General features: G+C 43.8%; 1 protein-coding gene across 1 annotated transcript; it reads right to left on the bottom strand.

Annotated features, from left to right (window-relative positions):
• Positions 1 to 13,126: 13,126 nt before the first annotated feature.
• On the bottom strand, positions 13,127 to 56,941 carry LOC311118997 (fibroblast growth factor 11-like; the record flags this gene model as incomplete). The annotated part of the gene is made up of 5 exons (XM_084193749.1): positions 13,127 to 13,335; positions 13,494 to 13,692; positions 22,865 to 22,968; positions 24,987 to 25,097; positions 56,749 to 56,941. The coding sequence occupies 5 exons, from the start codon at positions 56,939 to 56,941 to the stop codon at positions 13,127 to 13,129; spliced, it is 816 nt and encodes a 271-aa protein (XP_084049875.1).
• Positions 56,942 to 66,086: the final 9,145 nt, after the last annotated feature.

Raw genomic sequence — 66,086 nt, 5'->3', positions numbered from 1 at the left:
CTCTCTCTCTCTCTCTCTCTCTCTCTCTCTCTCTCTCTCTCTCTCTCTCTCTCCCCTCCGTCAGTCAGTCAATAAAGAAAATGTACATCCTAATGAGAACATGAGCTGAAATAAGGAGAATGAGACAGGAGAGGAGAACTAGAGTGTGTTAGAGAGAGATAAAGGTGAAATGAACAGTGACACATTTGTCAGGGACAGAGAGGAGAGGGTGAGCAAGCACAATGAGGATGAGTACTGCATGCTAACTGTGTGTGTGTGTGTGTGTGTCCAGGTTGTTCTGTATTTTTGGTAAGCTACTGTTGATGTGGCAGTGGGACACTTAGAACTCATAACTGAATATCTTCGGGAAATTGGTTCTCAATACTGGAGACTGTCCATGAACCGGTAATGCTTAAGACTGTCCAATTAAGACATGCTCCGGACATTTGGCACTACTAAGTAGTTTTTAAACCTCCCGCTTTGGGCTGTATGTGTCAATGTGTAGTTCATACATTCATAATCTATGAGCGGAATTACTGTTTTACCTCAATTAGCCACGAAATCCCTAGTTTGAAAGCGACTATTTTTCTGGAAGCAGTGTTTCCCTCCATTTTACCCGACGGGGGCCAGCCCCCTAACAATTAGAGTTCTAGCCAATGAGCTTCAGCCCTTCGCCATTTGAGTGACAGCTAGCAAGATGCACACACAGCAAAGCGAGAGAGAGAGCAATGACTTGGTGCACATATCTGCACATATGTGACATAGTAAGCAATTTTCGGGGACCTCTTTTGGCTCGTGAGCACTACTTTCAGAACTACTGGCTAAAAAGTATACAAAAGTACCTGAGAATCTCTTTCAACGTCTTTCAACCTTGACTGCAGTGATTGACCAAGAGTGCTGGTTTCTGAACAAACTGATGATGTGCTTATAAATTCAGCAGAGGGCAGCAGAAGGCACCAATATAGGAGTTAATCGATCTCATTAAAAGGATGAGCAACTGCAGTATGGACCTTGTGGTGTGCGTGTGCATGTGCGTGTGCGTCCATGTATGTGTGTGTGTGTTACATGGAGAGATATTACCCTTCTGAGACAGATAGTCTGTGTCCTCAGCCTCAGTGTCTGTCAAGGTCAAGAGATGAGGACATCTGTGAGGGGGAGAGGTAGAGATGAGGTGTGTAAATGGTTTGAGGTGGCCAGAGAGTGTGAGAATCAGGGTTGGGGAGTAACTGATTACATGTATAAAAATGTAACTGTAACTTACTGTGTAATCTGTACCTGTGACCTCCTGAGTGGCGCAGTGGTCTAAGGCACTGCATCGCAGTGCTAGCTGTGCCACTAGAGATCCTGGTTCGTATCCAGGCTCTGTCGTAGCCGGCCGCGACCGGGAGACCCATGGGGCGGCGCACAAGTTGTCCAGGGTAGGGGAGGGAATGGCCGGCAGGGATGTAGCTCAGTTGGTAGAGCATGGCGTTTGCAACGCAAGGGTTGTAGGTTCGATTCCCACGGGGGGCCAGTATGAAAAATAAAAAAATTATGTATGGATAAGAGCGTCTGCTAAATGACGTAAATGTAATCAGTTACGTTACCATTAAAAAAACAATCAGATTACAGATACTTTTGAAAAACTAGATGATTACTTATTGGATTACTTGTAAATCCAGAAAGGATGTTTGCGAATTTAAAATAAACTTTTGACACCTTTCTGTTCTCTCACTGACATTCAATTCAGCATTTAAAAAAGGCACACGTTTAAGTTTGTTCCACCTGAGCGAGTCTGACCACAAGTCAAATGTGTTTGATGGATCTTTTTTGTTTTCTTCTAATGATTAGCAGAAAATGCTAATATCGGTACCAGGACTTGAATGGGATTTGTGCCAAAAATGCTAAAAAGTTAGCATATGGAACTAGTGTCAGGAAAACTAAACCAAAGCATGGATTGCTGTCATACCTTGTCCATAGACTGCTTACAGACTAAGGAAATCAATGTGTAATTTTGTAATTTGCGTGGACTATCCCTTTTAAAGGGAAAGTAATCGAAAAGTAACAGAAAGTCATCAGAGAACATTACTGTGTTTGGATAATCCAAAAGTTATGTTACTGATTACAATTTTGGACAGGTAATTAGTAACTGTAACTTATTACATTTAGAAAGTAACCTACCCAACCCTGGTGAGAATGTGTGTAGCGTGTGTGTGGAGGAATGTTTGTGTGGAAGAATGTGTGTGTGGAGGAATGTGTGATGTTTTAATGAATGGTTTGTGAGGGGAATCCCAGCTCTGGCTCCAGATGGTAAATGTAATGAGGAAACTCAACAGCGTGCAAGGTGCATCTCCTGACACCAACGTCCCCCTCCCCTACCTCCTGGGAGGAATTATGAATAATTTATGAATGAATCATTACTTTTAACAGATCGTTTTCCTCTACAGTGAAAACAGCCAGCGGAAGGAAAAACCACTATGTATTTATGTCTCAGTGTGTATTTATGTAGATGGAATTACTTAGATCTGCAAAAGTACGACTTAAAGCTTGCATAGCATTATTGTTATGGCTTTGCTCTGAAGGGCACATGTTATCTGCAGATGACTATTTCTGGTAATGGGTTACCTCAAATACAGTATGACCATTGCCTCATATGTCTGATGAAATGCCTGAATCCATATTCGCTGTTTTAATCTACCGTAGCAGAAAATTGATTACATCTGTTGAAACATAGCTACTGCATTGAGGGTATATTTGTCCCATTGTAGTGCCTGTGCTCTACCCAGCAGTCACCTGGTTAGCTGACACCAGAGGAAAGCTGACCTTGACAGAGGTCAAAAGGTCAGCGGCCATTTTCAGTATTTCTGAAAGTCATTGACAGTCATGACTTGTAAAAATCCAACTGAATATCCTGCCTAGATCCCCAACCGGGGCTGCCAGATACCTAGAAGCATAATTCATGTTTCTCCCACTGCTTCTAATCCGTCATCCGGTTAGCATGGTTATCACTGAGAGACTGGGCCGTCTCATCAACCCTGGAGTGGCCAAAGATAAATAATTGCTGCTATTGATCTCTCTGATGTGTTTCTTAATAATCTGCAGGCTTTTGAAATGCAGGCTGATTATAAAGTCGATCTGATGGAGATGAGTGTGTGTTTAATCTCAGCCCTGAGGATCCTCTCGCACTTTGAATTTTATTTTTTACGACAGCGGATTAGTGATAATTTACTCATCTCTCATGCATTAAACACTGCATGATTGTTTGTGTCACAAAACATTCTCACTCTAAATCGTTCATTTAAACAGTCAATCACATCCAAAACATACATGGTTTACCACGCCAAGACTCATTAAGCATTTCTGTACTTTGTGGGTTATATGTGGGTAATTAGTTTGAATGGCAATTAAATGAATGTCTTGCCATCATACTGCTGACTGAAGGCCTTGGGAGGGTTTTGGACTTTGGGCTGCTGTGTGTGAGAGCTGTGGTGAATGTAGTATATTATGGAGGTAAGGCAATAAATAGGCCATAGTGCAAAATAGTTACAATTTCGTATTAACACTGGAATGATAGATGTGCAAAAGATGATGTGCAAATAGAGATACTGGGGTGCAAATTAGCAAAATAGATAACAATATGGGGATGAGGTAGTTGGATGGGGTAATTACAGATGGGCTGTGTACAGGTGCAGTGATCGGTAAGCTGCTCTGACAACTGACGCCTAAAGGTAGTGAGGGAGATAAGAGTCTCCAGCTTCAGAGATTTTTGCAGTTCGTTCCAGTCATTGGCAGCAGAGAACTGGAAGGAATGGCGGCCAAAGGAGGTGTTGGCTTTGGGGATGACCAGTGAGATATACCTGCTGGAGCGCAGACTACAGGTGGGTGTTGTTATGGTGACCAGTGAGCTAAAATAAGACGGGGATTTAACTGGCAGTGATTTATAGATGACCTGGAGCCAGTGGGTTTGGCAACGAATATGTAGTGAGGGCCAGCCAACAAGAGAGTACAGGTCACAATGGTGGGTAGTATATGGGGCTTTGGTGACAAAACGGATGGCACTGTGATAGACTGCATCCAATTTGCTGAGTAGAGTGTTGGAGGCTATTTTGTAAATGACATCGCTGAAGTCAAGGATCGGTAGGATAGTCAGTTTTACGAGGGCATGTTTGGCAGCATGAGTGAAGGAGGCTTTGTTGCAAAATAGGAAGCCGATTCTAGAGCTAACTTTTGATTGGAGATGCTTAATGTGAGTCTGGAAGGAGAGTTTACAGTCTAACACCTAGGTATTTGTAGTTGTCCACATATTCTAGGTCAGACCCGCCGAGAGTAGTAATTCTAGTCGGGTGGGCGGGTGCAAGCTGCGTTCGGTTGAAGAGCATGCATTTAGTTTTACTAGTGTTTAAGAGCAGATGGAGGCTACGGAAGGAGTGTTGTATGGAGTTGAAGCTCGTTTGGAGGTTTGTTAACACAGTGTCCAATGAAGGGCCAGATGTATACAAAATGGTGTCGTCCGCATAGTGGTGGATCCGAGCGTCACCAGCAGCAAGAGCAACATCATTGATATACACAAAGAATAGAGTCGGCCCGAGAATTGAACCCTGTGGCACCCCCATAGAGACTGCCAGAGGTCCAGACAACAGGTCCTCCGATTTGACACATTGAACTCTATCTGAGAAGTAGTTGGTGAACCAAGCGAGGCAGTCATTTGAGAAACCAAGGCTATTTAGTCTGCCAATAAGAATGCGGTGGTTGACAGAGTCGAAAGCCTTGGCCAGGTCGATGAAGGCGGCTGCGCAGACCTTGAGCATGGCTGAGGTGCACCCATGACCAGCTCGGAAACTGGATTGCATAGCGGAGAAGGTACGGTGGGATTCGAAATGGTCGGTGATCTGTTTGTTAACTTGGCTTTCAAAAACTTTCAAAAGGCAGGGCAGGATGGATATAGGTCTGTAACAGTTAGAATCTAGAGTGTCACCCCCTTTGAAGAGGGGGATGACCGCGGCAGCTTTCCAATCTCTGGGGATCTCAGATGTTACGAAAGAGAGGTTGAACAGGCTAGTAATAGGGGTTTCGACAATTTCGGCGGCTAATTTTAGAAAGAAAGGGTCCAGATTGTCTAGCCCAGCTGATTTGTAGGGGTCCAGATTTTTCAGCTCTTTCAGAACATCAGCTGTCTGAATTTGTGTAAAGGAGAAGCGGGGGGGGGGTATGCGCAAGTTGCAGCGGAGGGTGCAGAGCTGGTGGCCGGGGTAGTGGTAGCCAGGTGGAAAGCATGGCCAGCCATAGCAAAATGCTTGTTGAAATTCTCGATTATTGTGGATTTATCAATGGTGACAGTGTTTCCTAGCCTCAGTGCAGTGGGCAGTTGGGAGGAGGTTCTCTTATTCTCCATGGACTTTACAGTGTCCCAAAACCTTTTGGAGTTAGTGCTACAGGATGCAAATTTATGTTTGAAAAAGCTAGCCTTTGCTTTCCTAACTGATTGTGTATATTGGTTCCTGACTTCCCTGAAATGTTGCATTTCGCGGGGGCTGTTCGATGCTAATGCAGTACGCCACAGGATGTTTTTGTGCTGGTCAAGGGCAGTCAAGTCTGAGGAGAACCAGGGGCTATATCTGTTCTTATTTCTGAATTTCTTGAATGGGGCATGCTTACTTAAGATTGAGAGGAAAGCACTTTCAAAGAACAATGATGTTGCTCTTGCTGATGGTGACGCTCGGATCCACCTCTATGCGGACGACACCATTAGAATTAGTGTTAGGGTTAGAATTAGGTTTAGGGTTAGGGTTAGGGTTAGGAGATAGGGATAGTTTTAGGGTTAGGAGCTAGGGTTAGGTTTAGGGTTAGAGTTAAGGTTAGGTTTTTGGGTTAAGGTTAGGGTTAGGGTTAGGGTTAGGGGTTAGGGAAAATAGTATTTTCAATGGAACTGAATTGTATGTCCCCACAAGGTTAGCTGTACAAGATTGTGTGTGTGCGTGTGTGTGTGTGTGCATGTGTGTGTGTGGACGTGTTTAACTATACTATAGACCAGAAGTCCCCACAAGAACAGTAAACCAAGAGAAAAATGGCCAACTGGGGACATTGTGTTGGTCCTCACGAGGTCACATGCTATTTCTAGGGAGTGTATGGTTAAGGTTAGAATTAGTGTTAGGGTTAGAATTAGGGTTAGGGTTAGGAGATAGGGATAGTTTTAGGGTTAGGGTTAGGAGCAAGGTTTAGCGTCAGAGTTAAAGTTAGGTTTTTGGGTTAAGGTTAGGGTTAGGGGCTAGGGAAAATATAATTTTCAATGGAACTGAATTGTATGTCCCCACAAGGTTAGCTGTACTGATTGTGTGTGTGTGTATGTGTGTGTGTGTGTGTGTGTGTGTGTGTGTGTATGTGTGTGTGTGTGAGAGAGAGAGAGAGACAGTAGGGTGATGATGCGTCACATGGTTTCCAGGAGGAGCCAGGAACGTCTTTCACCTGTCTCTCTCCACTCACCTGTGATCACCTGCAGCTGTCAATACCATCTGGAACACACACATAAACAGACACACATTCGTGATTTGATTAGGTATGAGTGTCTGTGTTTTCTTCACCTTGAGGTCTTGAAGTTCCGCTGGTCAGTAGTCACACATAACTAGAACCTGTAATCACTTAGCTATAAGTAATTTTGCACATCACATAATCAAAAACACATGTCATCATATTACCTCTTTTGACCAGAGCATGAGTCATTACAAGAATCACCAAGGGACAATACATACAATCATACAAATATATCTGTTTGTTTTATTGAATAATATTCCATAATGAGACATCTCCCCTTGAGTCAGGTGTGAGTTACTATAGAAATGTACACAGGTCTGTGTCAAACTCAGAGAGAGGGTGAGGGGAGGGGCCTGTGTGTCTCTAGTTACTGAAGAGGAGGAGTCATCCCTTATCATGAGAGTTGGTAAATGGTGGTGCATGCATGCTTTGCAAAAATTCTCATGTCAACCTGGACATGTTGTCCTTATTGCGGCCTGCTGGACTGTTTTGCAGCCTGTTCGTCCTCCTTGCTAACTGTTAATCCTTGTTGAAGACTGTTTGTCTGGTTGTCCCCATTGCAGATTGTTAGTCCTCGCTGCATTGTTCATACTTTCTAGTTTCAGTTTTTGTTGTGGCTGGAGAGTTAGTAGACCCACCTGGTAAGTAATAACACTGTATTCATTGGCCCCCGATAACAGTGGGAGGGGCCAAAGGAGTCATCCCTTCTTTCATTGGCTCCATCAGTGCAAAGCCCAGTGTTATAAGTTATGGCTCTTGTTGGAAGACGTCTGTTTTTTTTGGAAGACGAGAGGAAAGGTAAGGAGATAAACCATGAGCCGAGAGGAGAAAGGAGAGGGCGTGGTTTGTTTTTGGAAGACTTGTGTGACCATAACGCTGAGCCCAGCGGGTGCTGGGGAAGTCTGGTCATTGCTGGGAAAGGTCATAACTGACTGACAGACAGGTGTTGGCTTTAGGAGGACAGATCTGGCCCTTTGCATGTTTCCACATGCTCTTTTGCACTTTGACAACATTTACAGTTTAGGGTTAAATCTCTGGCATACTGTAACTCATTCACACTGTAGGATTTCTTTTGGGTGGAAGCTCACACTGCATCATTTAGCATTCTGTGGGAACGATGAACCAGTGCCCTTACCACTTCACCCCACCATAACACTGTTGTTCACCTACAAAACCACATTGAAGGGAGGATTGGTATGATGAGAGGAAAATCTTCCCTCCCAAGAGTCTGCATCAGAAAAACCTGACAAAGCAGAACAAAGTAAAACACAACAAGAAAAATGCTCACCACCGATTCTTGGAGATATTTTCTGAAAAATATCAATACAACACCTCACACACATATCACATATATTATTTATATATGGACATAGCTATATAGTAATATTTGTATGAAACAATGAGACAGAAAAGCACCAACAAATGCTAGGTTTGTTGTCCACCCAAACAATTTCCCTGGGCTTTAGTTGTGTACAGTAGACTGACAGCCCTATACGTTAAACTTTGCCGTTAAATCACACTTAAACAGTCAAAAAGGCTAAGCCAGACTTTGGTCTTGGCAGTACCGTCACATCCCTTCATAAGAACCCTATAAATATTCATTATTATTATTATTATTATTATTATTAATATTATTATTATTGTAACATTTTAACCCCTCTTTTCTCTTCTTTCTTTCTTTCTTTCTTTCTTTCTTTCTTTCTTTCTTTCTTTCTTTCTTTCTTTCTTTCTTTCTTTCTTTCTTTCTTTCTTTCTTTCTTTCTTTCTTTCTTTCTTTCTTTCTTTCTTTCCCCCTCTCTCTTTCTCTCCTTTTTCTCTCTCACACACTCATACACACATACAGGTAGGTCATTACACTCACTCAGTCACTCTTTCACACACCCACACAGACACACATGTGCAAACGAACGCACACACACATACAAGCACACAGTGTGTAGAGGGAAGGTTAATGGGCAGTAGACATATAGGACACTGTTTGGGGAGATTGGGCAGGAAATGGAATGTGACTTCAAAGCGGACATGAGCGGGCGTGTGTGAACCACATCCGTCTTTGTATTCTCAACATCACTACCCCTCCCCCTCCCCTCGTGGGACCTGCTCTGCCTTAAATTCTGCTCTAATTAAGAAAAGAGCTCTCTTTGCCTTACTTTATGATAGCCAATACATTATTTCTCCCTCAACCAGGTAAAGATCTCTCTGGCGTACTCTCAATATCAGAACCAAAGAGTCCTGCTTCACATTTAATATAACTTTTAATATCAGAACTAGTGAACTTTCACTGCCTCACATTCAACTAGTGAACTTTGCCTCACATTCTATTCCAGAACTAGTGAACCACTTTGTCTCACATTCTACCTCAAAACTAGTGAACTTTCTCTGCCTCACATTGTTTCTCAGAACTAGTAAACTTTCTCTGCCTCACATTCTATCTCATAACATTCTCTGCCTCACATTCTTTCTCAGAACTAGTGAACTTTCTCTGCCTCACATTCTATCTCATAACTTTCTCTGCCTCACATTCTTTCTCAGAACTAGTGAACTTTCTCTGCCTCACATTCTATCTCATAACTTTCTCTGCCTCACATTCTTTCTCAGAACTAGTGAACTTTCTCTGCCTTACATTCTATTTCAGAACTAGTGAACCTCTGTTTCACATTCTTTCTCAGAAATAGTGAACTTTCTTTGCCTTACATTCTATCTCAGAACTTTCTCTGCCTCACATTATTTCTTAGAACTTTCTCTGTCCAACATTCTTTTTCAGAACTAGTGAACTTTCTCTGCATCACATTCTATCTCAGAACTATTTAACTTCCTTTGGCTCTAAGTGACTTCCTCTTTCTCTGCTTCACTTTCTATCACAAAACGTGTTAACTTTTTCTGCCTCACATTGTATTTAAAAACGATTTAACTTTCTTTGACTCTCATTGACTTCCTCTTTCTGATAGTAAACTTTATCTGCCTCACATTCTATCTCAGAACAATTGAACTTCCTTTGTCTTACTTTCTTTCTCAGAACTAGTGCACTTTCTCAGAACTTTATCTGCCTCACATTATTTCTTAGAACTTTCTCTGCCTCACATTCTATCTCAGAACTATTGAAATTCCTTTGATACTAAGTGACTTCCTCTTTCTCTGCCTCACATTCTATTTCAAAACTATTGAACTTAATTTGACTCTCATTGACTTCCTCTTTCTCATAGTAAACCTTCTCTGCCTCACATTCTTTCTCAGAACTTGCTAACTTTCTCTGCCTTACATTCTATCTCAGAACTAGTGAAGTTTCCTCCTCATACATTAGAACTCAGCAAGGAACCCTCATTCCCTAATATTAAGTCTAACCAAAAAATCTTCTCAGATAATCTACATCCCCAAAAACAGGCTTGATAATTTAAAACATGACTGTATCTCAACAACTGCCTACATACTCATACCCTCTTAGAACATTCTCTAGACCATCTCAGACATACTCTCATCCTCAATAACATGCCAAAAACATCCTTCCCACATTCTGCACATTTTGGGAACATGTAACATTCTCATTATGTATTCTCCCTCTCTGTGTTTTTTCCTCATCTTCTGTAATGTTGTGTAACATATTTACAAGTAGTCCACTGCTATTGCGTTTTTCTTATAGCGGAGCTCTCTAAGGGACTACAAGCTCACTTGTGTTGCCATCCCCTCTCAGTGACCCACTAGACAGGACAGGAGCTGGTCACACAGAGCACCCCTGCTATCTCACTCTGACAGCACAGCCGCCATGGCAGGAACAAGCTACGCATCAATGCCTTTGGGCATTTTACTGCACACATCCCCATGCTTAGAAAAGCAGCCTTCTGTACACCAGGATGTTCCTGTGTATGTTGTACTGTTATGTCCATGATTTGTTTCAGATGTTATTGCCCATTGCTATCTGCAGCACTCTCAGGCCAATAACAATGCAGTGGCAGTGCTGTGTTTGAAAGGTGGCCACTTGTCACCCAAATGTAATCTCCTCAGAGAAGGACATCACTAAGACACCCCTCACAGTGCCACTTGTCCAGTATGAAGGACATTGTAGAAGTCACCTCCCACTCAACACATAGAAACACACACTTGCACAAACACGGACACACACACTATGCACTCCCGAAATAAACTCACATATTCCCACAAACATCCATACACTGGGAGAAGAACACAATCACAAACAGCCACGCACACAAAGACATCCATATTTGCGAGTAGATTCCTCTGTGGTGATTTGATAACTCTGGTGAGTGGATAAGCAGTGAGATGTCTTTAGAATAGCAAGTAGGTGCTCCAGCTGTGTCTTATAAAAACTCATCCAGACTATCAGAAAGTCTCGTATATCTGTGTGCTCCAGCTCAGAGCCTCCTCAGGCTTTGATGTTAGCTTTAAACTCTGCTTTATGTCGACAACAGTTGCCAAGCAAAGGATACACTCAGCGGTCACTAGCACTATCTTTCAGGTGACAGAGAATTTAATCAGATCTAGCAGTAACACTTCTTTAGGTCCAATCCTTATCTGAAATAGTTTAGTGAATTATGAGCACCACAAGGTGAGTTAGGGAGACTGGCAATTGGGAGTTTTTTAAGCATGAACATTCATAACCACTGTCACTATCTCACTCACTTGTATAAAATGCTGACTGTTTCTTTTTTAACACAGCCCAGCTCTGACGGAGACTCAAACCTGTACAAACCATGTTAAAACATTTTACATAAATTTAAGCTAATAATTTAAGCAATTATGGCTGTATTCCATAAAATCCCCTGGAAAGAACCTTCAAAGAGTTGCGTCATAACAATATAGCCTCATTTTGGGGATAGAGGGCATTTAGCTCCATCACTCTGTCACATGCTCAGAGTCAGCCTGCTGAGCCCAATCTGAAATCATCTCTGTCAGGCTACTGTTATGTGGGCCACACATGGCAGTCATGTACCAGTCAGGCTACTGTTATGTGGGCCACACATGGCAGTCATGTACCAGTCAGGCTACTGTTATGTGGGCCACACGTGGCAGTCATGTACCAGTCAGGCTACTGTTATGTGGGCCACACATGGCAGTCATGTACCAGTCAGGCTACTGTTATGTGGGCCACACATGGCAGTCATGTACCAGTCAGGCTACTGTTATGTGGGCCACACATGGCAGTCATGTACCAGTCAGGCTACTGTTATGTGGGCCACACATGGCAGTCATGTACCAGTCAGGCTACTGTTATGTGGGCCACACATGGCAGTCATGTACCAGTCAGGCTACTGTTATGTGGGCCACACATGGCAGTCATGTACCAGTCAGGCTACTGTTATGTGGGCCACACATGGCAGTCATGTACCAGTCAGGCTACTGTTATGTGGGCCACACATGGCAGTCATGTACCAGTCAGGCTACTGTTATGTGGGCCACACATGGTAGTCATGTACCAGTCAGGCTACTGTTATGTGGGCCACACATGGCAGTCATGTACCAGTCAGGCTACTGTTATGTGGGCCACACATGGCAGTCATGTACCAGTCAGGCTACTGTTATGTGGGCCACACATGGCAGTCATGTACCAGTCAGGGTTCTAATAGTCATTTGGACTTGGTGCTTTCATGGCTCCCGAAGAGCAAATGGCTATCAGCTTCAGATATTGGAATACCCTGAAATGTCTGTCTCCTTATTTTGTCTGTGAGCTTATTGCAAAGATATACAGTAGTTGAATCATTATTATCACCATAATCACCGTAACCATCATAATTGTCATCATCATTATCATCATCATTATCATTGTCCTCATTATCATCCTTTCCATCATCCTCATGATTTAATATTATAAACTTCTTCAGTTCCCTCCATTACCTTCCTCATTGTGATTGATCAAAGGAGAAATGGACTATGAAAGAGTGAGATAGAAAAGGCTGCTCACTGAAAAAGTTAGCCTGTAGCCTGTAAATATCTCTGATCCCAAAAGAGCTTGCTTGACTTTTCTCTTTCACCAGAAAATTTGGCCTTTTTGAAATTGATTGGCTGACTGCAGTTCAACAGACAGCCCTACTATCAAATATCAATAGATCCCCCTGATGTTGTCCAATAAAACATAATTTTGATGGCCCACGTCCAGCTGTGGAGTGTTTGATTTGCAGGTGGGCAGATGGTGATTGCCATTACATAAAGTGATTAGTGTTACACACTTTTTCTCAAACATACACACACACAATCGCACGCACATACATCAAAATACACTGATTAGAAATTACTGTGTGTGGGCGAGGGCAGGTGATTTCTGAAAATTGAGACAGGTGATGGAGGGCAGTAGATCAATTACAGAGATATGACACAGGCTGTGCTTTTGGTAGTGAGTGTAATAGAGGAGGAGGGATAGAGGTGATTGACAAGAAGGAAGGGTGGTGATGCTTACTCGGGCCCTGGTCCATCTCTCTTTCTGGTGACAGGTGAGAGGAATCCCTCCCAGAACCAGAACTGGTGAGCTGTTGACCCCTGACCCTTCAGCATGGTGCAGCCCAGTGCACTTCTGGTAAAGGGGGCCTATGAGGGCCAATCCTCCAGCCAGCCCAAGTGCATGATCGGTGATTGAGTCCCCATTGAGTTCTCAGTGTCACTGCTGCTCCTCCCCTCCCCTAGGTGCCCTATGCTACGAGGCGTCAGCCTTGGGGGCTTTTTTCTCTTTCCTGCAGTTCTTGATGGAGAATGTTATTTCGTGATGTTGTTCTGACATCTTCACTGTCTTCCGGGAAGGGCTGTCTTTATCTCTTTCTTTCTCTTTTTCTTTCTCTTTTTCCTTGTCTTTTTCTTTCTGTTCGTTGACTAGCTCGTGTAGCGATGGTTCCTTATACATGGCAACTGTGGAGCAGAAGAGAGAAACAGTTGAAGAGTGTCCAGTGGTGAACATAAGCCTAATGCGACGTCTATGATAACTTAATACGTTTCTGATATAGCCCTGTCTTATTTGTTCCTCTCAAAAATTCAGCCCAGCTTGGACAGGAGGGCACGTGACCAACCTTCTATAACTTTAGGCAGGAAGTGTGCGGCTCCTTTGGTCTTCTTCACCCGGTTGCCCTTCATAACCTGTCCGTCGCGGTTGATACCGATATACCAGGAGCGGCCCGACTGGCTCTGGCGGTAGAGCATGGAGGAGTAGGTCACGTAGTAGTTCTCAAACACACTCTCCTTGAACTTACACTCTGGAGTGAAGTGTTCCTAAAGAGAACAAACAAAACAAACATCATGAGAGGAACTACTATACCCATTAAGCCAACCCAGAAACACAAACAGACATTCCAATGTATGCATAGTATGTGCTCACACATACTGTAGGCACACACACGCTCAGTGAAAAACATATTCATTAAGAGAGCTGTGTCTAAAGGGAATGGAAGGGGTGGTATAAACTTAACACAGCCCTCTAAGGTACAGTGGAAGAAATAAACCACTGGGAAACTCTCCCACATAAACAAAAGATTGACACATACCTACAAATACACGCACATAGTATGCAAATCAATAAATACACACACAAAAACACACATGCAGTTATTTTGGAAATACATGAAAGCACGGAGGCGGAATAAATGGTTCAGATGGAAGTCCCTTTCAACCTTCAAATTCAAAATTAAATACAGAGCACTCACACACTCTAATACTCGCTGAAAGTGAATGCACATAGCAGCACCCACCCCCTCCAAAGCTGGAGCTTATCCAACAGTTATGTTGCACCTCCACCTAAGACTTACCCCACACCAGTGTGTCCCCAGTGTCTTATGTTAATGTTAGCTCTAGTGTTATGGTGTTTCCTTGGGGCGACCAGAAACTTGGGGCGAGCAGAATCAACAACTACTGTTGCTTTGTGAGAAGGTGTCTCCAAGTTAGAGCAGGTCCGCCGAAGCCATGGCCCAGTGAGACACGGGTGCCGGCCATGGTAGATGGAAACAGAAAAGTCTGAGCCTTTTGGGTAAAACACTGGGGTAAATCTCAGATGGAAACTCGACATTAGAACCCAGTTATTGGCTTTTAGAACATCTCCCCAGTCCCCACATCAGTGTTTAACCCCCCTACCTCCAGCACTAACATAAGGACCACTAAACCCTGCATAATGTTGCCTGGTGATTGTAACCACTAGCGACAGGTATACATCTCTCTTAGTCACCGTCAGCCTCCTTCCCCTGTCAGAAAGCAAACCCAATCTTCACGATTTATTTAGTGAGAGCAGCAGGGCAGAAACAGCTGACTGGAGACTTTCTCTGGTGGAGGACTGGAGGAGGACGAGTCGGCAATAAGAGGGGCATTAAGGAGTCAGTAGTGGACTCGTTAGGGATGAAGGAGCTCCATGGTCACACGCTCACAGATCATCACCTCTCACCTTCAAGGTGCTGTGCATGTCTGGGAAAGTCAATCACATGCTGCATCTCCACGTGGTACCATACCTCCACCTCGCTCCGCCACGCTCTCATAGCCTTTCTCAGTTTCCCTCAACCCGTTTTCTCCATCGTACCTCCGGACCACCCGACCTGTGTTCTCTATCGTGCCTCCGGACCACCTGAGCCACCCTCTATAGGTAAATTCCACCCCCAGCCCTCCAGATAACAGAGTTATTTATAGGTCTTCTGTCAGGTTTGATATCTTAAGCTGTTCTTTCACACACACAGGAGATTGATAGATGATCTGCTTCATTCATTATTAATCAGGCTGGAGAGGGAGAGAGGAATAGAGAGGGTTTTTGGTATTTTATTAGGATCCCCATTAGCTGTTGCGAAAGCCACAGATACTCTTCCTGTGGTCTACACAGAACAGGAAACATTACATAATACAGAACATTAATAGACAAGAACAGCTCAAGGACAGAACTACATACATTTAAAAACGGCACACATAGCCTACATATCAATACATACACACAAAATATCTAGGTCAAATATGGGAGAGGCGTTGTGCCGTGAGGTGTTGCTGTATCTGTTTTTTGAAACCAGGACTGCTGTTCATTTGAGCAATATGAGATGGAAGGGAGTTCCATTCAATAATGGCTCTATATAATTCTGTACAATTTCTTGAAATTGTTCTAGATAACCCATTACTAAGACCTAGATAACCTTCTATTCTGAAATGACCCTCATGATAACACAACTTGCTCTCTGAAATTATACCCTCACGAAAACCCACCAGTTGACTTCTGAAATGACCCTGACGATAATCCACATATAATCCTCAATAGATCCTGTGGAATGAGCCAAATTATAACTCACATCCTCATTATGACGTCTATCTAACAGCATATGTTAGCAGGATGTCTCCTGATGTTTCCTGGAAAGACGTCAGCAGAGAGGAAGTACCCTCATCATAACCCACCGCTAAACCCCTGAACTAATCATCCTGATAACATCCAACTCAGCTACCATGGCTGCTATAACTAATCTCACACAACCTAGCTTCTGTAATTACCATGCCTTTAATCCATGAGTCAGCCTCAAGGACTCAGGTAATCTACTATCTATCTCTGTAGAATGGAAGAACACCCCCCCCCCCCCCCCCCACAAAGTGACCTTTGAACTTCCACTGAATATTAGCCCCTACATTTGAGTCCACCTTTAGAACCACCAGTGGAGTAAACAATTGCTGAGTGTGTGTGGAACATGATAGGGAGGGTCATCCTTTTTAAGCGTAGAAGGGGGGACATTTTCATTTAAAGATGAATGCTTATATAAAATGAAATAAAAATCTCATCCTTCACTGGTGACTTATTGACTGACTCGGGCAGCCTCCTTTCCCTGCATCTGCAGCCAGAATGAATTCTAATGAAAGCTGGCGAGAGAGGTAATATCCAGTGTCCGTGCAGAGAATCCTGAGGACGGGAAGAACCTCTTTATCATGCAGAGCAGTGTCCTGACCTTCTCCTCACCCCTCCTCCCCCACTCCTTTCTCCTCCTCCTCCTCCTCCTCCCTCAGTGTCTGATTACATCTATTCTACCTGCTCCAGGAAGCTTAACTCCTAGCGCCACCATACATTTCGCTACGTGGCTCTCCTCTCCACTAGTCAGTCCAAGGACTCAGGCCAGGGGCTAGCACACCAGTTAGCTACTAGCTAAACTCAACAATGTTTACACAACCTTTCAGAAACATTGGTGTAACTGGTACCTCTTCCTCACCCATCAGCCATTCATGCAGTCAGGGCTATTCATGCAGATTCATAAGGAGAATCTCAATGGCATATTCCTCTCTCCTCGCCTCCTTCTCAAAACCCATTGGATGAGAAAGCCAGAGGTCCCGCCTCTCTGACCTTCTCCTCCCATGGGCTTTGAGAAGGTGGTGGGGAGAGAGGGCAGAAGACGCGAGGAGTATGCAATTGAGATTCTCACATTCAAACCTCCTTCTTTCACATGACAAAATGTAATCTTTATCACTTCCTGCCACCTCTGCTTTGTCTGTTCTTCTCTGATAAGTAAATCACCTCTTGCACTAGTGCAAATGCTTAGTAAATATGATGGGAGAGTAAAATACAGTATGTGTTGGGCTCATTGTGAGACCGAGGTCCTGTTTCCTTGGTGTAGTGCTCTCTATTGCCAGCAGGGGTCGTAATGACACATTAGGCAGCCCTGCCTGGGTCTGTTGACCATCCCCAGCAGTCCCGGGTAATCTAGGAGGTGCTGTGAAATCTGCCTAGCTGCAGTAATCACACCATATTTCCATGGTGCTGCATTAACGCTGTAGCAGCAACCCCCCTCAAAACTTTCACTGACGCTCCTATTGGGTATTTCCTCTGTGTGTGTGTGTGTGTGTGTGTGTGTGTCGGGTTGTATGTGTGTTTCGGAGTGTGCAGAGGCGGGGGACACCAGCACACGTTGTTAATGTTTTTAGAACCAGGTGCAGATGTTCTGTGCCATGGCCCATTACATAAGTTAAGAAGGCATACAGTGCTGTGAAAAAGTATTTGCCCCCTTTCTAATTTTCTCTACTTTTGCATATTTTTGATACTGAATGTTATCAAATCTTCAACCAAAACCTATATACTTATTTCATTTATTTCATAAACAAATGTATGCAACACCCAATGCCCCTGTGTGAAATAGTAATTGCCCCTTTATGCTCAATAACTGGTTGTGCCACCTTTAGCTGCAATGACTCCAACCAAAAGATTCCTGTAGTTGTTGATCAGTTTCTCACGTCGCTGTGGAGGAATTTTGGCCCACTGCTCTATGCAGAACTGCAGTGTTTGGTTTTCGCCAGGCATAATGGGACCCATATCATCCAAAAAGTGTAACTTTTGACTCATCTGTCCATAGAACATTCTTCCAAGTCTTGATGATCATCCAGGTGCTTCCAGGTGTTTTTTGGGAAACTTTTGAGTCAACATTTGTGACGAGATGGATCCCATTATGTCTGGCGAAAACCAAACCCTGCATTCCACATTAAGAACCTCATACCAAAGACCAAGCATGGTGGTGGTAGTGTGATGGTTTGGGGATGCTTTGCTGCCTCAGGACCGGGACGACTTGCCTTAATAGAAGGATCCATGAATTCTGCTCTGTATCAAATCATTCTACAGGAGAATGTCAGGCCATCCGTCTGTAAGATGAAGCTGAAGCGCAGCTGGGTCATGCAGCAAGACAATGATCCAAAACACAGAATCAAGTCTACATGAAAATGGTTAAAAAGCAACAATTTAGAAGTTTTGGAATGGCCTAGTCAAAGTCCAGACCTAATCTCAATTGAGATGTTGTGGCAGGACTTGAAACGAGCAGTTCCTGCTTGAAAACCCACTAATGTCGCTGAGGTAAAGCAGTTCTGCATGCAAGAGTGGGCCAAAATTCCTCCACAGTGATGTGAGAGACTGATCAACAACTACAGGAGGCATTTGGTTGCAGTCATTGCAGCTAAAGGTGGCACAACCAGTTATTGAGTGTAAGGGGGCAATTACTTTTTCACACAGAGGAATTGGGTGTTGCATAACTTAGTTAATATATAAAAAAATATATTTATATATATTTTTTAGTTGTTTTTAAACTCAGGTTCCCTTTATCTAATATTAGGTTTTGGTTGAAGATCTGATAACATTCAGTATCAAAAATACGCAAAAATAAATAAAATAAGAAAGGGGGCAAATTATTTTCATGGCCCTTAAAGAGAGGGGTTAACAGGGGTCACGTTGCATGCACGAGCGTTGCAAAATACATTTACACATACATGTTGTTCAATCATTTCACCCACACCACTCGCACGCATGAACGAGCGTCTGCGTAGCCAGCGCTAAAATAGAGCTTGTTTCTATTTGAGATGTGCCACATGCTGCAAGTCCCCTCCTAATTGGTTATCAGGAAGATACAAACCCACGTGGATGCTTGAAAGACAAATGAGGAGAGATGAATTAAAGATAAATAACTAAAAACAAACTAGGTTTCCCTTTTTATCTGTGGATTAATCATTTTGTATGACTCCGGGTCAAAAATCTACAAAGAACCAGCTAAAAAGAGGACCATATGCATGTCAGGTAAAATAACAACCCAATGTTCATCTCCCAGGACAAGCTAGCTAAATATCCATGAATGTTTCATGTGTGTTTCGACCTGCCCCAAAATTAATATAGGTGATTCACAGTTGATTTTGGTATTTTTTAACCTGCGTGCCCAGATCGCGTCTGGTGTGGATGGACAAAATCAACATGCAAGCGATGGCACACGCACGCGCGTGGCCTGTGTAGTCAGCATGTGAGCCATGCAGATGGTCCTCTGTCACCATAACTACATGGCCCTTCTCTATGGTTTATGATGCCACAGCCTGGTATGATGTCATATTGTGTGAGTGATAGCTAGGAGCAGAGTGAGTTGGGGCTAGGGGATGTGTAGTGGAGTCTACTGCCTACTGTACACTCATCTCTCGGTTGATTGACAGTCTCTGTTGATGTGATTCACATGCAGGGGAGCAACAGAGGTGACCAACCATCCACCTCTCATCCCTTCATACCTCAATTTGTCATCCCCCTTTCAATATCCCTTTCATAGGAGAGAGAGAATGGAGGGAGATAGTGTACTTGTGATGTCTCTGTGTGTCATTAGATCAGCAGTGGTCTTTCTCGTAGGCTCAGGTAAATTACACAGCCGTGATACATCTGTCAAAACAAAGCTCTTTGTTCACAACACACCCAATACACATACAGAGATGTACACACTATCTCATGCTGGATGGCTGGAAAGACTACAACAACAGTCACTGGTGCTGCAACCAAGTCTACATCTCTTACTTATTAGTACCATCTTAGCAGAGAGCCTTGGTGCTGGGCTAATGATAAATGAGTAGAAAGAAGGAACCCTGCCTGCACACAGTATTACTTCCCCTAAGTGCACTTAACTGCCTGGCTGGCAACTTATCTCCCTTGTATCATTCCATTCCATTTCTCTCTACCGCATCCCTTCTTTCTCTATCCCTGCCGTTTTGCCCCATTACTCTTCTCTTCTTCCCCTTTCCTGTTTTCCAGATCTCTCCTGTTCTCTCTCCCCCATTGTGATGAAGGTGATGCTATCTGGCCGGCTGTGTTGTCCTGCATCTCAATGCAACCCTCACAGGTGGAGAATGGACTACCCAGCCATTCATCAGGAAAGGTCTCTCTCTCTCTCTCTCTCTCTCTCTCTCTCTCACACTCACTCACTCACTCACTCACTCACTCACTCACTCACTCACTCACTCACTCACTCACTCACTCACTCACTCACTCACTCACTCACTCACACACACACACACACACACACACACACACACACACAGATGCATGCACACAGACAAACACACACACACACACACATACAGCACCACATACATATTACAGTGATTTATATGTATAACCTCACAACCAATTAAACACAGACAATAACAATTACTCATACAAGCAAAGACACCATACACAAACACAATTATTCACTCAAATATACACAACCACATGTGTAAAACCTGCCCACACACACATCAACCACTACACAAATACACAAAAGCACTGAACATATATTACATCAAAGACATTATAATTCAAGGTATGCATACATCCATCAACACACCCATTAAATATGCAATCATTGCGGTTCATTTCAGAGGCCTGATTGGCATGCATTAAAACTGCATCTGTGAAATCTAGTCTCTCAATTGTGCCACTTCCCACCCACCATACTATCTGTCTTTCTCTCACTCACTAACTTTTGCACACACACGAGCATGCACACACACACACACACACACACACACAATCGGCCCCCTTCTCTCACACATCTCCCCCCTCTCATGGCCCAGGAGGGTTTTCCAGAGAACACAGATGATAAAATGGGTCAGGACAGAGCTGAGCACTATTTTTACTAGGAAGGAAGCCATTTTCCTGGAGTCTCCTACAGGTATAGGCTAGCTTAGGCTGAGGCTCATGGCAGAGACAACAGAGCTGTGACACGGAGTTCCCCCTTGTCATTAGCTCCTTACTGCCCTCCTGGGCTCTGTGCACTTCACTAGCCTGACAAAGCTGGCTGATCAGGTTTTACTGCAATGCACAGCCGACTTGAAAAGAGGAGGACAAAGAATCAAAGTCAGAGAGAGAGAGAGAGAGAGAGGCGAGAGAGAGAGAGAGAGAGAGAGAGAGAGAGAGAGAGAGAGAGAGAGAGAGAGAGAGAGAGAGAGAGAGAGAGAGAGAGAGAGAGAGAGAGAGAGAGAGAGAGAGAGAGAGAGAGAGAAAGAGTGAGAGAGAGCCCTGCAGAGGTTTTCCCCAATGGCAGTGTCCTCTGTGTCTCTTGTTGTCACTCACCTCAGCCTCTCTGAGTGACAGTGATGAACTTGTTTGTCACCGGTGAGAACATTTGTCTGCACTGTCATGTACCCCCCCCCCCCTCCAACTGTTACACACACACACAGACATGCTCACACGCATGCACACAGTCACTCAACAGAATACATGCATCCACACTCACAAACAACAGCTTACCAGTGTGTGACTGTAACACACACCACACACACAAGGTTACACATCATCAGCATAACATTACACACTCATGAAACAGTTGCATGAAAACACTACTTGTATAAAAGACACCCAGACACATCAGACATGTCAAGGTTAAATAGACATCTGTCTCTCTCTTTGTGTTTGTGGTTATCTATTCCAAGGGAAGAAACTCTGTCTGTCTGCTTGCAGGGATGTACAGAGCCATAGAAGGCCTCTGTGAGTTACTGAGGGTTTTGAATGTGTTCCCTTTGAACCCTATACTCCTATTGACTTCTGTGGAGAAAATCCCTTTCTCTTCTCTGTTCACACAGAGGCAAGAGACAAAAGCCTTCTCATTGCAGAATGCTAATCTTCAGCTCAGGGATATTCTCTCTCTCTCTCTCTCTCTCTCTCTCTCTCTCTCTCTCTCTCTCTCTCTCTCTCTCTCTCTCTCTCTCTCTCTCTCTCTCTCTCTCTCTCTCTCTCTCACACTCTCACACTCTCTCACACACACACACACACACACACACACACACACACACAGTGGTGTAGCTGCTACAACCTTACACCAATGCTCCAACGACTAATAAATGATTGTTCTCCGTGACTCTCCAAACGTTCATGCGTCAGCCCTATATGCACTGTATGCTGACAGACTTTATGTATGAAGTATCGCTGTGATTTAAAAAATGCATGCTGTGACATGCACACGCACGCTCACGGGTGCACACACACACACAGTGAGAGTGAGTGAATGTTCCACCACTCTGTAATGCTATTACTCTATGTCCTTTACTGTAGCACCAAACACAGTGTAGGTAATTGGTCACACAGTGGCTAATCCCTTGTTGTTATTCTGCTGTTTTTATGTTGTGTGGCAATCTAGACGCTCAGGGCACAGTAACCTTCCATCCTTAATCACACACAGAGCTTACACCCCATTACCTCAGCTCGGTAAAGAGACTCAACACTGAACAGTACATCCTCAGTGCAGACACTGTACTATAGCTGCACACTGTCCTCAACCCCCACAAAATTGTACATTGCAGATTCAACGCAAATGTATGCCTGCAGGCCAAAAAATATATATATATATTTCTAAGTGGCTGAACTGCACCGCCGAATCAAAGCCCATGGAACAGGATGTGCAACTCCAGATTTAAGTCCATTTCAGCACCACAGACAGCAACAACAGATCATAATTGAGGAGATTTAGCAACAGCAGTCCACTCTTGATATGGCTGTTCCAGCCGTTGCATGGTCATTATAACTGTCATTTAGAGAATCAAAGATTCAATGCGCTTCTCTATTGCTGGCGCTGGCCTATTGCCACACAGTCATTTCCCCCAGGTTTACTCAGAAACATAACTATAAAAGACATATTGTCCAATGTTGCTACTGGTTTATGTATTGTTGAGCATGTGGACTCACAGAGGTGTAGAGGTACCCCTCGCTGTTCATGCCCAAGTAGAGCCCTGTCTTCGCCCCCTGGATCGCCACGATCCTCAGACCCACAGGAATCAAGTTGAACTGTGCTGCAGAGAGACAGAAAGAGGGAGGAGAGAGAAACATTAGAACATCAGACTGACATTAGACCAATCCAGAGAGCAGCAAACAAGAGCTTCCCAGGCTGTCTTCTATAGGAAGTAATATGGCTGCTGTGTCACCTCTGAATAACCTACCAGGCACAAAGGTCACAACCTCACTGAGCCTAAGCCAGGGTGACATGAGCGAGATATGGAGTGGTGATGGAGTGAGGTGCTATCATCACGTCACCTCAGGTTTGTCATACTCTTGCTCTACTCTGGGTGCAACACCTCACTAAAGACGGCTAAGAGGACTGGTGAAACACAAAGGAAGAGAATGAAAGCATATGAGAGAGATAGTGGGAGAAAACAAGGGAGAATGTCACTGAGATGAAAGAGAGCGTGAACCACAGAGAGGATGGAGTGACAAAAAGATGACAGAAATAGATGGAAGGGGCAGAGACGGGAGGAAGGAAGAGAAAGGACAAGTCCATCCTCTATCTCTCCTGTCTCTTCTCACTCTCTCTGGGGTGTGCCGGGTTTCAGGTGTGTTACTGAGCTCTTCTACATAGAAACCAATGCAACCATCAGTACAGGACAACAGAGTGGAGAAAGTAGAAGACAGATCGGGTGGAAAAGAGAAAGTAGAGATGAGAGAAGTAAAAAAACAATTATTTATTCCATAGACTTTAAATGTGCCAACTAAATATCATTATCAAATCCACATCCATTCTGAAACCTATACCCGTTGCAATAAGAAGCACAACGTCTTTGTCAACATGTGATTGTGTAGTCTGTTTATTTGCAGACCTTGCTGTATGTGAGGGGGCATCTGGCTTTCCCAATCTCTAAATATATTTGAATAAGATCTTTGTCAAATACCTTGTGTATTTTCACTGTTGACAGTTTCCAAAGGTGCTTTTGGGAATCAAATAAGATTAATATTGAAAGTCAATACATACATCCAATCCATATTAGAAGTCAATAAACAATTCAATTAAACAATGAACCTGCAAAGTGAGTGGTACTTGAGGATCTCAAGTGGTTATTTATTTATTATTTTACAATGATGTCATCATATGTCAAGAAAGTAGGCATATCTATAAGTCTCCGATGTGCACTCCCCATTCTCTCCCTCACCATGCTGCTGTCAACTCTCTTTCCTATTCATCACTCTGTAGTGTCATAGTCACCCTGCACCAAACCCTCTGACAACCTCCAGCCCAATCAAAGAGCAGTCAATCTGTTCCACATGCTCCTCTCTGCTCCTCACACAGACAGACAGCTGGGCCAGAGGAGGAGAGCTGAGGACAGGCCCAGTCATCTCACACCACACACACACACCACACACACACACACACACACACACACACACACACACACACACACACACATCCCTCTCTCTCCCCCTTCCTTCTCCCTCTTTCTGATCAATTCTCTCCCTTCCATCTCTCTTTCTCTATTTCTTTATTGCTCTATTGCTCCATCTCTCTCTCTATTTCTCCACTTCTCCCTCTCTCTTCTCTTCACATGACGTCACTATATGAAGGATTTCATGGATGAGGGAGTTTTTTGCACCTTGTCATGTTAGGCTTGTCATGCATTGTGTATAACACTGAATACTTCAGTGTTTCAAATTGTGTGTTTAGTGTCGTTTTGTGTTCTGTTGCCATGACCTGATCTGAATTGGTGTTAATGGTGATTGAGTTGTGTGTTGCGTATAGGTGTAGTTATTTCAGTAGGCTCAGTATACCAGTATCTAGTATCCACCTATACTGGAAAAGCATAGGCTCCAGTACCTCAGCCACAGACCAATAGCCTGATCAGCGGTTGTTGAATGAGCAATCAACTGGTGCCAGTGACCAGACACTGACAGAAGTATACAATACCTGGCTACTAGCCAGACTGGCAGGCCATGTGCCAAAACACACACACACACACATAGACACCATACACCACACACAGACACACACACACACACACACACACAAACACATACACACACACACACACACACACACACTTACAGAAGGAGCTGCCTTCGTCCCTTGTGCCGTCCATGGTGCCATCCGGCTGCATCTGCAGGTAGTATCCGTGCTGACTGTACAGCCTGGTAACGATGCCTTTCAACTGGGGCTCTGCAGAGGAAACAGTCAGCACACAGCTTTATTAGACAGGGCACATGGACAGGGACAGGTGGAATAGTAATGTAATAGATATTTAGGGTTGAGAGGAACTTGGAGTTGAATAGAATGGGTTAATAGGAGATTGTTAGTTAGGAAGGCAGGAAATACTTGTAATAGTCTGAGTTAACAACACACAACTACATTTGGCTTTTAGAAGGTTAAACAAATTATTTATTTGTCAATGCAATACATATTTGCAACATTATCTAATAATGATGAATAATAGTTGAATAACAGTTAATGACAAAAATAGACAAACTGATGTCATGAACAGTGGCTAATGGCTAGCTTTTAGAACTTGCCAGCACCTTATCTCTCTCTCCCATTATCATTGCCATTGGTATTTTAAGCAACGTTTTGGGTCATTGGAGGATTAAGTAAAGTGAGAGAGAGCGAGTCTGTCTTCTGCTCCATAAAAGATACATCAGCATCACACATTTATTTGTGATGGGCAAGAGAAGAGGAGGACGAGAAGTAGGAGGAATAAAATAAATTAATGTTTCATGAGCAGGGTCCCTGCCGTCTACATTGTGTTAATTTAAGAAACAGACAGATAACGAATCCTTGCAGCTCGGAGGCATGCAGCCACTGAGTCTGGTCCGGTTCACTCCAACAACCTTCCTCACTTTCGCTCTACCTGCTCTGTGGAGCTCCTAGTTGACAGTCCGCCAACAGGAGGCTGCAGGTGCCGTGGTACCGTGGCTTAATGCTCAGTCACTCTCAGTTAGAGAGGGAGGTGAAACATGGATGAGAGAGCAGTTTGTGAGGAACCCTCTGGAGGACTAAGGGTCAGATGTTAGTTCCCATGCCTATAACCTCCTCCTACTCTGCCCTCTCCTCTCTCAGCCTCCCCTGAGAGCCAGGCAGGCAGGGCGCTGTGCCATTCACTCGCCTTTTTTCTTCACATTGAGGACCAGCGCAGGATCCCGATCGATACACAGATCCTGATGAAGGACCCGGGATGGTCTCTCTCTAAGTGTTGTGTGTGTGTGTGTGTGTGTGTGTGCGTGTGTGTGTACTCACTATGCGGGTGTGTGATTTGAAGGGCTATTTCCCATAAGGTCTGTAAAAATGTGACAGAGACTCCCATATTTACAACGTGTATCTACAACACTCCCTCTTTCCCCCTCTCTCCCTCTAATCTCTCTCCCTCTTTCTCTACTTCCCTTCCTTGCTTTCTGTCTTTTTCTCTTTATCACTCCCTATTCTCTCTCTCTCTCTCTCTCTCTCTCTCTCCTCTCTCTCTCTCTCTCTCTCATTCTCATATATTTTGAGTTATGTGGTATTCATCCTGCCCAATAACACCATACATCACCCAATCAGAGCAGGGAAGCCATTCATTACATGTCCTGCGGATGTCTGTGTGAGAGAGAGAGAGCAGGGAGACAACAAGGGATCTTAGAGAGAAAGAGATCTTTCATTCGGAAAGATGGCTGTATGTGCTGTTCAGCGGACTGCTCATGCAAGACCGGGCTAATCAACACCACTGCTTGCTGTCTGTCTGGTCCAATACATCTGATGTTTCACTCCCACACTGAACAGGTCCCACTGTCTCAACATACTGTACTATACACACTCAGGCTGCTTATAACAAATGGAAGATAGGAGCCATAACCACTCCTCATCAAACCAGATATGTACCAGACGTGAATGATGGGCCACTGTGGCTTTTACCAACTCTAGCCATTAGGAAGTGCCACTGGGAATCTCCCAGGTGCCATTAGGGCTCTTGTGTTGCTCTGCTAATGCTCTACATCCATCAATGGAAAAAGCATTGCAGCTCTCGTGGCCTCTTTATACCATGAAACAAGTGTGACTGTGTCTCTGGGATGAGGAACACTATAATATATTGCCACGAGAAAGTCAAGCCAGTTGGTGCAGAGGGAGGGTTTAATTTGTCTCTGACTAGAGTTCTGTTAAATTTTTGGTCAGAGAGAAAGAAAGAATAAATAAAAATATAGCTGTGAGCAGCAATGAACGGGGTTCACAGGATGACAGAAAGGACACAAGATCAGTTAGATAACACTCCACAAGATCAGTTGGATAACACTCCACAGGATCAGTTAGATAACACTCCACAAGTAAGTGGTTGGGCGCTAAGCCTATGTATAAATGTTTATTTAAATGGTGTAGTATGACAAATGTATGCACTCACTAACTGTAAGTCGCTCTGGATAAGAGCGTCTGCTAAATGACTAAAATGTAAATGTAAGATCAGTTAGATAACACTCCACAAGATCAGTTAGATAACACTCCACAAGATCAGTTAGATAACACTCCACAAGATCAGTTGGATAACACTCCACAAGATCAGTTGGATAACACTCCACAAGATCAGTTAGATAACACTCCACAAGATTAGTTGGATAACACTCCACAAGATCAGTTGGATAACACTCCACAAGATCAGTTGGATAACACTTCACATTAGCATTCCAAAATACTTCAGTACACTCTCACAGCTGTCGTACACTGACTGCGCAAGCGGCAGGACTTCAGGTTTCTAATTTTCCAGAATAAAATATCCACTTTTCACAAGGGTCAGACCACATAGTATGGCAAAAATATGTGATTTTACAGATATACTAATCACGATATTTCACATTGTTTGCTGCATAATTTAAATCTAACATTTAATTTGCATTTGAGACAAAGTCCACTTGATCGATAGTTATTGCTCTAGTATACTATGGTGCCACTGGTGCCAATGACATCTATAGTGCCACCAACTGGTCTGGTGCAGCCATCTAAGGTTGCAGTGACATTATATTCACACAGCGTCTAAGGACAAATACATAAGGTTTACATACCAATTTCATGGCCCCATGTCTATCGGTTCAGTTCTTATTGCCCTGGTGTGATATTGTGCCATCTAGTGACGTACCGTGTCCGACTTTGAAAGCAGCAACTAATCATTCTCAGATTCATTGGAAGATAATTAATTGAGTCTATATACCAAATCTGGAGACAATCTGACTTATGGTTCATGAGACTCAATGTTTTAAGTATTTTTATCATTAGCATATGTGCTAACCTGCATCTATAGGTACACAGTGGCCATATTTGAATGCAGCAACAATTTTTTCTCAAAACCATTCAAGACTGATGTAATAACTATAAATACAAAATCTGGAGTGAATCTGGCATATGGTTCATGAGCAGAAGATTACTGCAGATGATTTTGAGCATTAGCATTACATATGCAAAGAACTTGTTTTGAATAGTTTCCTTGTTTTTTTTAGATACCAAATTCAGTGTGGTTCATCTTAGGGATGTCCATGATAGCATTGACAAGTTTCAAGTTGATAGGCCACTGTGGAGTGGTTTAAATGGACTTTTGATTTGTTAATAACAAAAGGTTTCAAAGGTTTTCCAAAATGTCAGAGATGGAGGCAAATCTATCCTGATGAACTTGATGGACAAATTTGTTCAGCATGAGGAAAGTCACCTACATACAACGTTTCAAGTCTCTAGATCAAACGGATTACAAAAAAGTTACCAATCTATGCTTGAGTTATTTGACCATGTCAATGAAAAAAATATATCTAAGAATAACACAGCTTTGCTGTGAACCCCTAAAAAAGAAAAAGAAAAAAAGAAAGACAGACAGAAAGAAAGAAAGAAAGATCACTGAAGAGAGAGAGAGAGAGTTAGTGCTAGAAAAAGAGAGAGAGCGAGCGCAGTCCCAGGGGAGCGCTTTACTAGGCAGCAGAGATAGAGAGAGAGACATGAGTGTTGGGGAGGCTGTGTCGTGCTGAGCTTTCAATCCCAGGCAGGCCTGTTACAGATGGCCATTATGTCATTCCTCCCCAAAGCAGAGCAGAGCAACCCTAGAGGGGATGACTGGGATGCAGCAGGACCAGAGGAGATAGTGGTTGGCTGGGAGGCAGCAGGACCAGAGGGGAGAGTGGATGGCTGGGAGGCAGCAGGACCAGAGGGGAGAGTGGATGGCTGGGAAGCAGCAGGACCAGAGGGGAGAGGGGATGGCTGGGAGGCAGCAGGACCAGAGGGGAGAGTGGATGGCTGGGAGGCAGCAGGACCAGAGTGGATGGATGGGAGGCAGCAGGACCAGAGGGGAGAGTGGATGGATGGGAGGCAGCAGGACCAGATGGGATGGATGGGAGGCAGCAGGACCAGATGGGATGGATGGGAGGCAGCAGGACCAGAGGGGAGAGGGGATGGCTGGGAGGCAGCAGGACCAGAGGGGAGAGTGGATGGATGGGAGGCAGCAGGACCAGAGGGGAGAGGGGATGGCTGGGAGGCAGCAGGACCAGAGGGGAGAGTGGATGGATGGGAGGCAGCAGGACCAGAGGGGAAAGGGGATGGCTGGGAGGCAGCAGGACCAGAGGGGAGAGTGGATGGATGGGAGGCAGCAGGACCAAATGGGATGGATGGGAGGCAGCAGGACCAGAGGGGAGAGGGGATGGCTGGGAGGCAGCAAGACCAGAGGGGAGAGGGGATGGCTGGGAGGCAGCAGGACCAGAGGGGAGAGTGGATGGATGGGAGGCAGCAGGACCAGATGGGATGGATGGGAGGCAGCAGGACCAGAGGGGAGAGGGGATGGCTGGGAGGCAGCAGGACCAGAGGGGAGAGGGGATGGCTGGGAGGCAGCAGGACCAGAGGGGAGAGTGGATGGATGGGAGGCAGCAGGACCAGAGGGGATGGATGGGAGGCAGCAGGACATTTCCCAGACAGACTGAGGCTGGCATGTCAACGCATATGCCCACAGTTTAACTGTTAGTTTATTCAGTTCATAGTCGTTCGTTGATATCAGTGTAAGCACACATGCTATTTTCCAAATTACCCTCTACCTACAGTGAGGGAAAAAAGTATTTTATCCCCTGCTGACTTTGTACGTTTTCCCACTGACAAAGAAATGATCAGTCTATAATTTTAATGGTAGGTTTATTTGAACAGTGAGATACAGAATCCAGTGAAAATCCAGAAAAACGCATGTCAAAAATGTTATTAATTGATTTGCATTTTAATGAGGGAAATAAGTATTTGACCCCCTCTCAATCAGAAAGATTTCTGGCTCCCAGGTGTCTTTTATACAGGTAACAAGCTGAGATTAGGAGCACACTCTTAAAGGGAGTGCTCCTAATCTCAGCTTGTTACCTGTATAAAAGACACCTGTCCACAGAAGCAATCAATCAATCAGGTTCCAAACTCTCCACCATGGCCAAGACCAAAGAGCTCTCCAAGGATGTCAGGGATAAGATTGTAGACCTACACAAGGCTGGAATGGGCTACAAGACCATCGCCAAGCAGCTTGGTGAGAAGGTGACAACAGTTGGTGCGATTATTCGCAAATGGAAGAAACACAAAAGAACTGTCAATCTCCCTCGGCCTGGGGCTCCATGCAAGATCTCACCTCATGGAGTTGCAATGATCATGAGAACGGTGAGGAATCAGCCCAGAACTACACAGGAGGATCTTGTCAATGATCTCAAGGCAGCTGGGACCATAGTCACCAAGAAAACAATTGGTAACACACTACGCCGTGAAGGACTGAAATCCTGCAGCGCCCGCAAGGTCCCCCTGCTCAAGAAAGCACATATACAGGCCCATCTGAAGTATGCCAATGAACATCTGAATGATTCAGAGGAGAACTGGGTGAAAGTGTTGTGGTCAGATGAGACCAAAATCGTGCTCTTTGGCATCAACTCAACTCACCGTGTTTGGAGGTGGAGGAATGCTGCCTATGACCCCAAGAACACCATCCCCACTGTCAAACATGGAGGTGGAAATATTATGCTTTGGGGGTGTTTTTCTGCTAAGGGGACAGGACAACTTCACTGCATCAAAGGGACGATGGACGGGGCCATGTACCGTCAAATCTTGGGTGAGAACCTCCTTCCCTCAGCCAGGGCATTGAAAATGGGTCATGGATGGGTATTCCAGCATGACAATGAACCAAAACACACGGCCAAGGCAACAAAGGAGTGGCTCAAGAAGAAGCACATTAAGATCCTGGAGTGGCCTAGCCAGTCTCCAGACCTTAATCCCATAGAAAATCTGTGGAGGGATCTGAAGGTTCGAGTTGCCAAACGTCAGGCTCAAAACCTTAATGACTTGGAGAAGATCTGCAAAGAGGAGTGGGACAGAATCCCTCCTGAGATGTGTGCAAACCTCGTGGCCAACTACAAGAAACGTCTGACCTCTGTGATTGCCAACAAGGGTTTTGCCACCAAGTACTAAGTAATGTTTTGCAGAGGGGTCAAATACTTATTTCCCTCATTAAAATGCAAATCAATTTATAACATTTTTGACATGCGTTTTTCTGGATTTTTTTGTTGTTATTCTGTCTCTCACTGTTCAAATAAACCTACCATTAAAATTATAGACTGATCATGTCTTTGTCAATTGGCAAACGTACAAAATCAGCAGGGGATCAAATACTTTTTTCCCTCACTGTGTATGTTTACCAATGTGGTTCCCTCAAGCTAGTTAGCCGTTTTTCAAGCTCCCTACAATACTCCATCCATGGCTGTCTCACGAAGACATATGCGTGCACACACAAATGTGAATGGGCATATGGCACAATGACATTGATGTGAATGTCAAACAGACAGCAGACTATATAGTGCAGAATCATAACACTGACTCCTTGTACTCCATGTCACATGATACTGCAGCCATGCACTACATTACCATGCATACATGAACTTCTGAAATCTCTCTCTCTCTCTCTCTCTCTCTCTCTCTCTCTCTCTCTCTCTCTCTCTCTCTCTCTCTCTCTCTCTCTCTCTCTCTCTCTCTCTCTCTCGCTCTCTCTCTTCCCCCCCCCCTCTCTCTCTCTCTCTCTCTCTCTCTCTTTCATACACACACGCCACAGGAGGCTGCAGAGGGGAGAACGGCTCATAATAATTGCTAAAATGGAATGCAATAGTATCAAAGACATGGAAAGCATATATTTGATGTGTTCAATACCATTCCATCTATTCCATTACTATGAGCCCATCCTCTCCAATGAAGGTGCCACCGGCCGCCTGTGACACATGCATGCTTTATCATCCTGGTTAATGCTGTGGTAGCATACGGGTAGGGGTGAGAACCTCAGTGCCACAACAAACATGTTACACTGTCACAACAGTAACAGATCCATGCTCATTTCATTCATCAGACAGGGTAACACACACACACACACACCATACCCTCTACCCACAATAATCTCCTTTTCACCTCTGGCTCTGTCTAATTTAATCTCATGCATCAATACCCTTTAATTAATATGATTGGCTGAGAGATTTTCATTTTGTTTCCTTCTCGCTGCTGTCACCCACAGTGTGAGCCATTTAACCCACTCCCCTCGTTGGCACCTAAATGCTGAGCCATCCCCATTCCAGTCCAGGGTGAGGGTAGTCATACAGAGTATGTGCCATCATCAACCATGGATGCTAGTCAGTGGAACCAAAAAAGGGTTATCCTATGGGGACAGTGGAATAACCCTTTTGGAACCCTTTGTGGGTGTGTGTGTGTGTGTGTGTTTGAATGTGCGTGTGCGTGTGCATGTGTCTTTGCGTGTGTGTGTTTTTGTGTGTGTGCCTGTGTATATGTTAGTGAGTGTGTGTCTACCATGCTCTGTTAGTCTCTTGCTCCCTGGGAGCTGTAGCTTGCTGGGGTTATCTGTGACTTACCTCATCTTGATAAGTGTGGAGAGTAATAACAATCACTGCTTGACTTAGCAGCCAAGGGCATTTCCCATTCTGCTCTGTGACCGGGCTAAACTACACAGGCTTCCCTCTCCTTTCATTAGAAGGACTCCCTGCCTCTCCCCTCCCCTCTCATCATTCTCCCTCTCTCTTCCAAGTCCTCGCTCTCTGCCTTCCTCTTTCACCCAGATTGGGAGTGGATTTCTCAGTGTGTGTACATGTGTGTGAGAGAGAGAGAGAGAGAGAGAGAGAGAGAGAGAGAGAGAGAGAGAGAGAGAGAGAGAGAGAGAGAGAGAGAGAGAGAGAGAGAGAGAGAGAGAGAGAGAGAGAGAGAGAGAGAGAGAGAGATGGGGAGGCAGGGATGAGGATAGACAAGAAACTGAACGATAGAGGACAGAGAGGAGAGAGAGAAGGAGGAGAAGAGGAAGGATGAGAAGAGGAAGGATGAAACATTAGGAGGAAGAGAACGGGAAGGAGAGAGGAGAAGAGATACATTAGGTAATTCATGCAGTAGTAGTGTGAGAAGGGCATTGTTTAATGACCTCTTCATCTTTCAATCAAACACTCCCCTCTCACTTTCAATTATACCACGGTAAAACGGTTACCCATGACACACACAATGACACACAAAGCAGTCAGCCAGCCAGGCGAGAGTTACTGCTACTTATTAATGACATTGACAAGGACATGTCAAACACACAGTGACGCAAATAGAGCTCCCACTGACTCCCTAGTTGACACACATTAAATATTCACATATTTAATATCTGCCTCATTGGCATTATGACAGATCCGTGTCATTAGTAATTAGCAATAAAGACTGTCTGAGGAGCTGTCAGCTCAGAAAGAAAGGGAGCACCATAGTGCACCCCAAGGACTTCTCTTACTACCTCCATACACCATGGTTTCTTTCCTCCTTTCTCCATAACAACTAGCTACAGACTCTAATGCTTCCACCCTGCTTACTTGGAGAAATAAGGACCTGAGGCAGGTGAAGAAAACCAATGCAAAGCAGCAAGACTGGTGTTCAACATCATGCACACTATTCACTCTCCCTTCAGTCCTATCAAACAGCTTCCCATGACTCTCAAACCCTCATCTACCATGTCTTTCCCATGAACCCTCCAACAGACATGCACGCACACACACACACACACACACACACACACACACACACACACACACACACACACACACACACACACACACACACACACGTCTGCATTCCCACACAAGTTCAGCCAGGCACCTCTGTTTGATTTACCAGAGAAGACAAAACACTGTCCCATGAGGGTTCATCCTCACTACAGAAAGAGGGTTTTCCTCCCCCTACAGCAGTGCTCAGCGTGGTGTGTAAGGGGAACAATCTGTCAACTGGAGAACTGGGCCATGATGTTTAAAGCAGAAGATCATGCTTATTTGCCAGTGTATATAGCAGATTATAAACTGGGTAGTTTGGTTTCTGGATGCTGATAGGTTGAAAAAGCATTCCAGCCGTGTGTAGATCAGACAATATACCACGGGTATGACACAAACATACTTGTTTGCCACTCTATATTTATGTTGGTAACCAGTTTATAATAGCAACAAGGCACCTCAGGGGTTTGTGGTATATGGCCAATATACCAGGGCTTTATCCAGGCACTCCGCTTCACATTGTCCCTAAGAATATCCCTTAGCTGTGGTGTATTTAAGCAATAAGGCGTGAGAACCAATAAGGCATGAGAACCTGGTAATTATCATGTGAATAATTCCTGACTAATGTCTGTTCATAGAAAGAGCCTTTAGGAGGATGTTATTCTCGATAATTCCCGAGTTAGAGGGCTTTACTGCTTTTATAAAACGCTTGCCAACATATAAAGATTAACAACATGTTTTCATTAAAAATGTTATTATATTGAGTAAATTCGTTTTATTTAATCCTTCCACAACACACAATTATCCAGGCAAAAGTCAGTTCTTATTTCTGAAATTCTGAAGTTGCTAGCTAAATGGGCTGGTCATTCTATCCATTCTATTTGCAATGGTTACTATGCTAAACAAATCATTGCCATATAGCTATGCAGGCTATAGTAGCTACTTCTCCTTTGCTAGCTATCCAACTAAAGCAAACACACAATCACGTCAAGCAGATGAAATGACAGCAAACTATTTTAGTTTCTATTGCCATTTCTTTGGACATATCCATTATAATGATCCTGATAAATGAATTTGTCTGGTTCAGAGAAGCCGTCAGCTCGTCACGTTCATATGCATGGCACGGTGGAGATCGCAAAAAGAACTGCAGCATTGTTACACAGGTTGGAGAGGCAGACTGCAAGGTTTAGACCAGGGATGCTTTGATGGGGGAGGGGGCCACAAAAAAATCTGAACTCATCATGAGGGGCCGCAGTGGTTCACGGGTCTGGGTACTGACATCCATACCCAGCCATGGGGTGTAGAGAAAATGTGGCAGTTTTAAAGCAAGTTTGCTGCAATTCTACACATTTTGCTATGGGGCGGAGAGAAATGTTAGCAGTTTTTTATATGATATCTGACATAGTGACTAACAAAATCAATGTGGGCCCCTCGGTCGGTAATTCAACCATGATTACTACAAGTTTAGATAGCTGGCCGCTAGACTAACTTACCAATCTAAAACATGTTAGCTGACATGGGCTAATTGAGTGACTGTCAGTTTCTGACAGAACAAGAGAAAAACTGGTGATGCACAACCACATTTCGAAATTGCACCTTGTGTTTTCTACTATTCTAACTCTCAACAGTAAGTTGTGACCCCGAATGACTTCCCCAAAAAATGTAATAGTTATTTTTTGTTGTTGTGGAAATTGATCTGCTGGCCTACAAAAGGGGGGCAGGCAGCCAGTTGCCCATTCCTGGTTTAGACAAACTCGAACTGTTGCAAATGCTAGCCTAGTAGCATGGGGAAATATTGTCTAGATGCTTTTTTCAGGGGAGATTAAGTTTATAAATTGACTGGATGGGCTGTGGGACAGTGGATGCGCATTGATAAATCTAATGGAACTGCTAACAGGCATTATCCGGAGAATGCAGAGAATGTGGTGCTATAACTCCCTACTATCAACCAATCAGCATCCAAGATCCAAACAACCCGTTTTATAGTGGACATAAAAAAACGGGTAGTTCGAGACCTGAATGCTGATTGGCTGAAGGCCGTGGTATATCACGGGTATGACACAAAATTACTTGTTTACTGTTCTAATTACGTTGGTAACCAGTTTATAATACCAATAAGGCACCTCCGGGGTTTGTGGTATATGGCCAATATACCACGACTAAGGGCTGTATCCAGGCACTCCGCATTGCATCGTGCGTAAGAAAAGTCTTAGCCGCGGGCTCAGTTCAGGCCCTCTCCTATTCTCGCTATACACCAAGTCACTTGGCTCTGTCATATCCTCACATGGCCTCTCCTATCATTGCTACGCAGACGACACAAAACTAATCTTCTCCTTTCCCCCTTCTGATAACCAGGTGGCGAATCACATCTCTGCATGTCTGGCAGACATATCAGTGTGGATGACGGATCACCACCTCAAGCTGAACCTCGGCGAGACGGAGATGCTCTTCCTCCCGGGGAAGGACTGCCCGTTCCATGATCTCGCCATCACGGTTGACAACTCCGTTGTGTCCTCCTCCCAGAGTGCGAAGAGCCTTGGCGTGACCATGGACAACACCCTGTCGTTCTCCGCTAACATCAAGGCGGTGACCCGATCCTATAGGTTCATGCTCTACAACATTCGGAGAGTACGACCCTGCCTTACACAGGAAGCGGCACAGGTCCTAATCCAGGCACTTGTCATCTCCCGTCTGGATTACTGCAACTCGCTGTTGGCTGGGCTCCCTGCCTGTGCCATTAAACCCCTACAACTCATCCAGAATGCCGCAGCCCGTCTGGTGTTCAACCTTCCCAAGTTCCCAAATTTCTTTCAGCCAATCATCAGTCATTTGTATAAGTGCTGTGCTTGTTGAATGTCCTTCCCTATAAGCGTGCTGAAAGTCAGTTGTCAATTTGTTTACTGTGAAATAGCATTTTATCTGGTCAAACACAATTTTTCGCAAAAGTTTACTTAGGGTTGGTAACAGGCCGATTGGTCAGCTATTTGAGCCACTTGAGGGGGCTTTACTATTCTTAGGTAGTGGAATAACTTTTACTTCCCTCCAGGCCTGAGGGCACACACTTTCTAGTAGGCTTAAATTTAAGATATGTCAAATAGGAGTGGCAATATCGTCTGCTATTATCCTCAGTAATTTTCCATCCAAGTTGTCAGACCCCGGTGGCTTGTCATTGTTGATCGACAATAATACTTTTTTCATCTCTTCCACACTTACTTTACGGAATTCAAAATTACAACGCTTGTCTTTCATAATTTGGTCAGAAATACTTGGATGTGTAGTGTCAGCGTTTGTTGCTGGCATGTCATGCCTAAGTTTGCGAATCTTGCCAATGAAAAAAGTATTAAAGTAGTTGGCAATATCAGTGGGTTTTGTGATGAATGAATAATCTGATTCAATGAATGATAGAGCGGAGTTTGCCTTTTTGCAAAAAATTTAATTTAAGGTGCTCCAAAGCTTTTTACTATCATTCTTTATGTTATTTATCTTTGTATCATAATGTAGTTTCTTCTTATTTTTATTCAGTTTAGTCACATGATTTCTCAATTTGCAGTACGCTTGCCTTTCGGTTGTACAGCCAGACCTATTTTCCATCTCTTTTGCCTCATCCCGAGTCTAAGCACTGCATCTCAGTGCTTGAGGCATCACTACAGACCCCCTGGTTCGATTCCAGGTTGTATCACAACCAGCTGTGATTGGGAGTCCCATAGGGCGGCGCACAATTGGCCCAGCGTCGTCCGGGTTTGGCCGGTGTAGGCCGTCATTGTAAATAAGAATTTGTTCTTAACTGACTTGCCTAGTTAAATAAAGGTTTTAAAAAAATATTTCAATTTAAAAAATCCCTCTCAACCATACAATTTTTTAATTCTTAATCAATCCACTGGGATTTAACAGTTTTTACAGTCATTTTCTTAATGGGTGCATGCTTATTAGTAACAGTGATAAGCAATTTAATAATTGTGTCAAGTGCAGCATCTGGTTGATCGTCATTACACACCACAGACCAACAAATATTCTTCACATCAACAACATAGGATACACTTTGGTACTTTGGTTTTCCTAGATATGGCTACTATACTGTGATCACTACATCCGATGGATTTTGATACTGCTTTCAAACAAATTTCTGTAGCATTAGTAAAGATATGATCAATACATGTTGATGATTTCATTCCTGTACTGTTTGTAACTACCCTGGTAGGTTGATTGTTAACTTGAATCAGGTTGCAGTCACTAGTTACAGTTTGAAGCTTTCTCTTCAGTCTCGTCCAAGACTGAGATTTGCGAGATGATTAGGAGAAAATGGTATGTCACAGAATTAAAAGAAAAATCCACAAAAAAACTATATATCCACTGTCGATACGGTCCCAAAAGGTTTTACATGTCAACAGTCAAGTTTGCATCATTATGATGATGTGGCAAGTGATACATTGTTCCTTGAAAGTCCAATATCTTGAAACCGTGACAGCTGACAGATTTATTTTACTTTCCTGTAGCCATTTACACTCATACCTGTATATGGGATGAAAATGGCAGATTTGGACACTGATAAGCACCTTATCTGGAACGTAGTGGGTGTACAGTAAGATTATATGAATTATCGTCAGAGCTCAGGCTCTGCGCTTCATAGCACTGTATGGGTTTTGACTGACAGCCTTTCTGAACTTGAGCACCACAAGTGACAATAAATTGCCCCCATCCCGCCTGCTAATTGGGCAACTTTTGCAATTTTTGGGTTGTCTGACTGAAGGAAACGCTGTAAATTAAGAGGATTTAATATATTTTGAAACATGAGATGTTGAGGATTATAATACATACTGCTTTAAAGTCATACATGCAAGCCAAACACCCATGAGTTCAAATGTGCACTTCACATTTCCATATCATAAAACTCATGTCATATTCAGTCAACATTTATGATCACTATGTTTGATGTACATGACATGGCGTCATACCATGGGTTGTTCTGAACAAACAGAATGAGCCTATGTTTGTCTCTTGTAAAGAAAATTCGCAGGAGAACACAAACCTGAATGCACTCCTGACTCCATTCTATGCGCACCAAAATTACAATCTGTTTCTCTGAATTGCCTTGTGAAAGCCTAACACTGTACGGTCGTATTCTATAAGTTAGGTAGTCATGTTGGCAATAGAACCAGATGATGCCCACCTGACCCAGATTGCAATTTATAATGGGACGTTTTTGGATTACGTAGACAACAACAGTAATTGTGTGATGGCGGGGATGCAGGGTTGTGTTCCAAACAAAACAACTACAAGTGTGCTTGCTCTAGTTCCTCAACAGCACAGCTAGGAGAGCTAAAAACCTATTTGAGTCATAAACAAAATATGAAATTACTCAGGAACTGTGCACACATTGGAGAGGTGTGTGGCCACTTGGAGACACCAGTTAGTCCTCTCACTCAAATCCTTGTCATTGTTTTGTCTTATGTTGCACCCACCCCGTATTTTCCAGGAATATTCTTATCATGTCACTGAATGCATCCAGAGTATTTTCCGATATTTCTATCAACAAATGTGGCGAAGAGTACAGTAAATGTGAAATGCACATAAAATCAACAGTATAATGTTTGGATTCAGTCTTGTGTCAGGTGAACAATTGTGTCCTCAACTTTGGTCTAATAATTTTCCAATAATCTCCAAACTGTTCCCTTTCAATTGCTACCATGCTTATGCATATGCATTTTATATTTCTTTTGTAAGAAACATTTACATTTAGCCCTATCCACATAGGCCAATTCCCATGAGTGTAAAGGGTTATTAAAGGTACGCCACAGTTTATTTCAATAATGCCCACAGCTGGCAGCACCCAAGTAATCATCAATTCAGTGCGCAGCTGTATGTAACCTGATTGTGATGCCCATGGTAAATTTGGCTTGACTTTGGATATTCCTATGGGGCTAGTTAGGGACACAATGGATATGGGACAATATTTTTAAATGTCAGAAATTCATACAGTGAGGGAAAAAAGTATTTGATCCCCTGCTGATTTTGTACGTTTGCCCACTGACAAAGAAATTATCAGTCTATAATTTTAATGGTAGGTTTATTTGAACAGTGAGAGACAGAATAACAAAACAAAAAAAAAAGTTATAAATTGATTTGCATTTTAATGAGGGAAATAAGTATTTGACCACCTCTCAATCAGAAAGATTTCTGGCTCCCAGGTGTCTTTTATACAGGTAACGAGCTGAGATTAGGAGCACACTCTTAAAGGGAGTGCTCCTAATCTCAGTTTGTTACCTGTATAAAAGACACCTGTCCACAGAAGCAATCAATCAATCAGATTCCAAACTCTCCACCATGGCCAAGACCAAAGAGCTCTCCAGGGATGTCAGGGACAAGATTGTAGACCTACACAAGGCTGGAATGGGCTACAAGACCATCGCCAAGCAGCTTGGTGAGAAGGTGACAACAGTTGGTGCGATTATTCGCAAATGGAAGAAACACAAAATAACTGTCAATCTCCCTCGGCCTGGGGCTCCATGCAAGATCTCACCTTGTGGAGTTGCAATGATCATGAGAACGGTGAGGAATCAGCCCATAACTACACGGGAGGATCTTGTCAATGATCTCAAGGCAGCTGGGACCATAGTCACCAAGAAAACAATTGGTAACACATTACGCTGTGAAGGACTGAAATCCTGCAGCGCCCGCAAGGTCCCCCTGCTCAAGAAAGCACATATACAGGCCCGTCTGAAGTTTGCCAATGAACATCTGAATGATTCAGAGGAGAACTGGGTGAAAGTGTTGTGGTCAGATGAGACCAAAATCGAGCTCTTTGGCATCAACTCAACTCACCGTGTTTGTAGGAGGAGGAATGCTGCCTATGACCCCAAGAACACCATCCCCACCGTCAAACATGGAGGTGGAAACATTATGCTTTGGGGGTGTTTTTCTGCTAAGGGGACAGGACAACTTCACCGCATCAAAGGGACGATGGACAGGGCCATGTACCATCAAATCTTGGGTGAGAACCTCCTTCCCTCAGCCAGGGCATTGAAAATGGGTCGTGGATGGGTATTCCAGCATGACAATGACCCAAAACACACGGCCAAGACAACAAAGGAGTGGCTCAAGAAGAAGCACATTAAGGTCCTGGAGTGGCCTAGCCAGTCTCCAGACCTTAATCCCATAGAAAATCTGTGGAGGGAGCTGAAGGTTCGAGTTGCCAAACGTCAGGCTCGAAACCTTAATGACTTGGAGAAGATCTGCAAAGAGGAGTGGGACAAAATCCCTCCTGAGATGTGTGCAAACCTGGTGGCCAACTACAAGAAACGTCTGACCTCTGTGATTGCCAACAAGGGTTTTGCCACCAAGTACTAAGTCATGTTTTGCAGAGGGGTCAAATACTTATTTCCCTCATTAAAATGCAAATCAATTTATAACATTTTTGACATGTGTTTTTCTGGATTTTGTTGTTGTTATTCTGTCTCTCACTGTTCAAATAAACCTACCATTAAAATGATAGACTGACCATTTCTTTGTCAGTTGGCAAACGTACAAAATCAGCATGGAATCAAATACTTTTTTCCCTCACTGTATACAAATATTGAAAGCATTAAATGAGAAAACTAAAAGGTGTGTAACATGAAAATGGTCCCGAACTAGCCCCACAGAAAGGCAATCCAAGTCAAACCAATTTTCCCATGGTCGCACACTGGCTGGCTGAAGCTAATTGGTGAAAGAAGTTGGCTAGCTTGCTAGTTAGCCTAGGCTACTTCCAGCCTGGTTAGACTGTTTCGTTATTTAGAACGGTAAGTAACTGTAACTGTGTACACATGTACAGTTTAGGCAGAGCGAATGTACAAACGTGTTCCACGTGCAAACACACACACTAGAGACAACCACATCAAAGCACGCCTCCAAGACCCAAATCTCGTTCTCATTTGCATTTCTTAATAAGGAGGATTGAAACCGTGGATAAATCAGTCAGTTTAAGTGTAAATGAATATTATGAAGAATGCAGGTTGGTACTGTTGGTATAGATATTACTAGGTGTGGATTGTTGTAGCATATAGAGAAACTAAATTGGTGTGAGAACATTGTGGGTCATGAATGGAGCAGTGCTAAGTAGCACTGGTGTGGTGTGAGAGGAGTTTTGTGTTGGTGCTGGCTGGGATCAGCCAATTTTCAGCCCAACATTGCTTGAGATAGATTACAGCTGACAGAAAGTAAATACTAACTACAGACATGTACAGTTCACACATTCACATGTACTCGTGCACACAAGCACACACAGGAACGAACACACACACACAGAGGCATGTTGCTTATGCACAATTTGTGCAACTCCCCTCCATGTCTCCGACCACTACTTTGTATCCTTTTCTCTCTCGCTCTCCTCCAACACTACTCACTCTGCCCCTACACAGATGGTAATGCACCGCCGCAACCTTCGCTCTCTCTCTCCCGCTACTCTGTCCTCTTCCATCCTATCATCTCTTCCCTCTGCTCAATCCTTCTCCCTCCAATCTCCTGATTCTGCCTCCTCAACCCTCCTCTCCTCCCTTTCTGCATCCTTTGACTCTCTATGTCCCCTATCCTCCCGGCCGGCTCGGTCCTCCCCTCCAGCTCCGTGGCTTGATGACTCATTGCGAGCTCACAGAACAGAGCTCCGGGCAGCTGAGCGGAAATGGAAGAAAACTAGACTCCCTGCGGACCTGGCATCTTTTCACTCCCTCCTCTCTACATTTTCTTCATCTGTTTCTGCTGCTAAGGCCACTTTCTACCACTCTAAATTCCAAGCATCTGCCTCTAACCCTAGGAAGCTCTTTGCCACATTCTCCTCCCTGCTGAATCCCCCCCCCCCTCCTCCCTCTCTGTGGATGACTTCGTCAACCACTTTGAAAAGAAGGTTGACGACATCCGATCCTCGTTTGTTAAGTCAAATGACACTGCTGGTCCTGCTCACACTGCCCTACCATATGCTTTGACTTATTTATCCCCTCTCTCTCCAGATAAAATCTTGCGACTTGTGACTGCAGGCCGCCCAACAACCTGCCCGCTTGACCCTATCCCCTCCTCTCTTCTCCAGACCATCTCCGGTGACCTTCTCCCCTACCTCACCTCGCTGATCAACTCATCCTTGACTGCTGGCTATGTCCCTTCCGTCTTCAAGAGAGCGAGAGTTGCACCCCTTCTCAAAAAACCAACACTCGATCCCTCTGATGTCAACAACTACAGACCAGTATCCCTTCTTTCTTTTCTTTCCAAAACTATTGAGCGTGCCGTCTTTAGCCAACTCTCTTGCTATCTCTCTCAGAATGACCTTCTTGATCCAAACCAGTCAGGTTTCAAGACTGGTCATTCAACTGAGACTGCTTTTCTCTGTGTCACGGAGGCTCTCCGCACTGCTAAAGCTAACTCTCTCTCCTCTGCTCTTGTCCTTCTAGACCTGTCTGCTGACTTTGATACTGTGAACCATCAGATCCTCCTCTCCACCCTCTCCGAGCTGGGCATCTCCGGCGCGGCTCACTCTTGGATTGCGTCCTACCTGACCGGTCGCTCCTACCAAGTGGCGTGGTGAGAAGCTGTCTCCGCACCACGTGCTCTCACCACTGGTGTCCCCCAGGGCTCAGTTCTAGGCCCTCTCCTATTCTCGCTATACACCAAGTCACTTGGCTCTGTCATATCCTCACATGGCCTCTCCTATCATTGCTACGCTGACGATACACAACTAATCTTCTCCTTTCCCCCTTCTGATAACCAGGTGGCGAATCGCATCTCTGCATGTCTGGCAGACATATCAGTATGGATGACGGATCACCACCTCAAGCTGAACCTTGGCAAGACGGAGCTGCTCTTCCTCCCGGGGAAGGACTGCCCGTTCCATGATCTCGCCATCACGGTTGACAACTCCGTTGTGTCCTCCTCCCAGAGTGCGAAGAGCCTTGGCGTGACCCTGGACAACACCCTGTCGTTCTCCGCTAACATCAAGGCGGTGACCCGATCCTGTAGGTTCATGCTCTACAACATTCGGAGAGTACGACCCTGCCTTACACAGGAAGCGGATCAGGTCCTAATCCAGGCACTTGTCATCTCCCGTCTGGATTACTGCAACTCGCTGTTGGCTGGGCTCCCTGCCTGTGCCATTAAACCCCTACAACTCATCCAGAATGCCGCAGCCCGTCTGGTGTTCAACCTTCCCAAGTTCTCTCACGTCACCCCTCTCCTCCGCACACTCCACTGGCTTCCAGTTGAAGCTCGCATCTGTTACAAGACCATGGTGCTTGCCTATGGAGCTGTGAGGGGAACGGCACCTCCGTACCTTCAGGCTCTGATCAGTCCCTACACCCAAACGAGGGCATTGCGTTCATCCACCTCTGGCCTGCTGGCTCCCCTTCCTCTGCGGAAGCATAGTTCCCACTCAGCCCAGTCAAAACTGTTCGCTGCTCTGGCACCCCAATGGTGGAACAAGCTCCCTCACGACGCCAGGACAGCAGAGTCACTCACCACCTTCCGGAGACATTTGAAACCCCACCTCTTTAAGGAATACCTGGGATAGGATAAAATAATCCTTCTACCCCCCCCCCCCCCCCCAAAAAAAAATGGATAAGAGCGTCTGCTGGATAAGAGCGTCTGCTAAATGACGTAAATGTAAATGTAAATGTAATTACTTTAATCGAGATGGACAGGAATGGTACATGCCTTCTACACCCACTCTCTATCCCGCTCTCTCTCTCTCTATACCCCTCTCTCTCTTTCACAATCCCTCCATCTTTATCTCTCTGCCTGTCCTCCACCACCTCCTCTCTCTCTCTCTCTCTGTCTTTCTCTTGTTAGAGGTTAAACTCAATCTGTCCTTGTCCGGTCTAATCAAAGTATCCACAAATTCAATTTCAGCTGTTATGTGTGGGAGGCAATGACTGCGTTCTTTGTCTTTTGCGATATCTTTAGGGCGAGAGAAGGCAAAAAGGTGTTTCCTGTGAATACATATTCCCTCAGCTGAGCTGGGTGTCAGTAAATAAGCCTCAGGGCCAGTGGCAACACCCTCAAATCAGCTCAGCTCAGCTCAGTGCACACTCAGGGTCACACAGCATAGTCATAGAGTGAACTCTTACCACTGCACAGTACTGCTGCACAATACTAATACATGACCTGACTGGATTTTGCATTCCTGTTTGCAATGGATTTAGGATTTATTAGGAAGTTATGTAGTAACAGTCGTTTTTGGTACTTACTTTAATGAGTTCAACACAACCTGATGCCAAATGGTAATGGTGCTTGTTTTAATAAGTGTTATTCATACAGTATGATGTAATTACTATTTCACTATGTAACTTCTGATTAAAGGAGTAAGTATTTCATTATTTTACAACTTGATGTTAGATGGTTCCTCACCCTGAAAGTAGACTATGGGCCAGGAGAAACTGTAATCCATGGTAAACTTTTCTTTATACAGCCATTACAAACTTCAGCTAACTTTAGCCACCGCTAGCTAAAAACCAATGGAAGTGATGAGGGCATGTGAGCATGTTAAAAAAATAATGTCCAAATCACCTGAAATCAACTCCATATTTGGTTTGATATTAATTGAAGGTGGTTTCGCCTTTAACAAATACAATATGCCCCCATCACTTCCACAGATTTTTTGTTGGCCGTGGCTAAAGTTAGCTGAAGTTTGTAATGGCTGTTTAAAGAAAACTGAACCATGGATTACAGTTTCTCATGGTCCATATACTACTTTCAGGGTGTGGAACCATCTAACATCAAATTGTAAAATAGTGAACTAATCCTTTAAATACCAGGGACTAGCATAATACAGTGGGGGAAAAAAGTATTTAGTCAGCCACCAATTGTGCAAGTTGTCCCACTTAAAAAGATGAGAGAGGCCTGTAACATCATAGACAAATTGACAAATTGATTTTTTATGAATTTTATTTGCAAATTATGGTGGAAAATAAGTATTTGGTCACCTACAAACAAGCAAGATTTCTGGCTCTCACAGACCTGTAACTTCTTCTTTAAGAGGCTCCTCTGTCCTCCACTCGTTACCTGTATTAATGGCACCTGTTTGAACTTGTTATCAGTATAAAAGACACCTGTCCACAACCTCAAACAGTCACACTCCAAACTCCACTATGGCCAAGACCAAAGAGCTGTCAAAGGACACCAGAAACAAAATTGTAGATCTGCACCAGGCTGGGAAGACTGAATCTGCAATAGGTAAGCAGCTTGGTTTGAAGAAATCAACTGTGGGAGCAATTATTAGGAAATGGAAGACATACAAGACCACTGATAATCTCCCTCGATCTGGGGCTCCACGCAAGATCTCACCCGTGGGGTCAAAATGATCACAAGAATGGTGAGCAAAAATCCCAGAACCACACGGGGGGACCTAGTGAATGACCTGCAGAGAGCTGGGACCAAAGTAACAAAGCCTACCATCAGTAACACACTACGCCGCCAGGGACTCAAATCCTGCAGTGCCAGACGTGTCCCCCTGCTTAAGCCAGTACATGTCCAGGCCCGTCTGAAGTTTGCTAGAGTGCATTTGGATGATCCAGAAGAGGATTGGGAGAATGTCATATGGTCAGATGAAACCAAAATAGAACTTTTTGGTAAAAACTCAACTCGTCGTGTTTGGAGGACAAAGAATGCTGAGTTGCATCCAAAGAACACCATACCTACTGTGAAGCATGGGGTGGAAACATCATGCTTTGGGGCTGTTTTTCTGCAAAGGGACCAGGACGACTGATCCATGTAAAGGAAAGAATGAATGGGGCCATGTATCGTGAGATTTTGAGTGAAAACCTCCTTCCATCAGCAAGGGCATTGAAGATGAAACGTGGCTGGGTCTTTCAGCATGACAATGATCCCAAACACACCGCCCGGGCAACGAAGGAGTGGCTTCGTAAGAAACATTTCAAGGTCCTGGAGTGGCCTAGCCAGTCTCCAGATCTCAACCCCATAGAAAATCTTTGGAGGGAGTTGAAAGTCTGTGTTGCCCAGCGACAGCCCCAAAACATCACTGCTCTAGAGGAGATCTGCATGGAGGAATGGGCCAAAATACCAGCAACAGTGTGTGAAAACCTTGTGAAGACTTACAGAAAACGTTTGACCTGTGTCATTGCCAACAAAGGGTATATAACAAAGTATTGAGAAACTTTTGTTATTGACCAAATACTTATTTTCCACCATAATTTGCAAATAAATTCATTAAAAATCCTACAATGTGATTTTCTGGATTTTTTTTTCTAATTTTGTCTGTCACAGTTGACGTGTACCTATGATGAAAATTACAGGCCTCTCTCATCTTTTTAAGTGGGAGAACTTGCACAATTAGTGGCTGACTAAATACTTTTTTCCCCCACTGTATAACCATTACAGCATTACCATAACAGACCCCTTTCATCATTACTGCCGCTACAGCTATCAGGGCTACTGTACTCTAATATAACTATGTGTTTGGCCAAAGGCCAAGTTTCTTCTGATCCATTCAAAGAGAATGATAATCTGATTTATGCAATCTGCATTTCTTTTAGATATCAGCATGATTCTGGAAGCTTTCCATCCACTGTATCCTGCAGCTCATTTAGGAGCTCCAGCCTGGAGACTTATTTTAGGGACAGAAAATTAAGCCTCCATACCAAAAACATCAATATCTTCAGTTCTAATTGTGTTTTTTCCTTTTGAGCAAAAAAAATAATTCCTCAAAGATTATGGAACGGACCCAAATATTTGCTGTTGCATTAGGCTGTAATCTGATGCATCTTGGGAATTCTCATTATCAAACAATGGAATAGAGGAATTTATTCACCCTCTGTTCCTAAACTAATCGGATATGCTTACGCATGGATACTAGCGTCCTGGTCCTTGGATGCTATTTGCTAAGAGGTATTTTAGGCCTTGTGACGCAACAGGCGTTGTTCATGGACAAATTTGAAAATCCCCGGAAATTGGACGAAGCCAAGGTGATCTCTGCTCATTGTTTTGCCCAGAGACTGACAGACTCAAGCTGGGTGTCGACTCTTTCCCTAGGTTTTATTCCATAATACAGTACAGTCATGGTCAAAAGTTTTGAGAATGACACAACTATTGGTCTTCACAAAGTTTGCTGCTTCAGTGTTTTTAGATATTTTTGTCAGATGTTACTATGGTATACTGAAGTATAATTACAAGCATTCCATAAGTGTCAAAGTCTTTTATTGTCAATTACATTACGTTTATGCAGAGTCAATATTTGCAGTGTTGACCCTTCTTTTTCAAGACCTCTGCAATCCGCCCTGGCATGCTGTCAATTAACTTCTGGGATACATCCTGATTGATGGCAGCCCATTCTTGCATAATCAATGCTTGGAGTTTGTCAGAATTTGTGGGTTTTTGTTTGTCCACCCGCCTCTTGAGGATTGACCACAAGTTCTCAATGGGATTCAGGTCTGGGGAGTTTCCTGGCCATGGAACCAACATTTCGATGTTTGTTCCCCGAGCCACTTAGTTATCACTTTTGCCTTATGGCCAGGTGCTCCATCATGCTGGAAAAGGCATTGTTCGTCACCAAACTGTTCCTAGATGGTTGAGAGAAGTTGCTCTCTGAGGATGTGATGGTACTATTCTTTATTCATGGCTGTGTTCTTAGCCAAAATTGTGAGTGAGCCCACTCCCTTGGCTGAGAAGCAACCCCACACATGAATGGTCTCAGGATGCTTTACTGTTGGCATGACACAGGAGTGATGGTAGCGCTCACCTTGTCTTCTCCAGACAAGCTTTTTTCCGGATGACCAAAACAATCGGAAAGGGGATTCATCAGAGAAAATGGCTTTACCCCAGTCCACAGCAGTACAATCCCTGTACCTTTTGCAGAATATCAGTGTCCCTGATGTTTTTCCTGGAGAGAATTGGCTTCCTCGCTGCCCTTCTTGACACCAGGCCATCCTCCAAAAGTATTTGCCTCAATGTGAGTGCAGATGCACTCACACCTGCCTTCTGCCATTCCTGAGCAAGCTCTGCACTGGTGGTGCCCCGATCCCGCAGCTGAATCAACTTTAGGAGACGGTCCTGGCGCTTGCTGGACTTTCTTGGGCGCCCTGAAGCCTTCTTCACAACAATTGAACCTCTCTCCTTGAAGTTCTTGATGATCCGATAAATGGTTGATTTAGGTGCAATCTTACTAGCAGCAATATCCTTGCCTGTGAAGCCCTTTTTGTGCAAAGCAATGATGACGGCACGTGTTTCCTTGCAGGTAACCATGGTTAACAGAGGAAGAACAGTGATTTCAAGCACCACCCTCCTTTTAAAGCTTCCAGTCTGTTATTCTAACTCAATCAGCATGACAGAGTGATCTCCAGCCTTGTCCTCGTCAACACTCTCACCTGTGTTAACGAAAGAATCACTGACATGATGTCAGCTGGTCCTTTTGTGGCAGGGCTGAAATGCAGTGGAAATGTTTTTTGGGGATTAAGTTCATTTTTATGGCAATTCATTGCAATTCATCTGATCACTCTTCATAACATTCTGGAGTATATGCAAATTGCCATCATAAAAACTGAGGCAGCAGACTTTGTGAAAATTAATATTTGTGTCATTCTCAAAACTTTTGACCACGACTGTACACTCTGAAAACAGATACAAATGTTATTTTGAAATCATGTTTGTCATGGCTAAAGAATTTTTAAAATCTCAAATAAAACACCAAGCTTAAAATCAGAATTGCAAATGGTCTACTCGTGATAAAAGCACTTAATAATTGTGATTAATCAAGGCCTCCTGAGTGGCGCAGCGGTCTAAGGCATAGTATCACAATGCTAGAGGTGTCACTACAGACCCGGGATCGATCACAGGCTGTGTTGTAGTCGGCTGCGAATGGGAGACCCATGTGGCGGCGCACAATTGGCCCAGTGTCGTTCGGGTTAGGGGAGGGTTTGGCTGGCCGGGAAGTCCTTGTCCCATTGCGCTCTAGTGACTCCTTGTGGGGGGCAGGGCGCATGCTTGCTGACTTCAGATGCCAGTTGTACGGCTCTTGACCTTCACCTCTCCCAAGTCTGTATGAGAGTTGCAGCAATGGGACAAGACTGTAACTAACAATTGGTGTAAAAAAAGTATTTATTGTGCAGATATGATGGCTATCGTTATGGCCTACTCAATGTACAGTAGTTTTCCATTAAAAGGTACTACTGTAAGATCTGATTGTGCTTGTTGTAATGCTTTATTTTGTCAAAAGGGAAAATAAAGTCTTAACGTGTAGAAATAAATAATTGTTTTAGTGACCGTGGTCTCTTTGCTCTCAACCTCATGGTATCCCTCTCTCAAACCCATCTCTGCATGCCTTCTCTCTTTGACAGGATCACTCACATCTTTCTCCTCCCGCCTCCTTCTCCTTTATCACATCAAGCTATCTCTCTATCTCTCCCTCCGTATCTCCACTGACATCTCTGTTAACTTTCCTCTTTCTTCCACTCTCACTCAGGCTCTCTCTCTCTCCCTCCCTCCTCCTCTCTCCCTCCTCTCTCACTCTTTCTCTCTCTCTCACTCCCTTCTTCTCCCTCTTTTTCTCTTTCTCCCTCTCTCTCTTTCTCGCTCTCTCTTTCTCTCTGACCCCTGTCGCAGTCAGTAAAGATCTGATGGAGGCTACCTAACACTGCTCAGTGTGATCAGGTGTTGTCCAGTAAGCGACTTTAGGGCCCTCATCTCTTGCGGTCAACTAAATGCTATCCTATGCTGGATCTCACCACGTTCCCTGATCTCCTGCTCGCCGATAGGGTCCCAGATTTGTGACCCGCAGCACTTTTCCAGGGTGCAGTCGATTGGCCCTACTGATGCCTACTCATTCTTTACAACAACCCACCTCTGCGCCAGAAGACATCTGGGACTATACTACACTTCTTGTCTGTCTGGCTGTCAACATGCACTAACTGCAGATCAAACACTCCTCTTTAGCTTTGGTTAATATTACTGTCTCATTCTCATCTTGCCCAGGTGTCATTGGCCAGGTTGTAGGTGTGTGTGAGCGTGCATATTTGTGCGTGCGTGTTTGTGAGAAAGCACATGTGTGTGTGTGTGTGTGTGTGTTCGTGTATGTGTGTGTGTGTGAGAGAGAGTTAGGCAGAGTGTGTGAGGGGAGGAGAGGGTCACTGCTCAATATCCCACCCTTCCCAGGTCAGATTCCTCATTGGACAAACTAAGATGGTGATTATTGATTAATCAGTATACTGTACATTAATGCGCTGGATCAATTGGAGAGGGGAGAATCACCGCAGATCGCTGGCAGAGAGCTTTCATATAGCGGGCCAGCAGGGCAGCCATCTTAAAAGAGACCTGGACAGGAAGAGGTGGAGGGAAGGTGGGAACAGAGGCTGATGCTGCATTCTGCAGCTACCACACGTTTGATGGTAATATGACATCTTTAGCACTATACACCTAACACCATCATAGGAAATTTGTATACTGCAAATACTACAGTTTTATGAGAGTTGTAAATATTTCAGAGTGGCTGCGGATCTGATTGAAACAATACACAGGTATGCTACAGTATAAAACCATCTGCTCTAAAATTCACTCACTGTACATAATTAGAAACAACACTGTACATAGCTAAAAAGACCTAAATGCATATTCTTATGAAACTGATTGAGATCAAATGGTTTGCATGCAGATACTGCATGGATGTTTCACCTGTAAAATGTGAAGATTTATCATTTACGATTGGCAGTGAGAAATTTGAAGGGAGGGTGACCACATAAATGTGTGTGTGTAAAGTGAAGGTAAAGAAACACATGCGCAGAACATGATATGGTTATTTCCACGGGATCCAGGGGGGGCGGGACAGGGGTTGGGCGGGGGTGGGGGCGGGACAAGGCAGTTACCTACGGATCTGCAGCCTCGGCCTATATATTTCCCCTGATGGGATTGTAAAAAATAAAAGTATTACCATGCCGATGCTGATGGCTTGATGGTAGAATGCACTTACAATGGAGGAATGGCGATGGATCACTTATATAACACTCCCCTAAATAAAAGACACAAACACTGGAACAAAGTGAGTACCTTAAAGTGCAGTGAACCCAACTATGAGACATTTAGTGGCCTGAAGCTGTGTTATGCAAATACGCAGTCATATGTGAGAACATCGAAGCTTTCCTGTTGTTTTTCACTGTTGTTTATGATGTCACTCACAGTTGCAACACCAATGGATATTACCATAACAAAGCTAAGAGGCATGGCAGCAGTGCACTCTGTAGCCACTGAAGGAATGGGAATACAGCACTGTGCTATTTCAGGTTCATGGGGAGGTTGTTATCATACATTACTCTGGGGCTTTCACACACAGAGACATAAACATGCACATAAACTCAAGCACACATATATGGGAGGCAAGCACTCACACACACTCACAGACACACACACACACACACACACACACATACAGGTAACTGCCAAAATAAAGGAAACACCAACATAAAGTGTCTTAATAGGGTTTTGGGCCACCACGAGCCAGAACAGCTTCAATGCATCTTGGCATAGATTCTACAAGTGTCTGGAACTCTATTGGAGGGATGCGACACCATTCTTCCACAAGAAATTCCTTAATTTTGTGTTTTGTTGATGGTGGTGGAAAACGCTGTTTCAGGCTCCTCTCCAGAATCTCTCATAAGTGTTTAATTGGGTTGAGATCTGGTGACTAAGACGGTCATGACATATGGTTTACACAACAAGCTCACACAGTCTCATATCAGAATGAGATGTTCATCCATGTTTCTCAAATGTCACAGTGTTTGGTTGCTGTATGGTTCCAAGGTTAAGTTTAGGCATTAACACTGAATTCTTAAGGTTAGGCATTAACTAGGAATAGTTAAAGTAAGGGTTAAGGTTTGGGATAGGCTTAAAACAAAAACAAAACACTTTGGAACCAGAGGGAGATGCTTATGCCCTAGCAAAACCAAAGCCTACTTGAAGGTAATAGTGATCACTGTTGCCCCTAGTGGCCGGTTTCCACTTTATCTCCCAACGTCCTCAGACATAATAATAATATATAATATGCCATTTAGCAGACGCTTTTATCCAAAGCGACTTACAGTCATGCGTGCATACATTTTTGTGTATGGGTGGTCCCGGGGATCGAACCCACTACCCTGGCGTTACAAGCGCCGTGCTCTACCAGCTGAGCTACAGAGGACCACATGGATGGACATCGAATATTGACTTGTGTCACGGGTGACCTGGCTGGGTTTACATCGTTTTCATGCTCAGCAAACCATTCAGTGACCATTCGTGCCCTGTGGATGGGGGCATTGTCATCCTATGGGGGCATAGCCATGGTAGCCAAAATATTTGCCAAAATAATGACCTGCCCAGCATTTTGATACATGACCCTAAGCTTGGAAAAACACCTCTATGGAAGCACCTGCTTTCAATATACTTTGTATCCTTGTTTACTCGTGTTTCCATTATTTTACCTGTACATACACAGACACGCACGTACACACAAACACACACACACAGTCTTCCACACTTGCATGTAAATTCTGATATACAAACACTTACAAAGACACACAAATAATTCATGTCACGCAAATAACTTATAGCTGAAACAGCAGATAGTTTTTTTAATCACTTTGGTGCAATTTTCACAAGTACTGTATGCGGTACATTTTTACAACTCTAAGCGCAAATATCAAAACAGATCATCAGAATGTTTCAAAACTCTAAGCACATTTTCAATTGACTGATTACAACAAACAAATTCACAAAGTCACTTGTTCACTGCAGCAAATTACTCCTCACTGGGAACAGACGTCAGTTCAACGTCTAGTTTTGATTTACATTTGGTTGAGTTGTCAACTAACGTGAATTCAATGTGAAATCAATACAAAAATTCACCATGTCATTGGATTTAGGCAAAAAGATGGGTAAAAAAAAGACGAAATGCCCTTACGTTGATGACAAATTCAATCCATTTTCCACGTTGATTCAGCATCATCACATACATTTTTTGGGAGGGTTGAAATGACGTGGAAACAACGTTGATTCAGCCAGTTTTTGCCCAGTGGTTCTTTCAATTTGGATACATATTCAAGTATCTGCTTTTCAAAATGCAATATTCACTTTATTTTTGATATGATTTTGTTGTCATTTGTTAACAATACAATTAACTATCACTTAATCTAACTGCTCAAAACTGATAACTACTAAACAAAAATGATGTAGTCCATAGTTAACGGATATAGTTTGATAAGTGCTGAACACTGTACATTTCTATACTTTTACCTCATAAATGTATCAATTTGAGTCAATTTATGTTGGAAGGTAAAACCAAATCATATATGGATGTGGCTGTAAATACTACATCATTGTCATCAGCCAGTATGCTTCAATAGGACAAAGTGGAAAGAGTCACTCTATGTGCCACCATTTGGAATTATAGTGTAGTCTACAATGCACTGCTGAAATACCTGGGTTATATATAACAATATGTGTACAAAACATTAGGAACACCTTCCTAATATTGAGTTGCACCCCCTTTTGCCCTCAGAACAGCCTCTACAAGGTGTTGAAAGTGTTCCACAGGGATGCTGGCCCATATTGACTCCAATGCTTCCCACAGTTGTGTCAAGTTGGCTGGATGTCCTTTGGGTGGTGGACCATTCTTGATACACATGGGAAACTGTTGAGCCTGAAAAACCCAGCAGCACTGCAGTTGTTGATAAACTCAAACCGGTGCGCCTGGCACCTACTACCATACCCCGTTCAAAGGCACTTCAATCTTTTGTCTTGTCCATTCACCCTCTGAACGGCAGACACACACAATCCATGTCTCAATTGTCTCAAGGCTTAAAAATCCTTCTTTAACCTGTCTCCTCCCCTTCATCTACACTGATTGAAGTGGATTTAACAGGTGACATCAATAAGGGATCATAACTTTTACCTGGATTCACCTGGTCAGTCTGTCATGGAAAGAGCAGGTGTTCCTAATGATTTGTACACTCAGTGTATTCCACTTACTATCTGAATGTCATTGATACATTGTAAGCTGATGAATTTCAAGCAGAGACAGGTGATACTGTATCAGTTGACAAGTCACGTAAAAAAAAAAAAGGTGATCTTGTACAGTTTTGCTTGGGGCAGAAAAATTGCATATGAAGTTATAGTAAAAAACTGTATGGAAAATTATAATAAATTATATTTACCATCTACTATTCTTTCTATTCAGAACTTAAAACATCTTGTATTTTTTGATATTGGATAAATGGTAGTTAAAATGACATTATCTGATGTAATGGTAACAAAACGGCAATGGTATTTCATGGAAAATGTTGATTTTGCTTGAATGACTCAGGGGTGAATGCACAATCAAAGGTTCTGAACATAAGATGGGGGGGGGGGGGGGGCATTACAAGTGTTATCAGTTTAGAGTTTTGTACTTAATGTTTAGAAAATATATCACTTTCATCTAAAAAATGTGCCCAAGTGATTGAAAGAAAACTAGAAGATGCCAGAGCAAAATAAATATGTCTGATAGTACAACACCAGGAAATAACAAGGATTACGTCGAGTTTTCTATTGTGAGCCCTCTCTGACATTCCCTTACTGTGTCCATAAAGTAGCAACATTATACAGCAACATCTTGCAGACAGCATTATCATGTAGCAGACATTTTAGCCTTTGTAGAAAAGTGGTGATTCTCCAAACAGGGATTATCTAGGGTTACAACAAAAGATTTATGTAGTATGAAATACACTATGGGTTATATTCTCAATATGGCGGCTGCTATGATCCTTTACGTTCAACTCTTCACTATCCAGAAGCAGAATTCACAGAAACCAGACATTTTCTTTAATCAGGCGGCTCGTGAGGCCACATTTTCATGGCCACCCAATGGATATTGAAGAAAACAATGTTGTGATCATTGTATTTTTTGCCAGTGGCAAGGTTACATAGATTAGAAAACTGGCAAGGTTACATAGATTAGAACACAGGTTAGATTGGTCTCTGAAATGTATTAATCATCTCTGGAGTGGGGGTGGAAAGGGTTGAAGGGTCTTTAACATAATTGAAAATTAACCGTAGGTGTAGGTACAGTGCACATTACCAACACACCTGCAGTATACACAAAACACACACAAGCAGGCACAGATGTACACACAGATGCACGCACACACACACACACTTAGACAGAAATAAGTGGCTCTAATTACCTCCCCAAAGGCAGGTCTAAAAGGTGCACTGAACTAAGAATAGTGTATGCATGTGGGATGTGGGTTTTCTCTTTGTAGTCTACTGCATCATGTGGTCCCTCCAGTATGGTCCGACAGAGTAATAATCCACTCCATATGACATACGCACTATCCAACTAGCCACTACCCAGGATGGGAACAGCAGTGTGGATTTGGGGAAGGCTGACTGTACACTATATAATCCAGCAGTGTGAGGGGAGACTCCTGCTCACCACTGCTGATGTAGCTCTGTTGTCTCTCTGTGTCCTCCCTCTGTAGAACTAGGGCATACACGCTACAACCAGCGGCATCTAATATGGCACTCCTTTTCATTCTGACATGGACTGACCCAAACGGACACATTTCATATTTTCACATGGATAGAATCTAATTCTCTAATCATTCATTCATTCATTCATTCAAAAAACAAAACAAAAAATCCAACATGAACATCCCCACATTCTATTTGTTATGAATTAGGCAAAAAATTGACCCCCAAAATGTTTACCCCAAAAAATGACAGATAGGCTCAAAAGCATATATTGTGTTTACCTGTGACCACCATTCCACCAACCAATCAATGACTTGGCAGAGAGGAAGGGGAGGAGATGGAGGAGGAGGAAGAAGAGAGTGATGACTCACCCGGTCTCTTTTCGTTTCGACCTTTTCGACCCCCACATAGCCGTACTTTAGAAATAAGGACTAGGATCTGTTTCTGGCAGAGAGACTTGTTGCTCTTGGGACAGGGCTTCCTCTTGTTGGCTACAGGTCGGTTTTGTCCGTCGTCCTTGACCGCCCGTTTCTGTCTGATGAGAGAGCTGGCGAGAGCTGCCATCTTCCCCCCCTCTCACGTTTGGGAGGGGGGTGTCTTCTTACCCAACAGCCCCTCTCCTGGTGGGGCTATCTCTGTCCTCAAGCAGCAGAGAGAGATGGGAAGGTCCAGGGAGAGCCCCAGAGGGGGGAGAGGGGGTCTACGCGGTGTTACAGATATGGGGGTTAGGTTCAGAGCCCCCTGGAAAAGGAAAGAGCTGGAGAAGGTGAAAGTTCAACTGCAGTCACACATCCAATGTTGACACTCCAGTGTGATGAGAAATAAATACACCAACACTAAAAAAACACCCAAAATCAAAGACCAGTAAGGTCACATCGTCAGTCAAAATAAAGAAGGGTGATTGAGGTTAGAATGTCTGTTCTATAAAAAAACACGTAAAGATATCGCCATTTCTTACATTTCTAACCCCCCTCCCCACCCATCTTGTCCCTCACGACCAAATCACCAGACAACGAAGTTCACAATATTGCAAAATCACTAGCCTATCCTGTAAGTATACAACCCCCAAAAAAGAGACAGAGCTCTTTTCTCTGTCATATAAAAATATTTTTGAAGCTCAAACAGCATAAAAATATACAGGCAGTCACCATTTAGTTTCTGGATGCCCAACTTTGCCTGCCGTAGAAAAGCGGGCGTCAGGAATAATGAGCGGAGAAACAGAGCGGTAATCCAGCAGATTTAGATCCAGAGGCAGCATAGCAGGCGGGACAGTGACAGACTCACAAGAATGAAGCCGGGAACGGAACAGAGGGATGGACAGAGAGAGATTTCTCTTCCGCCTCTTCTGGCATGCTCTCTCTCCACACAGCCCTCACCTAACCCCCCTCCTTCCACCCAAAGCCAGCGAGCGAGTGTGAGAGTGTGTGTGTGTGTGTATGTGTGTGTGTGTGTGTGTGTGTGTGTGTGTGTGTGTGTGTGTGTGTGTGTGTGTGTGTGTGTGTGTGTGTGTGCGTGCGTGCGTGCGTGCGTGTGTGTGTGTGTGCGTGTGTGCGTGTGTGTGTGAATTCCAGCAGCCACCATCAGCAGAGGTGACATTCATGAGAGAGAGAGAGAGAGAGAGAGAGACAGAGAGAGAGAGAGAGAGAGAGAGAGAGAGAGAGAGAGAGAGAGAGAGAAAGCGAGAGAGGGGGAGAGAGAGATAGTGGAAAAGAGAGAGGGGGGAGGGAGAGAGCGGCTGTGATGGGAGAGAATGAGATCGACTGGGAATGAGAGGAAGAGGAGAGAAAGGGAGAAGCAGATAGAGGCTGAGGAGAGAGAAACCATGCAGCCACCTCTCTCCTCAGAGTTAACGCTCTTAGAAGAGCTACAATTTCTCTGTCGCGCTCCCCTCACCATCCATCTGACTGTCCGTCAGAGGTGGAGAGCGAGAGAGAGAGAGAGAATGTGTGTGCATGTGTGCGTGCGCGTGTGCAAGTGTGTGTGTGCGTGGAAGAGAACGAGTGCTTAAGGTGCATGCATACACACACACTTTTGGATACATCTCTGCGTACGGTATGTGTTTCTGTTTGGTGCTCTTTGTCATTCACCATCTTCATTACACTAGTATGTCATGCTGACTCTCTCTGGAGACTCTGCCACATCCCTCTCTATTTCCTTCTCTATCCTCAAACTCCTCATATGAAATGGAGGGTAGAAAAAGCAGATTTGCTTACAGAGATGGTCATTGAGTGTCTGTCAAGGAAGGCTGCTGGCTTACGTTAACCGTGACAGATACACGACCAGGGACAGATTGAGTTAGACAGCCTCCCCCCTTTCTTCCCTCCTGCCACAACACACACCACCGGCCCTGGCGCTCCAAGCCCAGTCCATCGAATACACTCATCCAGGCGTATATGCAAACACACACCACACACACACCAGCACACACATTGACACTCACACTCACACACACAAATACATAAAGTGCATCGGGAAAGTATTCAGACCCCTTGACTTTTTCCACATTTTCTTAATGTTACAGTCTTATTCTAAAATGGATTAAATTGTTTTTTTCCCCTCATCAATCTATACACAATACCCCATAATGACAAAGCAAAACTGTTTTTTATAAATGTTTGCAAATGTATATCAAAAAAAATAACATTTACATAAGTATTCAGACCCTTTACTCAGTACTTCGTTGAAGCACCTTTGGCAGCGAATACAGCCTTGAGACTTTTTGGGTATGACGCTACAAGCTTGGCACACCTGTATTTGGGTAGTTTCTCCCATTCTTCTTTGCAGATCCTCTCAAGCTCTGTCAGGTTGGATGGGGAGCGTCACTGCACAGCTATTTTCAGGTCTCTCCAGACATGTTCAATTGGGTTCAAGTCCGGGCTCTGGCTGGGCCACTCAAGGACATTCAGAGACTTGTCCCGAAGCCACTCCTGCGTTATCTTGGCTGTGTGCTTAGGGTCGTTGTCCTGTTGGAAGGTGAACCTTTGCCCGTCTGAGGTCCTGAGTGAACTGGAGCAGGTTTTCATCAAGGATCTCTCTGTACTTTGCTCCGTTCATCTTTCCCTCGATCCTGACTAGTCTCCCAGTCCCTGTCGCTGAAAAACATTCCCACAGCATGATGCTGCCACCACCATGCTTCGCCGTAGGGATGGTGCCAGATTTCCTCCAGACAAGATGCTTGGCATTCAGGCCAAAGAGTTCAATCTTGGTTTCATCAGACCAGATAATCTTGTTTCTCATGGTCTGAGAGTCCTTTAGGTGCCTTTTGGCAAACTCCAAGCGGGCTGTCATGTGCCTTTTACTGAGGAGTGAATGATGAGAATGATGGAGTCCACTGTGTTCTTGGGGACCTTCAATGCTGCAGAAATTTTTTGGTACCCTTCCCCAGATCTGTGCCTCTACACAATCCTGTCTCAGAGGTCTACGGAAAATTCCATTGACCTCATGGCTTGGTTTTTGCTCTGACATGCACTGTCAACTGTGGGACCTTATATAGACAGGTGTGTGCCTTTCCAAATCATGTCCAATCAGTTGAATTTACCACAGGTGGACTCCAATCAAGTTGTAGAAACATCTCAAGGATGATCAATGGAAGCAGGATGCACCTGACCTTAATTTTGAGTCTCATAGGAAAGGGTTTGAATACTTATGTAAATAAGGTATTTCTGTTTTAGTTTTTTATACATTTGCAATTATTTCTAAAAACTTGTTTTCGCTTTTTCATTATGGGGTATTGTGTGTAGATTGATGAGTAAAACAAATAATTTAATCAATTTTAGAATAAGTCTGTAAGGTAACGAAATGTAGAAAAGGGGAAGGGGTCTGAATACTTTCCAAATGCACTGTACTCACAGTTCCTGGGTAAACCCTTCCTGGAGAAATTGCTTAGTTGGTCATTAACATTGAACATATAGATGCAGTATTTACAGTTAAGAGGCTCATGAGGGAAAGCTCCCACCCCTCATGTTATCCTATTCGTCATCGTTGTTTACCTTGCATGGTTAGCAAAAGTGTTATTGAGCATAAAATTGCCCACAGTAATTAACTCGTCCCGCCACTGACACCCCAATAAAGCCTATCAATCACTTCCATTTTATTTGGCATGGCACCTCTTTTACAAGACAATCACCATGGAAACCAGCAGTGGAAGCAAGTTGAAAATGCAAGGTCGATTTACATTACGCCTCCTCGATGGGGAGCAAGGTCACCGCTGATTGACAGGTGACAGTAGACGTCCGGTCTCTACGGGGAGGAGGAGGGAGGAGGAGGAGGAGGAGGGTGGAGGGAGTGGGGGCAGTGTGGGGTAAGACAGTTACCATTGACAAGGAAACAAGAAATATGTTTCCCCCCTTTTCCTTTCCTCTGTGTCTGTGTGCATGCAGCACTTTATGCAGACCCGCACGCACAGGCAGACCCACGGACAGGTGGACGGACAGATGGACAGACAGGCAGAACTCATGCCATAAGAAGAGCAGAGTGGAGAGAAGAGGCCAGAGTTAATTTCCTAATGGAGAAGACATTACACACATTGCCAAGACTTTTACAACTTCTTCATCTCTCTCTATCGTAAGTCTAATAATATTACAGTAACACCTAATGAACGCTAAGTGAGTGTTTTGTGGATGTAAGGTTGGGCTCAAGGTTAGCAAATGTTGGGAGCTTTCATTCATTTCTGATTAACATGATAATGTGATAAAAAAATGCAATATTTGTTTGTTGAATTCAGAAACACTTGTCACTTGTTGTAATGCAGAGAGATAGAGAGAAAGGTGGATGAATATTTGTATTTATAGATGAGTTTGTGTTTTTAATGTAGCTGCAGGGACTTTGTGTTTCTCAGTCTGTCTCTGTGGGTCTCATCATAGAGGATGGCTAAAGTGTGACCTTGATATGCTTTTTCAAAGCTATTACACTCCACAGAGGACCCCCAGACTTCCCTGACAAATGTGGACATCTCTTCCCTGTGTTCCCCTTCATTGTGGGGGGCCACAAAAACATGCGCACATAGACACACACACATAAACATAGGCACACGCATACACACAGGCACAAACACACACGCATACACACACACACACAAAGGCACGTCCAAACAGCTGGCCCAGTTCTGTCTCTCTGTCTCCCCGCTCTCTTTATCTCTCTCCCTCTACATTTCTCTCTCTCTCTCTCTCTCTCTCTCTCTCTCTCTCTCTCTCTCTCTCTCTCTCTCTCTCTCTCTCTCTCTCTCTCTCTCTCTCTCTCTCTCTCTCTCTCTCTCTCTCTCTCTCTCTCTCTCTCTCTCTCTCTCTCTCTCTCTCTCTCTCTCTCTCTCTCTCTCTCTCTCTCTCTCTCTCTCTCTCTCTCTGCTCCACACAGATGACAGGGGGTATTCTTCAGTAATCCCTCCTCCATTATGTAACCATGTGGAATATCAACCACTCTTTTTGGTTGCAGAGATGATATTTATAATGTCCATGACCTCCAGGTCAGCTCCTCATTAGCAGTGAGCTGCCGATATCATTTCCATTCTCTGGTATTTACTCAGACCGCCTGGTAATTATGTTTGAGGCCTGAGTGCCGCTCTACATTGTGTGTGTGTTTGTGTTTGTGTTTGTGTGTATGTGTGTGTGTGTGCGTGTGTGTGTGTGTGTGTGTGTGTGTGTGTGTGTGTGTGTGTGTGTATGTGTGTGTGTGTGTGTGTGTGTGTGTGCGTGTGCGTGTGCGTGTGTGTGTGTGCTAAAGTATAGGGTCTGAGTTAGTGAGGCTTGCAGGCGGGCAAGCAGCTGAGGGGCTGTGGGGCCGTAGTTTGTATGTGTGTGCATTCATCTGTATGTACCGTTAGTGGGAGTGACTGTCTGTCCATGCCCAGCAACCAGATGTTTAGAATATTAGATCATGTCCATCAGAGTAATCATTAGGTTATGGTTATGGTGTGAGCTTATAAAATACAGTGAGGGAAAAAAGTATTTGATCCCCAGCTGATTTTGTACGTTTGCCCACTGCCAAAGACATGATCAGTCTATAATTTTAATGGTAGGTTTATTTGAACAGTGAGAGACAGAATAACAACAAAATAATCCAGAAAAACGCATGTCAAAAATTTTATAAATTGATTTGCATTTTAATGAGGGAAATAAGTATTTGACCCCTCTGCAAAACATTACTTAGTACTTGGTGGCAAAACCCTTGTTGGCAATTACAGAGGTCAGACATTTCTTGTAGTTGGCCACCAGGTTTGCACACATCTCAGGAGGTATTTTGTCCCACTCCTCTTTGCAGATCTTCTCCAAGTCATTAAGGTTTCGAGCCTGACGTTTGGCAACTCGAACCTTCAGCTCCCTCCACAGATTTTGTATGGGATTAAGGTCTGGAGACTGGCTAGGCCACTCCAGTACCTTAATGTGCTTCTTCTTGAGCCACTCCTTTGTTGCCTTGGCCGTGTGTTTTGGGTCATTGTCATGCTGGAATACCCATCCACGACCCATTTTCAATGCCCTGGCTGAGGGAAGGAAGTTCTCACCCAAGATTTGACGGTACATGGCCCCGTCCATCGTCCCTTTGATGCGGTGAAGTCGTCCTGTCCCCTTAGCAGAAAAACACCCCCAAAGCATAATGTTTCCACCTCCATGTTTGACGGTGGGGATGGTGTTCTTGGGGTCATAGGCAGCATTCCTCCTCCTCCAAACACGGCGAGTTGAGTTGATGCCAAAGAGCTCGATTTTGGTCTCATCTGACCACAACACTTTCACCCAGTTCTCCTCTGAATCATTCAGATGTTCATTGGCAAACTTCAGATGGGCCTATATATGTGCTTTCTTGAGCAGGGGGACCTTGCGGGCACTGCAGGATTTCAGTCCTTCACGGCGTAGTGTGTTACCAATTGTTTTCTTGGTGACTATGGTCCCAGCTGCCTTGAGATCATTGACACGATCCTCCTGTGTAGTTCTGGGCTGATTCCTCACCGTTCTCATGATCATTGCAACTCCACGAGGTGAGATCTTGCATGGAGCCCCAGGCCGAGAGAGATTGACAGTTCTTTTGTGTTTCTTCCATTTGCGAATAATCGCACCAACTGTTGTCACCTTCTCACCAAGCTGCTTGGCGATGGTCTTGTAGCCCATTCCAGCCTTGTGTAGCTCTACAATCTCGTCCCTTACATCCCTGGAGAGTTCTTTGGTCTTGGCCATGGTGGAGAGTTTGGAATCTGATTGATTGATTGTGGACAGGTGTCTTTTATACAGGTAACAAACTGAGATTAGGAGCACTCCCTTTTAGAGTGTGCTCCTAATCTCAGCTCGTTACCTGTATAAAAGACACCTGGGAGCCAGAAATCTTTCTGATTGAGAGGGGGTCAAATACTTATTTCCCTCATTAAAATGCAAACCATTACCATTAAAATTATAGACTGATCATTTCTTTGTCAGTGGGCAAACGTACAAAATCAGCAGGGGATCAAATACTTTTTTCCCTCACTGTAAATATCACATTTTCAAACAGACCAAATGGCAGTCACACAGATCCATAAACATTTCCATTACTGTTGTATAAAACATTACGTAAAAGATCCATGTCATATAGCAGGGAAAATTGCATTGGAATTGTCATTTGGTTTAGCTCCCTCATTCTGTGAATGTCAGGGGATTTGTATCGAAAGCCATTTTGACTTCAAGGATATTTGAGAAAGTGATGTTTTGACTTCACTCCTGAAATCCAGCACAATCCTCTCTTTAGATTTCCCCAGGAACGAATGTAAAAACAAATATCAAAGATAGATTAATATAACCCTAAATCTGATGGATTAGGAGAGGAGTTAGGATAGTATTCTGCACACAATGACTTGTGTGATTTCAGAGTTAATCTACTGAGAACAGCTTCTCATCCTCCCAAAACCTCTCAGTAAATACAGACAGAGACAGGAAGGACAAGGGGCCCTGAGGACAGAGACATGTGTGTGTGTGTGTGGGTGTGTGTGTGTGTGTGTGTGGGTGTGTGTTAGTGCATGTGCGCCTGTGTGTTTGTTTTGTCTCTTTTAAAGAGAGGAGGAGGGGACAGAAAATCAGTGGTGGCGAGAAGTAAAGATGTAACTCAGATATCCCAGGAGTCTCTGGGCCATAAAGGTAACAGTAATATCTCTGAAAGACATGCAGAGATAGGGACATACTACTGTACAGCAGAGCGCCTCACTACATTTACTGGCCTGAGTGGAATAGAGTGGAAAGAAAAAGAGGTGGTAAAACAGATAAGTGGAGAGAGATTTGTGGGCTCTATATTGAATGATGTTATTTCATGTGAATTTATTAACTTTTTTGGTGAATGTGGGTTCCTCTCTGTCAAAGAAAATTGAGGAAACTGATTGGAATCCCGTGGATTACATTAAGGGACATTTCCCTTCTCTGCTTCAGTTTGATCCTCCTGATGTAATGGAGGTGAGGGAGGTAATTGGTAACTTAAAGATATCAGCAGCTGGTCATGATGAGATTGGTGCCTATTTGGTGAAATCAGTCTCTTCCTCGATTATTGAGCCGCTAACATGTATCTTCACCAAATCTAAACAAATTGGTATTGGTTCCTAAAGATTAGAAAATTGCCAAAGTTATCCCCCTTGATAAATCTGGGGATCCAAGATGTTTTACAAATTATCGCCCAATATCTGTACTACCATGTTTTTCTAAAATCCTTGAAAAGCTGGTGTATTAGAAAATGTTGAAACATTTAAATCAACACTATATTCTATATGATCACCAATACGGTTTTCGAAAAAAACTACTCCACAGATATGGCTCTTTTGGAACTTGTGGATAAAATATTTACAGCCCTTAACAACAATGAATATGCTCTTGAAATCGTTTTAGATTTATCCAAAGCGTTTGACACGGTTGATCATGAAATATTACTTCGTAAATTGCATTATTACGGTTTTCATGATTATACATATAATTGGTTGCATACAGTAGTTATGTTTATGATATAGAACAATTTGTTTATGCAAATGGCTGTGCATCTACCAGGGCCAAGATATCCTGTGGCATGCCACAGGGTTCGATAATTGGACCTTTGTTATTCCTAATCTATATCAATGACCTTGCTGCTGTGTCTTCTACCGTACTTCCCATTCTCTTTGCTGATGATACCAATTAGATTTTATCACACAATCATTTTGATTCACTAATTAATGAAGCCAAATCAGGCATGGCCACATTTTTTGAATGGTCTCAGATAAACAAATGTTTAAAAAAAGACAACTTTATTGTATTCACCAGTAAGAATAAGATTTCTTTTTTTTATATATATAATAATAATAATAATAATAATAAAGAGCCAGAATCTCAGTTGCTAGGAATGAAATGGAACAAGCCACATCCACTAGATTCTTCTTCTGAGTTCTAATTGATGAAAAGTTATCCTGGAAAGATCATATTCAATATGTCTGCAACAAAGTGATGAAATCTGTTGGTATCATCAGAAAGATTAGTGGTTTGCAAGACTAGCCACCTCCTCTAATTACCCAGCTCCATCTGCACCTTTGTTTAAGAAACTCAATATCTTGTCTATATATGACATTAATATACGCCAATTATGCACTTTCATCTACAAATACTCATACTTCCCAGACAGTTTACCTAAACCCTTCAATGTATTCTTCCAGGTTAATTCTGAAATCCATCTATATAACACAAGACACTGCGATAACCTTCACCCTTCCCACTGCCATACCTCACATAGTCAATTCTCT

Source organism: Coregonus lavaretus (genome assembly GCF_964263955.1).
Source record: "Coregonus lavaretus genome assembly, contig: HAP1_SCAFFOLD_441, whole genome shotgun sequence".
NCBI classification, from domain to species: domain Eukaryota; kingdom Metazoa; phylum Chordata; class Actinopteri; order Salmoniformes; family Salmonidae; genus Coregonus; species Coregonus lavaretus.
Note: the sequence above shows the minus strand (reverse complement) of the source record. Positions and strands in the feature narration are given on the sequence as shown.